The sequence below is a fragment of the Populus alba genome, chromosome 6, assembly GCF_005239225.2.
Source record: "Populus alba chromosome 6, ASM523922v2, whole genome shotgun sequence".
Taxonomy (NCBI): Eukaryota; Viridiplantae; Streptophyta; class Magnoliopsida; order Malpighiales; family Salicaceae; genus Populus; species Populus alba.
The window spans coordinates 21,854,386-21,912,719 of NC_133289.1; the positions used below are offsets into that span (position 1 = coordinate 21,854,386).

Sequence of the window (58,334 nt, forward strand, 5' to 3'; positions counted from 1 at the left end):
CTGCATATTCTTCTCCTTTTCCAGTATTTTTCAGTGAAGTTGCATTGATTCTCACAGTTTTAATGTCCTGTCCAGGTCTGGAAATGGATAGCTCCTGGTCTGGCTTCTTGCTTTGATTCACCGTACACAATTCCATCCATAGCACAACATCCTCTTTGCTGATTGTTAGAGAATAATATAAATTATATCCTGAAATCTCACCTAACGACTTAAGTTATTGGATTGAGATGATTCTTTGATATAATATCATAGCTTTAATGACCAAGTGGTCATGAAATTCAAATATCACCATCCCCTATTTATTTGATAAAAAAAATCAAATATAAGGTAATATGAACTTGTACAAGTTTCAAACTCAAAAAGCTTTCACTTGAGGCGTGTGTTAGAGAATAATATAAATCATATCCTGAAATCTCACCTAACAACTTAAATTATTAAATTGAGATGGTTCTTTGACACTAATGGTATAGTCTTAAGGCCGCATGAGAAAATTGTTGTTAGAACTATACATATCAGAAGATTCAGAACTAGTTTCTAGGGAATACATGCATGCATAAGTTGCTGCCCATTCTTTTTATGTAATAATAAACTCAGACAACGCCAATTGAAGTGTTCATGGTGTTAAATTATTCTTTGGTGGCAGAAAATATTGGGACTATTCTGATATGTGTTTAATGAAGTATCCATAAATATCATATATGTGTATTTTTCATAATATCTTCAAAAATCTAAAGTAATCTTTTTTTTTCCATTAGTTATTTATTATGTATAGAAGAATATTGGGTTAAGTATTATGTTAGATATTATAAGACATATACGTATGTATATGTTAGGGATTTGAAATATTCGTATTTCATTGTGGAAGAATTGGTGAATTAAATTGTAATTAATGGAATTTCTTAAGAGACCGTTTTGGAACGCGATGCAAACCGTGTTCTCAAAAAAATTAATTTTTTTTTGTTAAAATTTAATACGGTTTGTATGTTTGGATCGTTTTGATATGTTGATGTCAAAAATGATTTTTAAAAAATGAAAAAACACCATTCGACATGTATTTCGAACAAAAAAGTTATTTGAAAAGCAACCGCTACCACACAACCAAAACATGCTCTAAGTCTAATTTTCCGTTCGGTAACTATAATTAAATAACAATTGAAGTGTAAAATATAGAACGATAATCTTTGATTATGATGATGTTCTCAAAAATCTAAAATGCTAGGAAAATTATTTTTTATCGTGTTTGGATGATATATGATTATATGTTCATATTCAATCTTTTACTCTTCATTACTAAGGATTTCAAGGATTGGTAGCAAAGAGTGGATTTCCTGCAAAGATTTTTTTTTTTTTTGTTCTTTTAATTTTTTTTGAAGGGTTGCAATAAATGAATATTAAATTCTAAGAACAATAAAAAAAATTGATGTATATATAACAAATATTGAGAATAAGTTATAAGAAAGTAAAAAATTGAATTTTTTATTTTCTTAACTTAAAAAAAGTTAGAATATGACATCTTACCTGAATCCAAAAATATTTAAACGCAGCACGCTAAAAAAATTAAACTTGTATCTTATCAGACCCTCTTGCCATGTCCTTGACATTCGCTAAACTTCTACAACGAATTTTTTTCATTTGGTCCCTTCTAGTCCTAGTCATGGGCTTTATAAGGGGGAAAAAAGGTTTTTAGTATGAAAAACAATGATACATCAAATTATATTTCATTTATTTTTTTGGGTTATAATTGTTTTTCTCTTTTATGCTAATTTCCAACCATGGTGGCAGAAAACATTGGGCTACGATTTATAATCTTTAGAGTATGTTTATCGAATATAATAACGGTTGTTTTTCAAATAATTTTTTATGTCAAAATACATGTTAATGATATTTTTTTATTTTTTTAAAAAATATTTTTTACATTAGCACATCAAAACAATCCAAAACATATAAATCATATTAAATTTTAACAAAAACAATATTAAAATTTTTTAAAATTACGATTTCAACCAAGTTCCAAACTGTTCGATTATATTGATACGAAGTTGGGGCGAACTAATGCCGATGCAGTTATAATTATAAGACATGCCCAGCTCAGTGCTCCTCATCGATCACTTGACACCATACAAAGCTTCAATTCCATGAACATCATCGTCTTGCAGAACCCTGGTTTCATTCATGCCGGTATATGGCCACATGACAGCACCCTTAACTGAGGAATGAGCAAGCCCCAAAGCATGCCCCAGTTCATGCAATCCAACTGTCAGAAAGTCGTAGGCTCCTGGGGTTGCCCCAAATGACCAGTTTAGATCTGCATTGAAGAACACCCTCCCATCTGTTGGGGGATATGCAAAAGCTTCTTTACCTTCATCCATACCTTCTTGGCCATTTTTAAGGAAGCCAATCGTGATGTCTGCAATTCTAAGATTCCGCTCCACAAATTTAAATGTAAAAGGTAAATGATCACCCCATGGTTTAAAACAATATTTTGCAAGAGGATTAAGCACATCTTTTCTGCTACCAGGTTGATATCCCCAGTTAAGTACTTTCGTATTTTCCGGCCACTTAGGTGATCCCGGAAACAATGCATAATCGATGTTGTAGCTACCTGCAGACTTCATTCGAGTCTTGCCATCAACAATATCCGGCACCCCGCATCGCGGCTTCATCATCAGCGACACTGTTTCTGCATCCAACACCCCGGTGGGCTTCAGGTTGAAATTGATTTGGTAGGTTTTGAGGGCTCTTTCTATGGTTTCATCAAAATAATCATCGTCTACCTCATCATTATTTAAACCTCCATGGTTTAGGTATCCAAAATGATGGAGGAATTTCTTGAGTTGGTCGACGCCATCTACTTTGTCACCTTTCTTGGATCCTTGTAGATGTCTGATGAACTCAAAGGGCGATTCGTTTTGCACATTTGGGTGTGTCCAAGCGGTATGAGATAGGGAAGAGAGGAAGAGGAAGCAAGTAAAGGCAAGGGCATAAAAGATTGTGGATGCCATGACTAGCTGGTCAGAGGTGAAATTGATAGTACTGCTATAAAGGCTTCCTTTATATATACTAATTTAATCACAGATAATCTATCATCATAATAATATTATTATTATAGAAATAAATATTACGGATAAAGAGATTTTTCTTTTGATTTTCTGTGAAAAAAATCAAAAGGAAGACAAATGCAAAATACAATGGTTGTTGGTCCTCGTCAATTCTATTATATTGACTAATTACATTGGGTCATAGTAATTCAAACAAAGAAACTCTCGTGGTATTTTAAGCGAAGAATCGAGAGGCCAAAATAAATGCAAGGCAAGAAATTTTTTTCCCTCAATAGGTTTAATCTGTATTTTAAAAGTAGATTTGTTTCTCATTATTCAAATCCTAATAAAAGATGCAAAAAGTTTTTTTAAAAAAATTAAATACTGTTTAAGTTTTGATTTGGTGTGGTTTTATATTACTTGTTTTATTAGAAAGATCTTATATTTCCTTGTATTTTTTTCTTGTAATTAAGTTGATGCCTAGACTACAACCTGTATAGTTAAAGTTTTGCTCACCCTGATCAGATTTTTTTATATATATATATATATATTTATTTTTTATTTCACAAAAAAATATGAAGAAAAAAAAATCAATAGTCTTGTTTAAGACACTAAAAAAAACTCTATTTTGATAGGCAAAAAATGGTTCAAAGAATACTCTTATCATTAATATTAAAAAAAAAAAAAAATTGGCTTACGAGCATTTGCACATGATTTGGATTGTTTAATAATTATTATGAAGGATGTTTAGTGTGTTAATAAATTAAAGTATTAAAAACAAATTTAAATTTCATCTAACTCCCATTATTCTCCTAATTAACAAGCAGTAGAGAAGTAAAATATTAATATATAAGAGTGTTTAGCAATAACTTAAATTATATACATCAATTATAAACAAAACGAACAAATACTTAAGTTTTTTATATAACAAGGTGATATAGATAGAAAACAGTATAAGAAAGATACTAAACACCAACACAAAATTCTGTTAAAATGGTCATTATTAAAAAAATCTAATTCAACAAATTCATAGGCAACAGAATAACTAAGGGGTGCATGAGCTGTTTTATTAACAACTTGTCTGGTTATTATGCGTTGCAGGAATGCCTGTGTACGTGGTCTGGTTCTGCTTTTGACACCCGATATTCAGTGGTCGTCCTAGTAATTCATGTGTCTAGTATAATTTATTTTTATTTTTATTTTTTTAATGTGAATGTTCGAGCTAACTTACGAGTACCTTAATTAATCTCACGGGTCCTTAAATTAACGACCATGTAAGCCTTCAGTAGTCATCATATAAACAATCACATAACTCAAACCTGAAACCATAAAGGAGAACAAACATTTTAGTTCCAAGCTCTATCATTAGACACTAAATGATTAATGTGTTTAGTATAATTATGTAACTTGGTTAAGGCTTGAAAATAATTTCTAATAACTAGTTGAAATTCCTATGAACTGCAATCCCATTAATTTAGAAATTGAATTGTATATTCCGATTAAGATGAGATTAAATTGTCTTCTCTAATCATGGGATGACAGAGAGACGTGCCTGGTTCCAAGGGATGCATGAACTGTGAAATCTGCAAGCTGAGAAGTAGGGTTCTATGCTGAGACTACTGCTCGGAATCATAGTTGTATTACCACTAGCTCCACTCTTGATTAATAGGCCGAGAGCTTAGTTTTACTTGGGTCCAGATTAAACAGGGCAGTGGATCAATATGTTTGGAACCCTTCTGTTGCTAGTAAGATCAGTAAAGAGCAGGAAAAATGACAGTTTTTTTTTTTAAATCATTGACGAATGTCCATTTGATCTCATTCGTGTTCAATTCGATTCGTGATTGAACATAAATTATATACGGTACCAGCTCAAAAGGTCCGTGGCATTCATCAAATTTGTTCAGCATACAGTGATAACAAGATGTTTTTACATTGTGTTCTTATGACTAAGAAATCAAAATGCACAAATTCATCCTTTCTTTGGCGAGGCTGCAAGTCTAGTATACATTCTTGCCATGGATTGATAGCCTCTAACATCACCAGAACGTAGAAGATTGCCTGCACTAGTGTAATTACCCGTTAGGAAGATGCACAATAAGTATGCACATATCAAATTTGCAAAACTTGGATATCGATTTGTCAAAGCTCGAAAAAAGAAACACTATTTGATGCCCACAAGTGGACCTGTAAAAACCAATGGTGGTGATTATTTCATGGCATGAATTTTCTACGATTCTACATAAGAACCTAAATTAACAAAAAAGGAAACAAAGCCAATAACAAGTGGAGCCTGACAATGGCAGTTCCTTTCGGATTCTTGCATTCTCAGCTGTAACAATTCCAAACCACCAAAGGAAGCAACAATACTAATGGGAATGGCAAACTAGGACAAGCATGACTTGGCAGAGGAAAGAGGTAGATACTGAGAGAGATATCCCCAATCTTTTACGACCCTTTATAAGAAATTGTCTCATTATCTTACTTTCATTTTTACCATCCCAGAGGTAGTTGCTAACAGAGATCTCATCGATCTCTGGAAGAACCTTCATCGGGAGTTACTTCGATATCATACTTTTCATTGTTACTATCCTGAAGGAAGAAGTTACTCATTAAAGTACATCTTTAACCCTCATGTTAAACCATTGTATCACAGCATTATTAAGTCGTTGCTATGGATTACTGTTGTTTAGTCACCCGTCAAAGTAAATATATATGTTCAAACTAAATTACCTGAATCACAGTTTAGAGGGCTATCAGGTTCTGGGTGGGCCATCAAAGCAATTATAGCCCTACAAACAGACTGAAGAGTCCAAGCTGGGCTCCAGGCATTCTTCAATATATCAAGGCATATTTCTCCTGTCTGCAAGTTAATCATAAGCCATAGTCAGTACTCAACAACCATCTTTGGTGCTGCATTCCAAAAACTTTAAACAACAATTTGTAATCTCTCTAGTACAGAAAAAGGGATGCTCCAATTTAGAGAGCTTTTTTACCCTCTAGTTTATATTTAAGATTCAACAGAATCTTGATAACAACATGGATCCTAGCTACCCAATCCTCTCCCTCTTGCTTTCTCTTCTAGAAGGAAAAATAAAAGAGTAGCTTTTCTTTATTATTCAAACAAACTCTCAAGTGGGATTTCTTTTGACCAACTCTTGAAACTCTAAAGGAAACAGATATAGAAAGCCTGGGTTCAAAAAAAAAAAAAGCACATATCAACAAAAGCTTGTACCAAGCCAATTCATTTTCTTAGCAGACATAGTTCCAGATAACCGCGCAGCATGGCATCAGCAACAGTAAGATCTATTCTCAGGTGCAATGTGGTACATCAAAACTGATTTTTAAAATATCCAACCAATATCACGAGCTGTTAACATTCAGCTTCAGTCACTTCAAAATTTTCTAATGAGTCCACAAAAAACCATAAAACAAGACCCACTAGACAGTGGCAGCCACAGAATTCAGGTCTAAACAGATGACTATTTGTAAGCTCTCTACAACAGCACTAATTGCCAGCAGTTGTCATGCATGTTAGGTCATTTCTTATGGATCTTATTGTTTTAAATCAACCTATTAAACGAATTAAAAAAAGAAAGAGGCTGAACAGATGAAGGTTGAGCTGGAATCAAACTGCGGATTATATCAGGGGTGCCAAATGTAACAAAATAAACTGAGTGTATACAACTTGTCATAACACTTGGATTATAATTACTTCAAAGGTAATAAAGACATATGATGTAGTTTATATAACTCGAAGCATATTTGGTCACAACTGATTTTGGTATTGAAGTTTGACTTGCTTTAAAAAATAAATTGTTGCAGGAAATGAAAAAACAAACACCAACTTAAAATGCACAATTTTAAGATATAATTGCAACAATTAAACTAAGAAATTGCAATAAAAATCATTGAATTGATTTAAGATATAAGACCCCCACTACCATCCTCTGCCAAAACATCGATAAACAACAAGAGAGCAAAGCTACCATACCAAACAATTCATACCTTAAAATGCACATTTGGGTGAAATATTTTCGTCAAGAACCGCACTTGCGGAGGCTGCAAGGGATACTGTTCTGGAACAGAAAACGCAAGCTGAAAAACTCCACCCTCAAAAGGAGTCTCCGACGGTCCCTATACACAAAAATTACACAACCCAGTCCATAAAACCACACAATTCTACCACTTTTCATCACTTCCAAACATCTTACCTTGACCAGAGCAGTCCATTTAAAAATGTTAGAATCATCACAAACTAATTGAATATCCGGATCAGCTACTTTCTCTCGCTGAACCTCCTTGTATTCCTTTAATAACCTCGCTCTAGATGCCTGCATTTCTCCTTAATATCAATAATTCAATTCACTAAATCCCTAACACAGTTCTATCATCCAATCACACGTAGAAATAAATCAAATAAAAAAAAATTAGTAAATCAACGGAGGCTGCTAACCTGCATGTTTATAAGCAGCCGTTGATGACCTAAATAGATTTCTTCCAAAAGTAAATTAACCGAATCGCGCTTCAATACCTGCGTAGTAACGGAGATAAATTATCAGTTAATAACTCATTAATAAAAAAATAAAAAATAAAAACTTTTCTCTCGAGTTTTGATTCTGGTTTTCTCGGAATCCAAACAGGTTACCAACAATTGGTACAGGTTAGATAAAGCTGAAGAAACAGGATAATGATAAGATAATTGAAAGTGATTAACGTGATTATTAAGAGCTGGATTAGAACTAGAATCTCACCTGGTTGAAGTTGTGAGAGAAGAGGCAGGGTGAGAATTTTATTCGATAATCGAACAGGTTAGCAGGAGTTTTTGGTATGTGGATCGCGGTTTACAGATTTTTCTTTTTGAAGCGGTTTGGTATCTGACTATCTCCACCGTTGATGAGAATATCAACGGATGAGGATTGTCAGATGACGACAATGGTGATCGCAGAACGAGGGAAAGGGTCATCCTTGGGATAAATTTATATCCGAAACCAAACACATTAGCTTCGGCCGCCCTTATACGCATCCCGCATATATTAATTAAAAGTGATTGTTTTTGGCTTTTTGGCCTGCGAACATTTAAATAATATAAAAAATTAAAAAAAAAATTTCTAACAATTATATAAAAGTGATTGTTGATGTTAAAATAAAAATAATAATTTAATATATTTTTAAATAAAAAATATTTTAAAAAATAATTGTTACTAACATACTGTCGAATATTATTTAATGACGTATCTGATGATTTTTACAATTTAAACTTAAAATTTTATTTTATTTTATTTGAACCTTGGAACCTTTAGATAACTCATGTTGGTCAATTTTTTTCTAAAAAATTATTAGTTGATATCTTGGTGATTAAAAAAAAAATGATATTTTTATCATAACATTGATAGCGATTAGTTTTTGTAATGTTTTTATATTTATTTTTTCATGTATGTTTTTTTCTATTTCTATAAGCAATTGTGTGCAACTTGTGTATTATTTAATAAAATTAAATGGAATGTAAGAAAAAAAAACAACGTCATTCAAAGCACCATATGGTTTAAAAATCAAATTTGTTTGTTATTCAAAGATATCAATTAAAAACTATTTATAATTCAACGAGTTTGTATAAATTAGTCAAGAGAACTATCGTATTTGACAGGGTCTAAGCCATTGATTTAAAATCAACGATTAGATTTTCATAATAAAATATTAGTAGGTGATCAAATATTTTTTTTGTAACGATAACAATTTACTTTGAGAAAATACCCTAAACAGTGGTTTGAATATCTATTAAAAAACATTTTTTAAAAAAAATACCGCTGCATCTCTGTCATATCACCTTTGCGATTGCGATCTTAGTGTATCTGATATTTTGATACTAAATGCTTGTTTAATGTTGTTTTTGTTTTTTAAAATATTTTTATAAAATATTTTTCATTTTAAAAACATTAAATTCATATATTTAAAGTATTTTAAGATAATTTTTAAATGTTTATATCAAAAAAAAAAAATATATATATATATATAAAGAATATTTGAATACATTTTTAATTGAAAAACATTACCAATCAAATATTAAATCGCATTAACATGGATACACTAAGATGGTGTTTACAATTACAATGCAACCACACTATTGAGGATTTGCTCTTTAGTTTTAAATTATTATTTCATTATTATTATTATGTGCTAATATTAAAAATAAATTTTAAAAAATAAAAATAAATTTATTTTAATATATATCCATAAAAACACTTTAAAAAACAACATTTCAATAAATCACCTTAACTACTATACATAATTATAAAACTCCCCTCCCCCTAAGCCAGATTTCATTGTAAATCAATTTTTCTACTAAATAATATCATTTTATTTTAAAAAAAAAAAAAAAATTAACTCTGATATAAAAAGAAGAAGAAGAATTGAGACACCAACCAACAGTCCAGTCAGGTAAGATCAGACTCAGTCATGTAACGATATCACTGTTTATAATTGTTAAGAAAGTAGCAAATTTGTTCCAAATATCAGGAGAGCGAGAAAAGTTGTCAGAAATGAAAGTGCTGGAAGCATCCTATGAAGGGAGATGATCATTAGAAACAACATTCCTGATTCCAGCCTCTGGATAATCAAAAGCAGTCCCTTTGGTGACTGACACTTCCAAATGGCAAGAAATATTCACACGAGCACTGAACTCTTGAATTCAATAAACCTAATCAGTTTACATTATCGATCAATCAAGAACTGATTGGGGGGGGGGGTAAAAAAATAGAGGTATCTTTCAGAAAGATGTCCAAGTTGAAAAAACCCAAAATCATAAATCCAACCTAATTGAGAGCATCAGCTTCTTCTTTTTTTCTCTCTACAAAGAATGTACATGATTTCCAAACAAACACAAATATGGGAACCCAAAATAGACCAAAAGAAAAAAAAAGAAAAATATATATATATATATTGAAATTTTAAAAAAAAAAATGGAAAATAAGATGCCAGATGGTGAAGAAATTTAAAAAAAAAAAAAAAATGCAACCAATCATGTTTTCACATGCTACCAGCTCTCCCAGGAGTGGATTTTCCTGGCTTGAATTTTGAAATATCTACTAGGTCTCCAAATAGCTTGTCCTCTGGCTTGGAAGGCTTACCAGAAGGCACATAGGAAGAAGCTGGAACCTGGTAAGATGAGTTTCTCAAGCCATTGTCATCTCTAACAGACAGTCCATGCATTCGCTGATCAAGGTACTGTGTCCCTTGTTGCGGTCCATACCCATATCCAGCCATTTGGTTGCCATACACTTGCTGAGGATACATTGAAGCCATCGGTCCAGCTTGCATTGGTTGTGGATACATACCCATGTACTGCCCTCCCTGCATTGCTTGAGGATTCATACCAAAAAACTGACTGCTCGGTGCAGTCTGCATGTACATACCCACATGTTCATTACCCACTGGTTGAGGGCCATGAGCGTACATACCACTAGGCAGTGGTTGTGAATGCGTGCCAACCATCTGGGTAGCTTGCATTGATTGAGGGTATTGAGCGCCTGCCACTGGACTTGTGTCTGCTTGCTGAGCTTCCCATGGGGGTGGAGGCAGTGCTCCACTACTTTGAGCACCTTTCAACAACCCAAGGTGAAAGCTTCATGAATTTCAATGCAATAGTAATAAAGAGAAACCTTATTCACTAGAATATGCAAAACTAAGACAGTCCAAGAGCCCCAACAACAAAAAAATTTATTTCAAAGGAACAAAAGTTAATTTGAAAATAGAAGCACACCATAAACTGGTGAGGCCGGCTGCTGTTGCTGCTGGGGAAGCTGTCCATTCCAGGCAGGACCAGTGCCTTGCATGTATACTGACTGCTCATATCGTGGTGATCCTGTATTAGGGGCATTTCCATTCAGGTGAAAATTCTGTTGCTGTTGGAATGGTGGAGTCAAGGAATTGGTTGATCCTGCCAGATTGGTGGGCTGTGTATTGGCTGTATTTGGAGCGTTGTTACCTTCAGAAAACATGTCAAACAGAACAAGTGCATTCTGCTGTGACAGAGGTGTGGACGTCTGTGGTTCTCCTACAGGAACAAGAGCCAGAGAGGTTCCAGCCTTTGGTGAGTTATAATCATCACCACTCAACAGGTCCAATTTGGGATTGGCTGCTGAAGTAGTTGGACCATTAGTTGCAGGAGGTGCAGGGAGTAACAACTGGTTTAGTGTTTGAGAATTTGAAGTTGATCTGCAGATATATTCACTCACAGTCAAATAATATAAATCTCATACTAGAATTTTACGAGTTTAAAACTTTGGCTTCAACTTTCAGCCATATAGCTCGACAAAAGTCGAACAATTTTCATACAACATTTCAACTTGAGCAGTTCAGAATTTCATGCCATATCTTTTTTCTTGCGGGTGTTGGTTGGAACCTTATTTGAGCTGATAACTAGATATGTTTCACAAAACTAATCTGAAGGCTATCAAATGGTTATAACAAATGGGTGACTCCATAAGTGATTCTTTGAGTCATGAATTCAATATCCTCAAAATCATTACTAATTCTGGCAGGCAAGTAGCGCAGTACATATAGCCAGATTCATAACCAGTCCCAAGACAGCTTAACTTGACAACCACAAACATATTATCCTAAAAGCCTGATTTAACAGACAACGTAGTTCCAACAAAAGGAAATGAAAAAAAAAGAAGAAAACTATGGCAATAAGATAACAAGACATTATCAACACACAACCACCATGATTGAATGAGAGTTTTTTAGGCAATCAATTCATGTATAAGTCACAACACTTATCTGGTCAATTTCTATCGATAAGAAACAGTTGAATAAATCTGCTTACCCCCCATCAGGCTTTTTGTCCTTATGATCTCCAGCATCAACTAGAGGAGCATCGATGACTACAAGTGCTCCACTAGATTCAGCTTTTGGTTTTTCTGCCAGACCTGGGGCAGAAGTTCCTGAAGAAATGGATTCATGCCTGGCTAATACTCGCTGCAAGTCATCATTCAATGCTAATCCTTGACAGAGTAGGGATTCATCCCTGAAAAAGAAAGTTCAGATTATGAAGCAAAATATGTCAACAGCAGTTCCACCATGCATTTAATACAGGAAGTGGGTTCAAACACACAACATTCTGAACTAACTCATCTCATTCTACCTCTTGTGAAAATGACTAATCTAGCAAACTGGTCAGTCACTCCAGTGCAGGTTCGACAATAACAGTCACAACCAGCAACAATACTATCAAGCTACGCAACAAATCTAGACTATGACGAGCATATTGCCCCCGCTCATAAAGATATAATTAATACAGTACAACCTATGCAAACCTTATCTCAAAACAAAAAGGTCACATCATGCCATTAATTTTAGATGTTATCATGTCCTCCTTAGATTTGGAAAATAGATTCATTACTCTAGCATGCCAGAAGCCAGCCAAACAATAATACACTGTTGGAAATTATTATTTAGGATTTGTACTATTTAGGACTTCCACTGTTAATGGGGCTAATTAATATCTAAGATTAAAAAGGATTTCGTTGTTTCCTTATCTTAATTACAAATCTTTAATTTTTAGGTGTGCCTCACACACATATTTAAGAAATGGGTGAGCTATTTTGATGAATGAAAAGCTATGTAGTGAAATTTTGCCAGCTCTTGTGGATTTCAAATGTTTGGGTTCTTGGGGATTCAAGAAGTGCTCCTTGTAGATTTCAAGTGTTTTGCCTAGTGGATTTTTGGTTTTCAATCTTCTTAGTATCTTTCCCTCTTGTTGTTCTACACCAACTTCATTTATCAACAAGCGCGCACATAAATGACACCACTCACCATGAAAATCGAATACAGGAGAAGTTTCTAAAATACCGGAAAACATTATAGACAAACAAAACAAGAAGAAAGGAGAATGGAACTTACGAAGTAGAATTAACAAGATGCACCACTCTTTGCTTGTATGTCCGACATTGTTCCACTAGGTCAACTATAACCTCCTGCCTAAGCCCCTGCAAATTGAGGAGAAAACTCACCGGTTTAAGAATTGAAAATGAGATTAAGAATCTTGATTCACACTAACCTAATTTACATGTGAGTGTAGGAAGTTTTAAGCACTTGATAACATGCAATTTTTACATTTAAGAACTAATGAATTCAAAATACAAATTAAAAAATTGTTGACTTTAAGATAGCCTGACATATTAAATAAATCACAAGTTTTTAACTGCCCCAAGGATTGGAAAATGTACCTCTCTGTTCCCTGGGTCTAATGCATTTAGCATCTCTGCTAGAACATCCATGATACCCCGAGCATTTTGAATTTCTGTCATGCTAGTGAAAGGAAGTTCAAAAATTAAAACAAACACACATCTTAAATAACCCCTGAATACAACCATAGAACACAGGATGTCATAAAAATAATGCAACCACCATAAAAAAAGTTTTGGGTTCATCTTTCAAGCATATGCCAAGGAAAGGAAGTGCCAAAGAAAGGCCAAAGCTATGAACAACTTATGATGTCTTGCTAAATAAATAAATAAAAACTGTCATTGGCATACCTCAATGTTGGGAACTCTGACTCTGAAGAAGATTCAGCCGCTCCTTGTGGATACTCAATACTGCGCAGATTTTGAGGATGAGATGACAGAGGCTGTGTTTGTGGAGGTGTGAATACAGGTGCGGACATCTCAGACCTTGGAGGGAACACTGCCCCAGCACGCTGAAATAGAGTAATTCACTTAGAGATACAAACCAAAACAGCCACATTATGATGATCAGAAGTGCTTGTAAGACAAAGTATTGGCAATGAAATGACAAAGCCATGCTTGTTCGGTGATTCATAATGAAATGCACAAATTATTCAGCTATGCCAACTATGATCAATGTGGCTGAAGGAACACATCATAGGAACATCAAAGGAAACTCACCAGCAACTCTTGGTATGCAGCATAATATTGTGGATATCTTGCCCTTGGACCACCAAAAGCTTCTTGCCAAGTATCTACCAGAATCAATATCTTCTCTTTGACATGAAAGTCAGGCTGCTACAATTAAGCATAACACACTATGAACAATTTTTACAAAAAAGAAGAAGACACAAATACAAGATATGTACAGAAACACTCACCTTTTTCTTAGCTATTTTGACCATCTCATGAAGAAGATCTTTCTCTGCCACATGCATATGTACAATGTCCCCACAGTTCTTTATGATTGTCTCTAACAGCTAGAAGCGCCCAGACCAAAATTGAAACAAACTTAGTTCTCTGGAAACAGGGTTGTTAAAAAATGACCAGAAGAGTGACAATGTTGCACTGAGAAAGCTGGTGATACAATTAATACTAAATTAACAGCATCCCCAACAAATTTACTACCTTCTACACCTAATCATACCATCACTCTCTCAAAAAGAGAGTTACAGTACAAACTAATTTGACTTCGTTTTCCAATACCATATCGAGGCAAAAGAAAAAAAGGATCTCGGACCAAACCCAAATTCGCCTAACACAATCAGATCTCCCCTTTCTACCTCAATCAAACACACCATAATACTCTACTTAAGATATTGGCCAATTTGTGCCAAGTATTCCGCTCACCTACTTGCTCATTCTCTTATACACACGACACTCTCCTAATAAAGCCTAACACTGATTCAATTTACCTTTTAGAAAAAAGATAAAAAAAAAAAGTAAATAGAACCCTAATGTAACAAGCATACTGAAAACTATATTGCACTCGTATCACATAAACTGAATAAAGTAAACAGATATATTCATCCAGTTAAAAACGAAACCAAGAGATGCCAAGCTTACTGTTAGGGCAAGTAGTTGAACTTTTGAATTCCTGCTACCAAGTTTCTTCTTTATTCCTTTGATAACATCCTTCGCTTGCCTGGTAATCCAAATCAAACCAAAAACTTCAAAACCTAAGCAATCTAAAAAAGTTCCCAGTCTTTAGATCGACAAGAAGCAAGCTTTATAATTTATTCAAAATGCAAATAAAAGAAAAAAAATAACTAGCCACGAGAATATAACACGGTTCAGAATATTGAAATTTTCTCCTCAGCTAATCAGAATCAACTGTTCGATCAAATTATTAAGAAAGAAGTTTATCCAAAACATTTACAAATTAAAAAACAAATCAATTTAAATTACAAAGTAATGAGTTACAAAATTATATATGAAAAAAAGCTTAAACACGAAATCAAGAGAGAAGAATCAAGTGCAGCGGCGCATACGTAGGGTCGCGATTGCACATATCACAGATCTCGATATTCATAGCCCAATCAGGCCCGATCAGCATGTCGCTCGTGGCTCTTTCCACCATAGAATTCACCATCTCTGCTTTATTTTTCTTCTCGAAATTCAATCAATAATGTAATCAGATCCTAAATTTTTACCACCGGACACCAATTTCCCGGCGAGATCGCACTCAGTTCCGGCTCCTAAACTCCGGTTAGAAACTACCGCACTAACGTTCGCTTTTCCCTTTCTCTCTCAGAAGTCTCTCTCTCTCTCTCTCTAGCAGAAGCACAAATCAAAATAGTTTCTCTTTTATTTCCCATAGTTTTTTTTTTTTTTTTTTTACTTTCCTTTTTAAGAAGCGAATTTATTATTTAAATTTTGTTATTCGAGTATTTCAGTTGGATTATTTGAAAATGGTGGACCATTAAGATGATGACACGCGTGGGAAGTTGTGCCATAATTTAGTTGAGGGTAAACTACATTATGACCCTGGTAGATTTTATAACGTTCCACTTCGGATTCTGTTTCTAGATTTCCTATTTTTAGTCCTATTGGTTTAAAAAGAAATTTAATGTTACTCCTAGATGTAAAATAAATGCATTTTTCATATTTTTCTTATTTATCTCTTTCTATTTCTATATTTCCTATTATATATGTGATAATTATATACAAAATCTTCAAATTGAAAAACAGGGATATTGATAAGTATATTCACATCCAGATTTTAATATACTTTTTCTTAATTTGTATTTAAAAATATTCATATACAATATCTTCAACTCTATCAAATCAGGTTAAATAGAGGAGGTTCTTTATTACAATATCCAATTAATCATGAATTATTATTATTCATCTTAGAATATTCAACTTTTTTATTATTGTTCTGTTATTATTTCAAAACTCTAAAAGAAATCACATTGTAAGTGTTAAACTAAAAAATAAATACAAATAGATCAATAATAAATCCATGAAATAGTCAAAGTGTGAATTACATGTATAAAGTCAAGATTCAAACCCATACATTACATCCAAGTTTAAAATTAAAATACCATAAAAATATATACAATACAATAAAATGTTTCAACATAAAAATAAATAGCCTCTAGGATTATGATTGTGTAGAAGAAGAAAAATTAATTTGATACAATAGACAATAGCACTAGCCGTTATAGGACTAGAAACTAAATAAAAAGCTATCTAGGTTTTTTTTATGTTACATATATTAAAAAAATAAAATATAAATCATTAATGAGTTAAGTGAATTTCACACTTTATCGGATAATTAAATTTGGTTAAACTGAATTGAATTTTTTCCATTTGCAGTTTAGTCAGTCCAAATAAAAAAATTAATCAACCTAGATTAGATGACACTAGTTATTCAATAAATCTTATCGGTGAAATTGTCATTTTTTTAGTTGAGATTAGAAGGAATTTGAATAATATTAAAGTAAATTCAGTTCAACCTAATCCAAAAATTTGCTAGTCCATAACTACATTGGATTTTTTAATTTTTATAGTGGTTTTTAAATATACTCAATTATATCAAAAATCATGTGTGTTTTAGCTCAATTCATAATAATTTCTAAAATTAGCTACAACAAAGAGTATTAATCTAGACACCTTTCATTTTATAGTACCAATAACTAACCATTAAATATTTCTAGTTCGATCAGATAGCCATTTTGAATGTATTTGGAATTGTGTTAGAGACTGTTTGTAAAATATTTTTTCTGCTGGTAAATAATTTAAAATAATATTTTTTATTATTTTCAAAATTTTATTTTTGATACTAGTACATCAAAATGATAAAAAAAACATTAGATAAATTAATTTGACGTAAAAAATTTTAAATTTTTTAAAAGTATGGTTGGACTGAAAAAATAAATACAACCATAGTACAATTATTCAACAGCAAAGTAGAATTTAAAATTATTACAAATTATATGGTTAATATAAGAATTATCATACGATGGAGACTAAAATGGAATATTCTTAATATATTAAGGGCTAAAATGTACCTTACCATTTAGTTCACTGCTGATCAGCCGACCATTTGCAATCCAACGGTTTGTATCGTTTATGCGGTGATTTCTACGGGCAACCGTTGCTCTTTACCTGCTGTTAAACGACAACTTGATTAAAGGTAGCATTTTAAGACAAAAAAAAAGAAGTTTATTTTATGATAATGTTTAAAAGATTTGTTAACCCTATGTAGAGAAATGGGATAAGATTTAAAAGTTTCAATAAGAAATTGAATGATTTGATTTGACTTGATTTATTTTTCAAAATCTAACCCATTATTAAATATACAAATCCCATCCTTTTTTCACCTGAATAACCTAGCCTAACACCAAATATTTTACAGGGAAACTATGTGTATTATTATTACTGTTATTATTCATGCGTTCTTGATTATATTTTTTTTCCAGTCAAGTATTAAGTAGCTTATTCACATGTTATATTCGTTTTTATATTTTAAAAGTATTTTTTTAAAAAAATAAATTTTATTTTTTTTACTTTAAATTAATTTTTTTTATGTTTTTAGAGCATTTTGATATGCTAATATCAAAAATAATTTTTAAAAATTTTTTTTAAAAAAATTATTTTGATATATTTTCGAATAAAAAATACTTTAAAAAATAACTGTAACCATACTCTCAAACACTACTAGACCTGTATAAAAAAATATTTATTTTTAACATTTATTTCCTATTAAGTAATAACATTTATTTTTACATATGTTTTTATTTGTTTTTATTTCCTAGTTCTTTATGGAGAGTGCATATAAAAAACATGCTCTTGAATAAAAATAAAAGGAAATTTTTAAAAAACAAACATGCTGTTTGAAATAAAGTTTTTATTTTTAATTGATAAATAAATTGAATTCACATATTTAAAAAATAAAAATTCAATTCATCTTGATTTCTATATCACTCTTGCTACTTTCATCTTATTTTCTTCAAATATATATTTTTAAAAATATATAGATAGATGAGTATTTTAAAATTAAATTTTTATTATTTGAAATTGTAAAATCAAATAACTTTATATCTAATTTATTTTTATATTACTTTTAAAGATTAATTTTATTTAGAATTTAATCCTAGAATCTCGAAATAATTCAAATCATAAAATTAAGACTTTTAAAAATGCTGAAAGTGAAATAAAGTCTTTCATCGTTTTCTGATAAAGAAGAAAAAGAAAGAAAAAAAGGACCAAAGGTCTCTTGTCTCGAAGCAGAAAGCTTTGCAATCTCAATGGATAAGAAAGTTTCAAGCCATGAAACCCGGTTGAAGAATAGCCTACCATGACAATGGCATCTTCTAGTCCTCGAGAGAAGGAGAAGAAGACAAATAAGTATAGTCTTGAAATCCAGTCTGGTCTAGCGGGTTAATTTAGAACTCAATCAACTCTAAACTAGAATCAGGTAGGGTTGAAAATAAAATAGGATAAAAAAAACCCCTATATGACCTGGTTAAAACCCGTTTGCAACTTGTTGACATTTGTTTTTTTTTTATTTTACCTAAAACGTGTCATTTTGATTTAAAAAACGAATTGATCCGGCTAACTTGGTGACTCAACTGATCCAATCAAAACTTGTTTGCAACCTGTTGATATTTGTGTTTTTTTTCTACCTAAAATGATATTATTTTAATTTAAAAAATAAATTGATCCGATTGAGCTGGTAACCGATCAAAACTTAAAACCCAGATCTTAAACCGTTATGGTAAAACAACTATGCAAAGAAGCATATCACTTTTTGCAAAGCAATGGCTTAGATAAGAACTATACTACAAATTCGAGGACCATGACTAGATAAGCTCCACTCATGGGGTTTCAGGCACAGGTGTCCAGTACCGTCCACCACATGTTGATGCAACCTGTCTGTTTCTCTGATTCATCAGTACTACCTTTTAAGGTTCCATGAACATCATGCCCTTGATTAGATGCCATACGGAAGTGTTCCAACAATTTTGTAGACATGCACAGACAATAGTGCCCCTAACAAGTTGGTGACTAGTCAGGTCATTCTTTCTTTCGGCAAAGAAAAGGTAGGGTTAGAAATTTAGAATCGTTTCTCCTTTTTATATGCCTTGCACGAAGATTACCTTGGATTTGAAAGTGAAAATCTTTGTTATTAAAAACAAATGGATTAAGGATATTAGCTGACTGTAAATTGTATTTTTTGAATTTCCTATGTTGGATCCACGAGCTTATATAGCGAGTATTGAATTAGTTATTTAAATTGATTTCTTTGAATATAAAAAAAAAGGTTTAACTAATATATATAAAATAAATCGATTCAATATTAAGCTATGAAAAAAAAACAATAATTGAACAGTGTTAAAGAATTATCTAACTTATTAGTTTAAGTCATTAGATAAAATTTTAAAATATAATTCATATCATTCACAAATACACTTCGTCAAATTAAAAGTTCTTTAAACTTAAAACTTACGCAAATTCATATTATCTTATACTTAATTTTTTATTGAATAGAATAAAAAAGGTGGAATTTGGAAATTTGTATAATAACTTAATTTGATATATATATCTTTTTGTGCTTGAAGTCCCACTTTGCAGCACCAAAGAAAGAAAAAATAATAATGGAGTTGAGGGACCAGCACTGGGACCGCAGGGGGGGCCTGATTTCATGTCCTCCAGTATAAGATGATAAGGTTCGAGCCAAGATATAAATCTTAGGAAAATGGCTTGCAGGATGCACAAATGCAGTGCACTTGGATATTTCTGGTGGAAAAATAAGAGGGAGAAAACCCAGTACAGCTGCTGTACCAAAGTTTTCCTCTGAATCTAGCTCTCGTAGCCACATGGAACCTGCAAATCCTTAAAGCACCACGGCAGATTTATGGTGCAGCAGATACGCCAGCGTTTTGGCCATGAGAAAATCAAACACAGCAACAAGAAAACATCCATGCGCGTACATATATACTCTTACCATGGCTAAAGAGCCTCCCACGATGAAGGGCATCGTATTGATTTAGTTGAAACTTGGAAGTGTCCTGGTTTTCTGCTATGAATCGAAGAGAAACAACTAAAAACTCGATCAATTGTAGAAGATGATGGCTCAATATCAACCTAGCATCACGCTTCCACGTAAATCTCGGTTTGAGGGATGCTTAGTATATTGCATAGATGTTTTTTACCACTGCTACACAGGGTGAACAAGTTCTCCATGCGCTGCCAATGAGCATCATGATCTCATCAGCCTTCCTTCCTTCCTCTACAGTCACTTTTTTACCTTTATTCCGTGGAGTTTACCCTCCCTTAGCAGCTCCTCTGATAGCGTCAGAACTCACTTAGCGGTGCACCCGCTCAAAATTCCGTCGAAGGCAGGCACCAGAAGGTCTTTTTCCCAGGTAGCAAATGCCATCATTATCCAGCCAGATGGATGCATATGCACCATTCTCCTCTGCTTCCATCTTTGAAGGCACTCTTCATGGTGGCAAATTGTGGGGGTTTTATTGGGACTGATGAAGTTATATCAGATTTAATTAATAATATATTGCTCCATACCTGCAACACAGATTTCATTATGATGAAGTATATAGAAAAGCCTTACATTTTATAATTTATTGAAAAACTAGTAATTAACAGGGATCTAAGGAAGCCATAATCACATGATATATTATATATATGCGACTCACCAGAACATCTAGCAGTCTTCGATTTTCAAAAACGATCCACGTTGTGAAATAAACCCAGGTCTTTGAAATGCAAGATTTCTTGGTATTAGACACGGATTATGCAAGTGTCCACTTTCCAGGCAGTTTATGCTAATATTTGAGTGCTGAAAATGGGTTTTGGCATAGAATTTGAGTGAGAATCCATGGGAGAAGAAAACCAATGAGAGCAGAGCTTTCCGTCAAATAGTGGCTGATCGTATAACCGGTTTTCCTTTTCCTACCGATCTAATAATTCATTTTTTTTAGTCAACGATGAAGATTTGAATTGCTCTAGACCATGCTGTTGCTGACTTCATGTGTCTGGATTCCAAGAAAAATTAAGGCAAGTCGTTTGTTTGTAGGTTTTGGCCTCCACCCGGACCGGTTCCATGCCCGGGTCGACCCGCCGGGCCGGTCCGGGTTTAAAAACAATGTGTATAGGTTTCTATTTGATTTTTCTCCAATGTCATCCTCAACCTTTTAAAATTGTACACAATCTTCCCTCGATGTTAAGTCTCTCAATTTCAAATTTAAATATTCCCGTTTTCTTTTATGATAGACCCTGTTCCAAATCTTTTCGTTGATTTTAAATTCAATTATTTAAATTATATCAAAGAAAATAAATAATATATAGCTAAGTCTTATTATATTTTAAAATCATGCCCATTCAATTTGAATTTAGTAATTTACATAAAATTAATAAAATAGAAATGAATATAAAAGAATCTCAATCAAGTATTATTACGGTGTTTAAGTAAATAACTAGTAATATTCTATTAGTTATTCTTCATATTCATATGAAAAAATAATAATAAAAAAAATTCTAGTTATAGATATTTTTATTATTTTTTATAGGTCATAAATTTTATTTTCTCTTTTTTTTTATTTTTATTTTTTTTTCAAATAGATCTATTAAATAACTTATAAGATATCATTAACTATTTCCTTAGCATAATGAAGTTTTTCATCTTATATCGTTAATTTTATTATATATGATCATTCTAAATAAATTGAAAATCTCATTGTGATTTTATTTATTATTTTTTTAGCTTTCAGCATATAAATATTTTAATTTATGAAACATTAGTAATTCATAATTTATTGGGTGATCCATATGCAATTAATCATAAATACAATGAAAAAGTTTTTGGCACTGAATTGTTAAATTGTTATAAATTGATAATTTATCACTAAGTTCCATTTCTTATATATATATATATATAAGCCCAAGCCTTATGTTCCAGCAGCTTGGGCCCAACAGGATCACGGTCGCAGCCTCGCAGGGTCCCTCCTCTTTCCTCTCGGCTTCCTTATCATCTCCAAATGATAGCAGAGTCTCTTTCTTTCTATCACAAACACTGCCTTATCTCTTCTAGGGTTAGGCTTTTTCTCACTCTCAAATTTTCCCCGGATATTCTGTCCTGTCCCCTCAAAAAATGACTTCAACAGCATCAGCAACAGCAACTCAAATTCATGTTCTAACAGCAACTGGGTTCTCAACGAAACCCACAAATCTTTCTCCAACAACAGTCTTCTTTGGCCAATCACTCACCAGAACGACACACTCCTTTGGCCTTGTTGCTACAACAACATCTACGACTTCTTCAAGGTTTCCTGTTTCTACCAGTGCAAAGGCCAATCCAACTGGAGAGCAGAAATGGACCCACGAAGGCTCTGTCACCGAATCACTACCTAATGGAATGTTTCGGGTCCTCCTAGACAATAAAGATTTGATTATTGGTTATATTTCTGGTAAGATACGCAAGAACTTTGTACGGATTTTGCCAGGAGATAGAGTCAAGGTTGAAGTGAGTCGTTATGATTCGAGCAGAGGGCGCATTGTCTATAGACTCCGCAATAGAGATCCAACTAGTGAATGACTGGGCCGTGTCCTTTTCTTTTATGCAACTTGTAGAAAGCATCTGAATCCACATGTTGTTTTTTTGTTTTCTGTCCATGCTTGCATATGAAATTATTAAATAATAAAGTGCTTTGTATTCTTAGGGTGTCAAGGTTCTACTCACGGTTCCCATTCTACATTTTGCTATTAATCTTTGAGTTTTTCCGAAGAGGGGTGTTGTTAACCTGTTGAATTTGGCCAATATTAGTAAATCAAGTTGAGTGAAGAAAGAATTTCAAATGGGATAAGGGTAGTGCTTCGAGGAAATATGTCTAGCTAGCTCTCTCTGGTTTGCCTCAGAACCTGTTTACTGTAGTGAGGCACCGATTCCATCTAGTGGAAGTAAAGTGAAAGGTAGCGTCTGGTGTGGGATTTGATCTTCAAGGCCGTCTCGAGAGTGTTCTTCTATTTTATGTTGATTTTTCTTCAGCTCTGCCTCCTCTGAGCCGTGCATGGAATAGAAAGAATGGCGATGCTATACTGTAAAATTGAGCTCAGAGCTTGAAGTAGAATTGAAAGAGTGATAATGGTTTCGAGTAAACAACTTAATCCAAATTTTAGTTTGTATGGCATTTCTTTCGCTCCCTGCTTAGGAGCATATTGCCACTTGGAAACAAAATCATCTGAGATGCTGTGATTTTGTTGCCACAAGATTTGGTGATGTGTAGATAGAATTCAATGGGATCGATTGCTCTCTATACAATCTGGAAACATGCCTCTCTTTTGGGCATTGGTAACTTATTGGGAGCTTCCATCTCTTTCTATGGAAGACGCTATTCATCTGGGTCTCCAATGGAGTCGATGACATTCTGAAGCTTGGATGTACCAAACACTTCCTTGGAACCCGTTTGTTATACGGCCCAGATTTCTAGCTAAATGTCTTTTTGATATTGTAATAACGGATAAAATTAAATAATTATTTAAAAACAAAGAAAATAATTGTTTTTGACAAGTACTTTTGTAAAAACATAAAAAACAATAATATCTTTATACTTTCTCGTCGAGTTTAATGTGCATTAAACAGGAGATAGGATATCAACTTGTGATGTCTTGTTCAATTTAATCCCACCTATCTTGTTTTGTATCAAATGTTATGTTCATCGTATCAAATGTAATTATTATTATTATATTTTTATTGTCATGAAAAATTGAAACAAGGTACTGTAAAGGGATAGGAAATGGGCTGAAATATTATCGAAAACACTAAAAAACATGGTAAGGATATTGTGGCCAAATGCACTTATATCCTCTTATAATTTATTGTGTGGATTGTTGAGGAGATTTTTTTATTTATTTTGATCATTAAAGTTTTTTTTCTCCTTGACTAAGTTTTTTTGTGGCCAAATAGATAACCAATTAGCTCTAATTTGTTAAAAAAAGGTATGATCGAAAGATGGAGGACCATGATGGGAAAATAGGTGGTAACTTCAAATTTTGTGAAAATAATCCACTTTGATCCCTATACTTTTCAATTTTTATTTTTTAGGCGCTTTGGTTTTTAAAATTTTGATTTTGGTCCAACACTCCACTTTTTTTTATTTCTAGTCATTGGTTGAGAGATGAGAGAATTTTTATTTAAAAAAATAAATAAAAAAGTTAAATTGATTGCGTGTGCATATATATAATATCAGAATTCCAAATTAAGTCTAATATCTATAATTTATAATGTAAAAATAATAGATAGTGATATTAACTTGATTTAAGTATGTGGTTATTCAATATTTAATATTGCTTAATCATTTGTTTTTTGTTATAATTGTTGAAGAAATTCATTATTTTTGTCAAAATGTTGTTAAAATATAAATATAAATGTTTAATAATTACAACATATTGTCCTAAAATGATAAAAAAAATCAATAGCACAAAGATTTTTTTTCGAGATACACATTAGTGACGAACAAACATTTAAAGAAACCACATCTAAAAAAAGCATTAAACAAAGATCTTAAAAATCCTGACGGTGCCCTTTCTTACTTCTTGCGGCCTTGTATACAAATACAAGAAATCTCGAATCCTCCAGTTTTTAGAAATCATACGCGCCACCGCGCGCGAAACCCCGCCAAAACCCGCAACACCTGTAAACAAATAAAAAAATAACTAAAGCAACCGCACACTACAACCGTAATGCCACCGTGATCTCCACGAATCAGGCACTATTCTCACCGTCGAATCCCTTAAAATTAACGTCATTTTTACGCAACTGACCTCAATTAGTTCCTAATTAAAATAACAAACCCCACAAAATCCAAATCACATGCTTGCTTTTTGTTTCTATTCACTCCACAAACCCTAAACGTCACCGATCCGAAATGGCTTTAATCAGCGACGCATTACGGCAAGCTTTCATGCCGAAACACGAATACGAATCTCTTCGCGAAGAAGACAGAGCATGGGTGAAATTACAGCGACCGTTATGGATTTCTACAGTGGGAACTATTTGCTTAGTGATTTTTGTTTCGACGACCGTGAGTTTAAAAATCGTGTTTCCTGGTGATAATGGGAAGAGACCGTTTTGTAACGGTATCAGATTACAGCCATTGCCGATAAAAAATGGCGGGGATTCGGATTTGTTTCCTGGTGCCTTTTATTTAACGGATCAGGAGACTGTTGATTATTATTGGATGGTTGTTTTTGTTCCGTCAATGATTGTTTTCCTGGCTTCGCTTGCCTATCTTGTTGCAGGTAAGGATTTTTTATTTGAGGGGTTTAGTAGATTTTGTTTCCATTTTTGGGTAATGGAGGTGTTATTAATTGTGTGTTTTAATGGGACTTGGTTGTTCATGAGGATTGGTTTCCATTTATGGAATAAAATGCAACTGTTCTTTAATTGCTAAATGAAATAACAATTTGGTATTTGGGTTAGCTTTTAGGGTTTTGTGTTTTTTTTTTTTTTTGGAAAAATGGGAAAGAGCATGTTTGAATTTTTATATTAGATAATGATAATGGCTTATTGTATATTGCCCTTTCTTGCATTTTGATACTTAAAAGTTTGTGTTTAAGAAAATGTATTGAGCATTGAAAAGGAAATGATGAGAGTCTCATTTCAGAGTATGGCCATTTGCGTAAAGTGATATGGTAAATTGCTTTTTGGACTTAAAAGTTTCTGGCATTTTGTTTTGTGTTTTTTGAGTTTAGAGGTACAGTGGATTTAAATGTAAACTTGACATGGTCAGTCTTGGAGATAGATTGCTTGATGTAATTATCTAATAGAAAGAAGCATGGAATATGGAACTTTTATTCAGGACCGAAATATTGAAATAGAGATGGGCATGTGGATAACATCTTGATTGTATAAATACTCCTATTGTGTGTGACTAGGGGAATGAGTGTGGGGGTCTTTTGTCTTGGCATTAAGGGTAGGATATTTGAGGTTGGGTTGGCAGGTAGTTTGTTTCTTGTTTTCTCAGTTATCCAGAATCTCATGGTTTTATTCATGATGCAGGGATGGATGTTGCTTATTCTGCTCCAGCAAGACATGGATGCTTAAAGGTGGTTGAAAATAATTACTGTGCTTCAAAAAGGGGTATGTTCTAATTTTCTTGCCCCAGTGATGTAGTCTAAATATTTGCAAGGTCTGTGGTCTTCCCATTAAGAGTCTTTTCAGTGTATAAAAATGCCATTGTAATTATTTATAGGGCTTAGTTTGGCGATTTAGGTTTTAGGATTGTACTTAAAAGAAGGAAGCAAATAATTCTTTACACGTGATTTAGTATTTTTTTTTATTTATTGGTGCTTCAAGTGTTGGTTGCTGCTATTGTTCTGAATAGTGTAACTCATGTTTGGTTGATGATTGTTCTCTCAAACTTACCAATAATGCTGACGACAAAAGGCAAAACATGCTCTATGAGAGGCACAGTAAGAAAGGGAGGGATTAGTAAGTTTTGCCAGAATAACACCTGAATTGCTAATATCATATGATATACTGGTTTTGCTTTCCTAAGTGGCTTCACTATGCCTTTAAAGTTCTGATTCATGCAGCATTGGGTTGCTAAGGAGATGGGCAATAAAATGGGTGATTAGTTTTTAGAAGTATCTACAATAAGGCTTTGGTGATGGATGATTCATGCATGAGTACATTTTTGGATCAGTGAACCCTTATGGTTTTTTTTTTTTTTTTTTTAATTTCTACTAGGTGTCCTTTTCAATGGGTGCCTTGAGGTTTAATGGGTTCCCGGGCATTTGTTTTTATGACAAGTGTAGTGACAATGCTCTATTAAGTCAGATCAAGACACCAGCAGACCTGCTAACTCCTTTCCCCATTGTATATTAGGTCTGGAACCTGCATGAGCAGATACCAAGTTTGATGCAATCAAAATGTTTTATTTTAAAAATTGTAATGCACCACAAATCGCCTCATTTTCTTTTTAGCCAGTACTTAGAGATTTATGAGATGCAAATGATTTCACTCCCCTAAACCTTTTTCCCAACAAGAGATCAAGAAGTAAAGTGGAGGCAGCTGAATGACATTAACACTGATTTGTGCAATCCGAAATATTGATGAAGTTAGAAACTGAAGAATCAATGGGTTGACAGACTGCTGTTGAAATTGATAAAATAAGGACTTCTTAGCAAATCATTTGTTGCTTAATGCTTGCTACATAGCTATGAAATTAACAAGAAGCTTACTGCAGTTTCCTAGCAAAATGATAAATGGAACAATGGACTCGTTAATTACTTTAATCCTCTAGATTAATCAGAATGGGATGGCCTTCTTTTGACTTCTAGTATTCTTGAACAGACTTGATCATGGATGATTGGCTCTGCAAATTGCTTGCTGGAAGCCAATTCTGGCTGTAAACCCTTTTTTCTCTCTCTTCAATTTGCTGAACTAATTCCCATGATATTGCTGGAAAGTGAAACAAAGATTAACTATTTAAGGCCTGCCCTTTCAGCATATTCATGATATTGCTTTTCTGTGTGTTCCATAGAGGTGTTGCCCAATTATTTGATCGATGAGTATCTTTTAACTGTTTTTGACATATAGGTGGGGTGCGATGTCTGTCCATTTTGAATAGTGTCTTTGCCATTATCTTTGGTCTCCTTGCACTGTTTCTTGGTTCAAGCCTCCTGACACTGGGGAGCAGTTGCTCATTGCCTTTGTTTTGGTGCTATGAGATTGCAACATGGGGGCTAGTCATTTTATATGCAGCAACTGCCATCTTTTTAAGAAGGAAAGCTGCTCTGATTCTTGACGAGAGTGATTTTGGTGGTCGAAACCTGGGTCTGGAAATGTTGGAAGCCAACACCATGGTGGTCACTCCAGATCTAGAAGGACGTGTTAATGAAGGTTTCAAGACTTGGATGGGGTCGTCCCTTCTATCTTCTGATGAAGAAGACGAACCTGACAATTATTCAGAATCACCTCAAATCACTCGCTCTTCTTCTAACAGACAAAGAGTATGATCTTGAAGTCAAGTGGCATGTGTAGCTTTTTTGCAGAGTTTTTCTCAGGTCCAGCATCGAGGCTGGATGGAGCTTGTCATGTTAACTGATGGTTATCAGAAGCCAGTTTAGCTGCTGACACTGTAATGAGACGAACAGTGAGTGCATGGCTTTGATGATGATGTCCATGTGACTATACCCTCTGTCGCACCTTTGGCCTTTGAAGTAGTCATCGCAGATATGGAGGTTGTAAATAATTAAATGTTGATCTCACCTTTTATGTTGGGCTCCAGAGTTAATGAAAAAGCAAGCATTTACATTCCACTAGTGATTTGATTAACTCGAGAATGCCAGGTCTAGCAAGCAGATTGTTCATACGATTTCTTTTTACACCGCCACATCCCAAAATGTCAGCTGAATTTTCAGGTGACTTCGTTGGCTAAATTTGTTACCGGGGATGGCAATGGGTGGGTATCAATGTATATATTATTGCTTCATGATATAAAAAATTTAGATATTTATAAAAAAAATAGGTTTTGAATATTTATTTTGGAATTCATCACACCGGCTATTATTTATTATTTAACATAAAATAATATATATATATATATATATTATTTTACTTTTAAGATGTTATTTCATAAAGATAAATTTTTCTGTGAACACATCTTTTATTTATCTCAGCAAACATCTTGTTTCTCAATTGATTATACTAAAAAAAATATTTTATGATCGTTAAGTAAACTAAAAAAATTAAAGTAATATATTTATATTTTATTTTGTATAATTAAAAGTATAGTTTTTAAACTTAACTTGGTGGTTGACCTGACCCAAGACTTGGATAACGGGTTTTGATTAGGTTACTGAGTCATCTCGGGTTGACCCTTATTTTTTTTTTATAAAACAAAATGATGTTTTTGCAAAAAAAAAAAAAAAAAAATCAACGAGTTACAACTTGGTTTTTAATCGGGTTACTTGAGTTTTTGCCTTCTTTTATTTTTTTTGTAAACCTGATTTGGTTCTAGTTCTGGGTAGGTTGAGTTAAATTTTAAAACTATGATTAAATAAATAAATATAATAAAATAATGTTCAAAATAAATTTAAATTTTTTAATAATAAAACTCCGATTTTAATTAAATTTTCATGAATAATTTGTCAATAATATTATTATTTTCAAATAAATACATAATAGCAATTTTTTTTGTATTAAAACTCAAATATAGACTTAAAATAATATTTAAAAAACATATCAAAAATTAAAAGTAAATGAATATCATGTTTTTTTTTTCTAGAGTGTTCATAAAAAAACCCAAAGGAAAAAAGAAAAAAAACAGCAAAGTGCCACCCAAGCTTGCCTACCATCATAATTGAGAAAAATATTTGCACCTCACACAGTTACTCGCCTGTTTCAACCAAGCTACAATACTAATTTGATATAAATCAACTAAAAAAATATATTAAATTTCTTCTTTAAACAGTGAGCAACATAGAAAATCAATTCTTCTCAAGAGTCAAGACAGGATAATCTTAATGGGCCTTATCACAACTTTAAAAAGCCCAACTGTAATAACTAAACCCTAGTGTGCGTCCCCGCTTCTCTCCCTCGCTGCCTCTCCCACTCCCCCATCTTCTTCTCCCCTATCTGTCTCCCTAATCTGCTTCCTCCGAACCCTAATTCTCCAACCATGGCAGCATCGTACGACTACGAAGACGCTCCTAGCAGGCACGATGAAGAAACTGGTCCACAAGGTTACGACCCAAACTTCGTCCCGGACTCCGTCAAGTCCTTCGTAACACACTTATACAGACACATACGAGAGAAAAATGTGTACGAGATTCACCAGATGTATGAAACCTCTTTCCAAACACTCTCCGACCATCTCTTCAAAGACACTCCTTGGCCTTCAGTCGATGCGGTCGCAAATTATGTCGACAATGATCATGTTTTTTGCTTGCTTTATCGTGAGATGTGGTTTAGGCATCTGTATGCAAGACTTTCGCCTACTCTTAAACAGCGGATTGATAGTTGGGATAATTATTGTAGTCTTTTTCAGGTTTATTTATTATTTTCTTTTTCTCTCTTCAATTTTTTCTGTTTTGTAATAATTGTTACAATTTTTGTTTGTTTGATTTGATAGGTGGTGTTGCATGGAGTGGTGAACATGCAATTGCCGAATCAGTGGTTATGGGATATGGTGGATGAGTTTGTTTATCAGTTTCAGAGTTTTTGTCAGTATAGAGCTAAGATGAAGAACAAGACTGAGCAAGAGATTGCCCTTTTGAGGCAATTTGATCAGGTAAAGATTTTTGTTGCTTGTAATCTGGGGATGGCTTTTTTATATAATGTTTTTTGATTTTTTTATTGTTTCAATGTTGGGTGCTGTTGTGGAAGGAAAGGGAAATAAATCAGTGAATTGTAGGACGCATTCGTCCCAGAAGTTGTGATGCGAGAAACAATGCTTAAGTCTAGTGTTATTTTTGGTTTTTATTTGTTGGAAATTGCTGTTTAGTTTTTCAACAGAGATGAGAAATTGGAATTTACCCCATAAAAATTGATGAGACAATAACAGAAAAGAGGAAAAATTAGAACTAGGAAGGTTGTTTTTTAGGTTATTTTTATTGCTTGGATGGAATATTGCATCTTTATCTTGACTTTGGGAAACATGGGGTGAGCAATGAAATTTGAGCCAAGATGGAATTCCGAACGAACCCTTCTGTTGCTTATCTTGATGGATGCTATAATGTGATAATTACTAGAGTCATGCTATTTTACACGTGTTTTTTTGGATTTAATTTTGGATTATTGGATTAGAATTAAAGGGCTGTGTACGTACAGGCTTGGAATGTGTATGGAGTGCTGAACTTCTTGCAAGCACTGGTGGAGAAGTCGAGTATCATTCAGATACTGGAGCAGGAGAAGGAAGGTATTGAACAATTCACTGCTACTGATGGGTATGATTATAGTGGTGGCAGTAACGTCTTGAAGGTTTTGGGGTATTTCAGTATGGTTGGTTTGCTGCGAGTTCACTGCCTCCTGGGTGACTATCATACTGGCCTGAAGTGCTTACTTCCCATTGACATTAGTCAACAGGGTGTCTATACCAGTGTCATAGGAAGCCACATCGCTACAATATACCATTATGGTTTTGCCAATCTTATGTTGAGGAGGTACGCACTACCTATGGTTTTTCATCAGCATATATCTGTTTTCTTTCTTCATTTTCTTGTTTTAAGACTCCATCCTTATATTTCCCTTGAGTTGGTCTATTTTGCTCAAGTCTATCATGCCGGTAACTCTCAGGTTTGTATGAATTGCATTTGAAAAAAAACCCATGTGAAGTAGAGAGACTAGAGTATTCCCAGACAATAAGTGAACCTGTTTAGTCCATATCTAAACTCTCAATCATACTCCCCAATTCTCATTCCAACCCAAGGTTAAAAATATCTAATCTCTTAGGTTAGTCCCATTGTTTCTTCTTGTTTATTAGTTTGCATATATAATATTGTTCTGGGCTTTACCTGAATGAAACCTTTTTTTTTTTGCTGTCCTTTTATGTCAAACATCTTTTGTTTCTTTTTATAGGTATGTGGATGCTATTCGTGAATTCAATAAAATTCTCCTGTACATATACAAGACTAAGCAGTATCATCAGAAATCTCCACAGTATGAGCAGATATTAAAGAAGAATGAGCAGATGTATGCTTTGCTGGCAATTTGTCTGTCACTTTGCCCACAAGTGAAGCTTGTGGATGAGACAGTCAATGCACAATTAAGGGAGAAGTATGGTGAAAAAATGGCTAGAATGCAAAGATATGATGACGAGGCATTTTCTCTCTATGATGAACTCTTCTCTTATGCATGCCCTAAGTTCATTACTCCCTCAGCTCCAAGTTTTGAAGAACCTCTTGTAAACTACAACCAGGTATGCTTTCACATTTTACATGAACAGAGCTACCAGGAAATGTTTGAACAGCACACATATTTCTTGGTGCTCTTGTCATTGACCATCTAACCTATATGGAAATCACTTGCGAATTAAATTATGTAAACATGCTTTCACAGAAGTTGAGGTATGCTGTATGTTATTAAAATAAATTTGTTATAGTACAACCAGGTGTGCTTTCACATTTTACATGAACAGAGCTACCAGGGAATGTTTGAACAGCACACATATTTCTTGGTGCTCTTGTCATTGACCATCTAACCTATATGGAAATCACTTGCGAATTAAATTATGTGTACATGGTTTCACAGAAGTTGAGGTATGCTGTATGTTAATAAAATAAATTTTTTATAGTGATGCATATGCTAACATAATATCAAAGTGGATACTTAGAATTTTCTTAATGCCAGAAATAGGAGTAGAAGGGAAGAAAATAGCAGTGACAGTGGTCACACCAAGCTAAAGCAGCATATTTGTTGCCATATGTTTTATATGGACAAAGATACCACTTATAAATTCCATATGGTTTAGACACGGCTGTACCCTTTGTGAGTTATCTGGATTGGGCAATTAGGATTCCCTCTTAATTTATCATTTTGGCCCCCCTTAATTTTATTTTTTGGTTCTGCCCCCGACTGTATGCATATGATATTTACAAATTGCTGTTTATGTCTGCAGGATGCTTATAGACTGCAACTGAAACTGTTTCTTTACGAAGTAAAACAGCAACAATTGTTGTCAGGTGTTCGAACCTTCCTAAAAGTGTATTCTACTATATCCCTTGGGAAGCTTGCTAATTACATGGAAGTGGATGAACCAACTTTAAGGTGAGGTTTTTGTTCCATAGGCTTATTTCATTGAAACCTTTAATGATTGGAAATGATGTCTTGAACATGCTGCTGCTACATCTTACAGGACTATCCTGATGACATACAAGCACAAGACTCATGCTGTTGATTCCGAGGGAAAGATTATATCTAATGCTGATGTGGATTTCTACATCGATGAGGTATGTTTTTTTGCATGTGACTATGTTGTTGATCTTTTTTTAAGTTATGCATGGAATTTAATATGATGTTAAATTGACATATTAGCATGTTCTTGGAGTTTTAATAGTCTCTTTGGACCATTGCAACTAGCTGGACTTGTTGATTTTATTCACAATGTTGAATGAACAAATCACTGAGCCTTTCAGAAATTCATGAGAAAATTTACCATGGCAACAACCAATTCTTCATCATCATAGCACAGAATCATGGTTCCCATGATATAATTGACTATGGCAAGAACCAATTCTTCACCATCATAGCTGTTGTCGAGTTGTGGTGTCCACACCATAAGCCATACATTTATGTACTCTTGTTTGATGTGTGCATGTGCTGATTACATCCAACTAAGCAATGCAAGTTAAAATACTTCCAAGATATACTATGGAAAGGCAAGAAGTAGTAGGCTGTATTTATTGAAAAATTTATGTTCTTTTGTTCTCAAATAATGCTTTACTACTGCAGGACATGATTCATGTTGTTGACACCAAACCAGTGAAGCGATATGGTGATTACTTTTTGCGGCAAATTGTCAAGGTATACACTCATTTTCGTATTTGCTGGTGTTCCTATTTTCACATCAGTGTTTAACTTCGTCTGTCATGATTTGTTTTCTTTTCCTTTATGATACAGTTTGAAGGGGTGATAAATGACATGGATCGGATAAAGCTGGAATGAGGCCTGTAACTTAGAATTTTGTATTGCCATAACTTGCATCTAGATTCTCTTTGTTTGGCTGAGATTTTGTTATCTATTGGCATTTTTTCAGTTTTATTTATTTTAAAATTTTGAATCAGAGCAACTGTGTTAGTTCTGCGTCTGCCACCCCAAAAAAGAAGAGAGAAATTGGCTTTCGGGATCCTTAAAAATGTTGTCGCCATGTCATTCTCACAATTCATGAAATATACAAGGGGCTTTATTATTGTACTTGGAATGGTTTATGCTTCTACCATGAATAGTATAGTGTACATCATGCATTAGACTAGTGCGTAGCACCTGCATTCTTTAACCCTAACAAACAGCATCATGTTGTAGCAATAAATCCGATTTGTCTAGCAAGTTTAACAAGCTGCTTTTTTCTTTTCAAAGGTAGTCCTCTTCTTCTTTTCTCTCTTTCCCAGGACCGATGACTCTCTTGTCCAGTGCTGCTAACTATTATAGGAGGATGACTAGCTTGTTCATTACTCTGAACTATTATAATGGCATGCTGTCCTTTCAGGACTACAAACAGTTTAGGATGTTAATTAAATGGCTGGAAAAATGAACAAGTTCCAGGTGCTGTAATGGAAACAAAAATTGGGGGCATGTGAGAGACGCTTATGAAATTGCAGCTGAAAGTGGCAGAGATTGCTAGCTTCCACTCCAGCCATTATCTAGACTGGTATTCGCTTCATGAAATGGTTAGGACGTCTGTCTGCTGTCCCACTGTACTGTTCCTTCTCCTTGTGCCTTTGCGAGGATGTGATTGCTTGATCATGTGTACCGCCACTTTGTTAGAATCGAGAACGAGGTAATGCCGCCCTTGCAAGTAAGCCTGTCTTCTTGCCGTCAAGAACCTGAGGGCAATCTAATTTTAGTTAGCACAGCTGAAAACTTATTTATAAAAGTAACACAGTGAGATGCACATGCGTGACCAATCGAATTAAAAGACAGACAATAATGAGCATAATGGCTTTAGAACACTTAATAAATATCCCCCCTCCCCTGCGCCGCTCTCGCCCTCCCTTTCTTGATCTCCCTCTTCAGTGTGATATCTCTCCCTCCCTTTTTGATATAGATATCAATATGACATGGCGATATGGAGCATGTTCTAAAGCATTCATAGATGAATAACGAGCATAATGTTTTTAGAACATTTAATAAATATCTTATTTATATATTATAGATAATGATAGGTTATTTTGTTATATATTACGTTAACTTTTTTTACACGAGAGGTTGGGTCTATTGTTGCCAACAATTTGCTTCTCAACATGTTATTATGGACTTGATAAAGTTGGGATGGCTGGGCATCCAGGAATGTCATCATTATCGGATGATGAAAACTTGTTTGGTAGTATGATTGTGATTATTTTTTTAAATAACTTTTTATGTAAAAATACATGCAAATAATATATATTTTTTATTTTTTAAAAATTATTTTTGACATTAGCATATCAAAATGATTTAAAAACACTAAAAACATATTAATTTGTAGTTAATAAAAAAATAAAAAATTTTAAATTTTTTAAAAATACTTTTAAAACACAGAAATAAACAGGCCTACATGTTCATTGCTTCAATGGTGCAGATCTATTCATGAGACATGTTATGATAATTGGTTTTGTTGATATATAAAATCAATAGAGTTTGTATTTTTTTTTTGGCATAGAGTTTAAATAAAGGCTATAAAAATATTTATGCCATTAGGATCTTGCACGGGAGACCTGTGTGTCTCAATAAAATACATTATTTTCACAAATAAATTTTCACGGCTGAAATTTTTACTTTTTTTCATAAAAACTCCAATTAGGTTTTTTCCAAAAAATACTGCAATCAACATGGTGCCACGAACATCCTATATGTCTCGGGACCACCTGCGAGGCATCCCGTTTTCAATATGTGGGCTGTCTTCTCTGCCTCTAGATTTTGTGTTGGGACATCAAAAAGTCGCATTTTATTGTTTTGACAGATCGTGGTGCTGATTTTTCCTAACCCTGTCTTTGTGGAACGAAAAGCATATTGGACTCTGAGTGTTACTTATTGTCGCTCCATGCACACTTGACTGTTAGCTTGGTGCTCTCTGAATATCTTGATGTGCATCTCTCACCTACCTTTCAAAGGAAGTGCAATTCCCACCCTCTCGCTTGCAAAAAATCACACCAGGAACACCCTCTGTGTGTCTATTAACCACCAAAACAACATCACTGGAACCCACTCTTCGCACATGCTTACGGACCACCAACCCCCGCTCCCTTTCCCCACCAATTCAGCAGAGCACGGCGGCACTTGAGTTTCAAATGGGAAATAAGCTTGAGAGGACCTTATTATTCTTCTGCCTACCACTGTTGGTTATGATAGCTGCTCAACACAGGTAGATTCAATACCAGAAATGACAAAGTGTGCAAGATGTTGCTTGCGCAACTCAATCAGGATAGTCAACCTGATGATGCTCTTGTGTGGGACTGGAATCATCATATATTCACTTTGGCTGGAAAAGAAATGGGATCAAGGTATTGCTGAGTTCCCTCACAGGCAATCTCCTCTGACACCATGGTATGTTTCCTGTCCCCTCTTATTCTTCTCAACTACACACACGTTCCTTCAAACATCACTTCATGGAATCCCTTTCCTTTTCGATGAATTGAGATTATATCATTCGTAGAGGAAGGAATATATCAATTCATGGTTGATTCAAGAGATCCAAGGAATGGCTCCTCGGAATTCTAACGAGTTTTTTTTTTTTTTTTTTTCCCTTGTTTCAGGTTTATATTCACATTTTTAGGAGTGGGAATTGTTGTCTGCTTAAGCACTATCGGTGGTCATATTATAGCTAATTGCAACAGCAATTCTACTCTTTTTTTCGTATCCTTTCTGCTTATCTTTAACATAACTGGAAAGAACAAAAGAGCCTCTGGAGCATTTCAAGCCTTATCATTTTCGAGGACTGCTTAACCAGTGATCATGGCATCCTTAATATAAGCTCATTATCTGTGCTTCTAGAGGAAGCTCACCATCCATTATGGTTGCATGTTGCTTGTAACATTTAAGTCTGCTACATATAATTTCCGTCCTTGACTTAAACTTCAGTACATTTTTGCCATCTGCTGCCTTCTTTCCCTTGAGGCGACCATGGTCGTCGCGATTTTCTTCAAGACGGACTGGGGAAAGGTAGGCTTGCGCTAACTTATCTGATTAATATATAAATGAGATGCTCTTAGTAATGTGACCATAATATGGTCAACGCTTATCTCAACCATTTTGAGACACAGACTAGCATCTACGGTTTAGTTATTGGTAAATTCGCATTTTCTTGAAAGCTAGGAAGGACAGGTGTGGTTTCCACATCCCCTTCACCCAGCATTTGGATTGTTCTGCAGAATAGTCTGAAATCAAGTCTGATTTAATACGCAATCTATATGATCCCTGAGCATATGATGCCCAGATGCTGGTCATAAGCTGCTTGTTCATGAATTTAATTTCCATGGTGTACTTAATTCGTAAACAGTTTGCGAACAAGACTGTATTTCTCATGTCATATTTATCCTAGTCTTCTTTTTACAGAAAATTTCTGCATACACGGGCGAAAAAAACACAAACTTTGAGATGTTTATATTGACCCATGTAAAGATAAGCCGTGCAATCACGATCTTGATTTTGGTGGCTCAGGTAACTCTAACACAAAAGGATTGATAGTTCATCAGAACTTTAGTCATTTGAGTATTTAGTTCGTTCTCTCCTGAGAAGGACACAGGGATTTATACTGGTAGTTATCATTTTGCAGAGCAGTGTCGTTGTACTTGCTGCCATTCTATGGGCAGTAGGTAGCGAGCCAAGAACTCACTTTCTTGAGGTGGACACCTCGGTTTTTATTCAATCCTTTCTGGTGCCAGCAGAATCACCTGGATTTGCAGAGATCTCAGGACAAGCTTGCAGAGGATGTGGGACTAGTTTACCTCTAGGAGGAGGAAATGCACCGAGAAGCTTTTTGTCACGTATTAAGAGCTTACTCAGAAGGAGATTTCAGAGAACATACACTGTTTATTGATCTCCCTTCCACCCTCTTTCATTTGAGCACAACAAAAGGTTTTGCAGGTTCTGTACATTGTACCAATGCTTAAGAAACAATGTATGGAGAAATTTTGTAGGTTCAATGAAAGCCTGGCAAGAAAAATTGCATAAAGATGCTCCTAAATTGCTTCCATGTCTCTCCATATAAATTTGGACACCAACTTTAAATAATCTAGTACAATGGTTCCCGTCACCATATTTTTCTAGCATCATGTTTCCTTTCCTCTTCTATGTTCACCTTCCAAAAATAATTATTCAATCCTACGACCATAGCATCCATACTTGTATCCATGCGTTAGCTCCTTTTTCAAATAAAAAATTAATTAATTAAGTTAAAAAGACCAATCTATCCATTATGGCAATGAAATTAACGAAAAAATAATATTTAAAAAACCAAAATGCCCTGAGTAATAAAAACAATAATATGTCCGCGGTTAGTTTTTGTTAATGATAACGAAATCCGGTTGTGAAATAATATAATAGTAATTGATTGACTCCCGATACCATAGACGACAAAAAGTGGGTAGCGAGGTGATTAGACTTTAAAGACAGACGACACGTCATCCAATAAATGACGTCCAGCGTGGTTCGTCTATAAGTGACACTAGACAAGCTATACGGACACAGCCAAGACAACCAGTAACAGAAGCAGAAACAGTAGCAAAAACAGAAACTCTCACCCCATGGAATCTCTGAGTACCAAGGAGACAACAAGCAAGGACTGCAATGGAGACTCTATGTTTGAAAATGTTGTTAGAGCTCCTGATGTTCCAGTTTATGCTGTAATATTTTCTTCTATTCTCACATGGTTTTTACTGTCATCATCGTTTTTGTCATTAGTCTTTATAGTCACAGTCTTTGTTTCTTGCTTTACTCTCATTTCTTTCTTTCAACTAGTTGTATACAGTATGATTTCTTGATGAATGCAGCCATTTTATTAACCAGAAACTTTGCACTGTCTGAGAATGATAAATGATTTGGAATTACTTGTGCTGTACAGTTAAATTGTACAGAGAAATTTAAGTATCGTGTGGAATTTTAAAAGAATGTTAATTATAGCTTGGTGGGTTTTGGTATTTTTGATGATTTATGCCTTTTTATATGTTATAAATGAACAGGTCATGGTTGCTTATAGCAAGGACCCTAGCCCAGTTAAGCTGAATTTGGGTATTGGTGTTTACCGGACGGAGGTTAATCTCGTTTTTTGCAAATTAGTTAGCGCTGATAAATTTGTGAAAGTGATGAACTGTGTAGGAGTGCCTTTTGCTTCCATTGTAGTTTAATATTGTTGAAATTGGTTTATTTTGGGTTGGCTTTATTGATGTGATAACAGGATGGAAAACCTCATGTTTTAAATGTCGTTAGACGAGTTGAGAAGCTACTACTTGATGATGTGTAAGGTACTTTATTGTTAATTGTTGCAAACTCAACTTTATAATGTGGTTGAAATTCAAGTTTTTATGATATTCAGGTCTGCTACTAAGGAGTATCTCCCTATTACTGGAATGGCAGAATTTAATAAATTGAGTGCTCAGCTTGTTTTCGGTGCTGACAGGTACAATAATCACAACCTGCATGCAGTTGTGTTAGATTTATTGCAAGGAACCAAATGTCTTAACTTTTGTGAATTGGGGACAAAAGCTTAAAAAGTTGTCTCATGGCTTCCAAGTTGTGTGTGTATTTGAATGCATTTTGCTACAAACTTCTATTATGATGTAATCATGGTAGCTGGTTTACTTAGTTGTGTTATTTTACAAGTTGGTTGCGAGTAAAACTCTGCTTTATAGGAATAGAACTGCTTTTTATTGATACTTCCATCTTATTGTAATTTGTAAATAGCCCAGCTATGAAAGAGAACAGAGTGACTACAGTCCAATGCTTGGCTGGTTGTGGTTCACTGAGGACTGGAGCTGATTTTTTAGCAAAGCATTACCACCAAGTTTAGTGCTCATCTTAATTGCCTGTTTCTTTTTCTCATACTTAGATTAATGTCCTGTTTCTTTTGCTAATTTTTCCTGTTATCGACTATTATGATCATTGCATGTCTGTGACGATTTTTTTTTCTAATATCTGCAGCACACAGTCTATCTTTCCCAGCCAACATATGGAAACCATCCAAATTTTTTCTTAGCAGCTGGTCTAACTTTGAAAACTTACCGTTACTATGACCCGCTAACACGAGGGCTGGACTTCCAAGGTTTGTTTAGTTTAGGAATTTTATTGCTTCTTTTGCAGAACTTCTTGCCTTCTACTACTTTTGCCCATCAATTTATGTCACCTTGAATGATACTTATTGTGAACAATGTTAAGCTTTTTTTCTCAATTGTTCTATTCTCTAAATGACTAAAGCTACCATAATCTAGATTGATTTTAAATCTTATGCTTTTCCTAACTATAAATCTTTTATTGCAATAGTTTGTTCATATCTAATGATCTGTTTCCTTTTAAAAAGGAATGATATACAATAAAGCTGCAATTATGGCTCTCACAAAGGAGACTTGGTTATTCATTTGTTTTTGGCTTCAACTTTTTGTTGTTTTTTTACTGGGTAGGAATGCTGGATGACCTTGGTTCTGCACCTTCTGGAGCCATTGTACTTTTCCAAGCATGCAGTCATAACCCTACTGGTGTTGATCCAACTCTTCATCAGTGGGAGCAGATTAGACAGTTGGTGAGATCAAAAGGACTGCTACCTTTCTTTGATAATGCCTACCAGGTAGACAAACATCGAAGCTCAAATCTCCAACTATTCTTCATAAACTTCCTGTTCCTTTGTTTTTTTAACTACAGGATTTCACTCTTCTAGGGCATTGTAAGCGGAAGTTTGGATATGGATGCGCAGTCTGTTCGAATGTTTGTTACAGATGGTGGTGAATGCCTTGTAGCTCACTCCTATTCAAAGATGATGGGACTCTATGGAGAACGTGTTGGGGCACTTAGCATTGTAAGGCTCTAGCAATAAACTTCCATCAGTTTGACCTGGTCTGTGTATTCAAAAACTCTGTTAACTAATTAAACTTTTCTGTTATTCTCGTAATCAGCATTTTTATAGATTTGCATGCAAGACTTTCTTGATTTCCCTGGGTCTGTGTAACGACTTCCTCTCATGGCTGTTGTTTTATCAGATGCTAAAAATGTTGACCATTTTATAGGTGTGCAAGACAGCAGATGTGGCGGAGCGGGTTGAGAGCCAGCTGAAACTTGTGATCAGACCTATGTATTCAAACCCACCAATTCACGGGGCAGCCATTGTGACTGCTATATTGAAGGACAGGTATGGTAGCAGTAGTATGTTTCTCTGATGGCAAGTTAGCCAGCAACATTTTGAGTCTGGGAGTTCTTTAATGAAAATCGTCCACTAGAGAGTGTCTTCTGTTTCATGCAAATATAAGTGTGCACATGACATATCCTCTTTGGGATCAACTACATATGTTTGATGTTCCATGGTGAAAACATGGTTTTAGAATTTGTACGTTTTATGTTTTGGAATGAAGAACTGATGAAGCAACTTAACTAGATGAATAAGGAAGATTAAACATAATGATTAGCACTGCAATATGAAATAGGGAAGATCATAACTGGTGTGAAATGAGTCACGATGCACCTTGATGAGAAAACCAGATAGTTAAATATTTCTCCTCTTTTAAGTCTGTTATTGCTATGTCTGTAGGGAAATGTTTGATGAATGGACTGTTGAGTTGAAGGCAATGATTGATCGTATCATTCACCTGCGCAAGCAACTTTACGATGCTTTGCGTGATAGAGGTAAGGCTACTTAATTCATTTTGTATGTTTTACATGAATTTATTGACTTTGACCTTTTTATGCAACCAAATTTAGTTATAACCAAAGTTTAATAAGCTTGCATCTTTGAAACATTAAACATGTAAAAAGAGAGCAAGAAATACTTGCAATGTTGTCTTCCATCTGCGTGTCTCGGTGTTTGTCTTCGCAAAACCATTCTGAAGATTGATATGTAGCTCCTATTCATAATTATGTTTAAGAAAGGTGATTTAGGGTTAGCTTCTATTCGTCTGCTTGTAGTTCTCAAGGAAGTGAACATGTTATGTTTACTCATCAGGTACACCTGGGGACTGGAGCCACGTTATGAAGCAGGTTGGGATGTATACTTTCTCAGGATTGAATGCTGAGCAAGTTGCCTTCATGACCAAAGAGTACCATATCTACATGTCATCTGATGGGTAACTACATCTATCCCTGTTCTTCAAAGATTCTTAGCAATTAGTAGCTCCGAACAAAACAATTTCTGAGGATGAAATGGACTAAGTCATGATCCTATCAGTGAAATTTTTGAATGCCATGCTAATTGTTTTTGGAGCTTGAAAATCCATGCAAGAGGTCAGGGTTAGAAGAGGGATTAGGATATTCTGTAACCTCGCCTCTTTCCATGGTGCAGGAGGATCAACATGGCAGGCCTGAGTGCTAAGACTGTCCCCTATCTAGCTGATGCAATTCATTCAGCTGTTACAGGGATCAATTTATAAAGCTGTAATGCAGCAATGCTGTGAGACTATCATGAATTGAATCCTGAATTTCTGGAGTGGTTGGCCAGGAATCTAAAAGTGGAGGAGAATAGAGGATTTTTAACAAAAGGTAATGCAAATAACAGAGTTTGTTTGTTGCAATTTAAAACTTTTTAGAGACCAAAAATATCTTTTAAAATACTTCTTAAATTTTCAAGTTGTTCTTGTTAAAAGGTTATTATAAGCTTTTCATGTTAAAAAAATGAAAGTCCTAATAAGAAAATAATAAAAATAGAAAAATTATTCTCTTCAAATATAAAAACTAAAAAGTTTAATGATATTAAATAGAAAAATAAAAATAGAAAAGAATAAAATTTTTAAACTAAAAAGGAATTGATAAAAATAATCAAGAAACTATCTATTTTTTTCAAAACGTTTACGCATCACTTTCCTTGGGTTAAATGGAATTTGATCTCAAAGTTCAAATTGTTTGTGAGGTGGAAGCTACTTTGTTAGAAATCATCAACTCTCACGAAAACATCCAACATACCTTCTTTTAAGCAAACACCTCCTTAGGTTTTTTTTTTTTAAAAAAAAATAATGATATATAGTCATCCCATCATGATTCTTTAACATCTTTGTATAGACTGTATTTATCATAAATTTTGCTATTATTTTTAATAATAGCAAACAACAACTAATTATAAGAAATTATTAGACTTTGATAATAACAAAAATAATTAAGAATAAAAAATAACAGTTACAAGTCAAAATCTTAAAATATTAATAACAATATAATTATGAGATATTCTCAAAATATTTATTTTTTCTTAATCCAAGTTTGTCTCGTAAAAAATTATTACAATTTTTTATATAAAAAAAAATTATAGAACTCTATTAATAGGGCATAAGAAAATAAAAATTGAAACTTATTCCCTTTAAAAAAAACTATAAAAGCCTAACAATACTAAATAGAAAAAAAAAACTAAAACATAAAAATGATTTAAAAATATTTATTTTTCATGGATAAAAATGCATAGGATAAAATTGAAAATCTCGAGATTGTGCTCGTTTGGATGATTGCATTAACCTCAAACATTGTTTTGGATAATTTTTTTTAAAAAAAATCTTTATAATTAACCAAACTCGTTTGGATTTGTCTGGATAATCAAGTCAAAGAATTAATCCATTGAGTTAAATTAATTCAAGTCAATGTTCAGGATAATTTGTTAAAAAAAAAAAACCTCTACTCGGGAGAGGCTCTAGATGGATGGGTTACGGTGTCGATTCATCGGACGGTCTGAATTTAATATCTAGATCATTCATGTCCAAAAAATCAATTTGTAGGGGATGATGAAATATTATCCTATGTGGCGGGTTATCTATCTCCTCGACTTACGTGCCATATCAGTTTCAATGGGCCCCACTTCACCTTGTTTTAGAACGGAACCGAGACAAGATTTTGAGCTGTCTGTAAATCAGTCCTTGAATAATAACCAGAGTTCATAGTAGTTCCTAAACGACTTGTCATTTCCAATCTCATGTCCAATCATCACCCATCTAACATTACGATTACCATAATTCATATTGAAATTAAAATATAACATCAATTATTTTATCACGCTTCCATCATGTAATTATTTTTAATCTAAAAAATATAATTATATTTTGACAAGAGAACTTTGTTTATACTAAGATATTATTATTATATCATTTTGTTAATCTAATAGTTAAGATATTCTTAGATTATTTTTTATAAGAAAAATAAATCCTTATTTTAATTATATTTTAGGTAATCCATTTATATTTGAACTGTGCATTTATATATATAAAAAATCATTTTAGCATCTATCCTTTGATTGGATTAGATAACCAAAAACAGATGCTGTAATTGAAGTAATTTAAACTTCGAGGACTTTGATGAGCTTTTAATGACACCTATTTTCTTTTCTTTTTTTAGTTTTTATTAGAAAATTTGTCCGTTCAAAGAAGAAAGATGGGAAACAACTACCTTCATCTTTCGCCGCGTACGCTAGAAGAAGCCTTCTCATATCTCTCTTTCTTACTAGAAGACAGGATCCCAGAACAGAACACTTCGAAATCAAGAATTTCAAGAAGCCAAATCAAGAAAGCCAAAGAATTTTTCGACAAAAACTACAAAGCAAAATGAACCCAGAATTGACATCACCATCTTCTCCTAGTGATCGCAGAATTAGCGTATTAGCAAGACACCTTGTTGGCGTTGAAATGGACGCTCAGAACGACAGCATTTCGGCTTTTCCTACTTCAGGTTCTGACAGCAACTCTGTTTTCTCCCACGTTGTTCGCGGTCCTGAAGACCCCATCCTCGGTGTAAGTGATCAAATGGAACCCTCTCTTTGTTTTTTCCCAGCTGTCATATTTTGATTGGTTATGTCTTGGGGAAATCGAAAGATTGCCGCTTTGTTTATTTATTTATGATTTTTTTTTTCTGGTGATGAATAATTATAGGTGACTGTTGCTTATAACAAAGATCCCAGTCCTGTTAAGCTCAATTTGGGTGTTGGCGCTTATAGAACTGAAGTAAGCTTCTTTTTCTCTTTTTTTTTTTTTTTTGGATTAAGTTATGTTATTTTAGTGGTATTTTTTGTTGGATCGTGATAAATATTGAAACTTTTCTAGCAAAGATGTTGTTATGCGTATGTATAAGATAAAACCCTTGTTGTAATTAAGTGGGTTTAGGCTCATGTTGCCAGATTTTACGATTTTTGTGATTGTTAACAGGAAGGAAAGCCTCTTGTTTTGAATGTAGTGAGAAAAGCTGAGCAGCTGCTTGTTAATGACAGGTGAGATTTTTCTCTAATTGTTGTTTCTTGGACATCGCAAGTCTAACATGGATGTAATGTCGTGGTTGATCATCTATTTACTGACTTCTGTATAGGTCGCGAGTTAAGGAGTATCTTCCTATTACTGGATTGGCAGAATTCAATAAATTGAGTGCTAAGCTTATGTTTGGTGCCAACTGGTATTGATTGCCCTTTTCTGGTTTTGGATTTTGCTATCTGAGTCCTTCATGTGCGTTATTATTATAAGCCGAGGTTGTTCCTAATTGCTTGTTTTCTGTTCTCTTTTTTTTCCCCATTGGAAATAGCCCTGCAATTCAAGAGAACAGGGTTACAACAGTTCAATGCTTGTCTGGAACTGGTTCATTGCGTGTTGGAGCTGAATTTCTGGCAAAACACTATCATCAAGTAAAGCTCTTTCTCATTTAACCATTTTTGGATCATTATTAGTGGTAGGAAGATGAATTCATTTTGTTTTTATTGTCATTTTGTCTGCAGCGGACAATATACATTCCCCAGCCAACATGGGGAAACCACCCTAAAATTTTCACTTTGGCAGGGTTATCTGTCAAAACTTACCGCTATTATGATCCAGCAACACGTGGGCTGAATTTCCAAGGTTTGGAATCTTCCTCCATATAAGCTAGCAACAATGTATTCGTTTGATTTTGCTGTTCGTTTTGTGTACAATTCTAGATTTCCAACAATGAATGGGTGCTTACTTTCTCCAGATAAATATCTGCGATGGAATACTTTGTGTTGCACTCAATTTCTCTCATTCAGCTGCATGATGCTTAATGGATTTAATTAAATGTTCCTTAAATAATTTTTGTGACTAGTTTTTCTCATTCTTCTTACCTGCGTATCTTGCAGAGGAATTGTTAGTCTTAATTTATTTTACTGTTGTTTTTGTGTGATAATGTTCTGTTCATTTTTTACTGTGGTTAATAGGCCTTGTGGAAGACCTTAATTCTGCCCCATCTGGAGCTATTGTTCTTCTTCATGCCTGTGCTCATAACCCCACGGGCGTTGATCCAACTTCTCAGCAGTGGGAGCAGATCAGGAAGTTGATGAGGTCAAAAGGGTTGATGCCTTTCTTTGATAGTGCTTATCAGGTTGGCTACTTCTTTTGCAACAACAGTAGTTTTGGATTCCTGCCCCACCAGGATTTTATCAAAAACAAGAGAAAATGATGCTTGGCATCATCTCACATCAATCTAACTTGTTTTATTTGGCACCCCAGGGTTTTGCAAGCGGAAGTCTGGATGCTGATGCACAGCCTGTTCGCATGTTTGTTGCTGACGGTGGTGAACTTCTTCTAGCTCAGAGTTATGCAAAGAACATGGGACTATATGGGGAGCGCATTGGTGCTTTGAGCATTGTATGACTGAAACCCCATGACATATTCTGATGTGTTAGTTAATTGAAAAAAGTACTCTAAATTCTTCTGTCTGATACATTTTTCTTAAATCAAACAAATTTATAGTTCCGCTAATATCAATGAGGATTCTTCATGTTAGTGGAGTGCTGGAAAGCCCATGATTTTATCAAGTTCAGACTTGTCTTTCTCACGGCATTCATTTCTTTACAGGTTTGCAAGACAGCTGATGTTGCAGGCAGGGTTGAAAGCCAGTTGAAACTTGTGATTAGACCCATGTATTCAAACCCACCCATTCATGGTGCATCTATTGTGGCTGCTATTCTAAAGGATAGGTAATTACATAAAACTGACTACCCTTCCTGTACCATCTGGAAAGGAAAGAAAACACGGATTTCTAACTTTGTTTCTATTGGAAAAATGTATGAACTAAAATGACACTAGTTGCACTGGAGTTCTTAATCTTGCCTTCCATATTAGAAGGGAAATAACATTTTTCCACAGCCAGGTGGGGTGGATTTCATGTTCATATATTCTGTTTCAAATTCTTTCTGCTTTGCTTGCAGGGATTTGTACAATGAGTGGACCATCGAGTTGAAGGCTATGGCTGACCGTATAATCAGCATGCGCCAGAAACTCTTTGAAGCCTTGCGTGCTAGAGGTGAGCCACTCTTGAATTTCTCTTCTCTGTTTGGTAGTCACTTCATGTGCTTCTTCTACCTCCCTTTTTCTTCTAGTGGTTTTATTATTTCTGTCATAATTTTCTGTGATGGATCTTGGGGGGTTATCGGTGCTTTGGTGGTTATGTTAATTTGCAGAGGAAACTATGAAGCCTTTTTATGTCTTACTCTTGGCTGGAATTTTAGTTTCTATATTTTTATCTTCATCCTGTTTTGCAGGGACACCCGGTGACTGGAGTCACATTGTTAAACAAATTGGAATGTTTACATTCACTGGACTGAACTCTAAGCAAGTTGCTTTCATGACTAAAGAGTACCACATCTACATGACATCAGATGGGTAATAAGCTTTATTCCTTACAGTCACCTGTGTTATTCTTGTATATTAAAGAACAAACCAAGCCCACGTCTGATATTTTATGTCACACTACTGCTTTATAGCTCTCATTTTGGGAGAAATCTGTTCAAAATATTTTGCTGGTTTAACTATGTACGATGACATTGAAAGCTTGGTTGGTGTTTGGAAAAGATGCTGATGTGCATTTGAAACAAAACCTGTAGTTTACCCCGTAAAGAAATTGTTGTGTACTTGTAGCAATTTATTTGGCAGGAGTGGTCAAGAAGTTGGAGGATTAGGAAAAAAGTATGCTTAGTTGGAAGGATTAAGATGGAAATAAGGCATGCTTTAGTTGGTCATCTCTACCCCTTGTAGTTATAGGTGGAGTATTGATGCTGTAATAATAGAAATTAAACCTGTTAAAATTGAACACTGATGATTATCTTTACATATGTTACCTACCCTGTTAACGTCTAGGATGAAAAGGGATGATTCCCTCGTACCATCCATCTTTCTGCTTTTCCATCTCACCAAACAAAAGATATACCCTTTACTCTTTCTTCTCCCACAAACTTTTCCCTCTCTGAAATATGGTGTTAAGGCGGGCCAGAGCTATATTCAGACCTGGTTTTCAGTTCCCCTGCTACAGCAGCATGCACTTATGGTTCTTGGTTGAATTTTCACAACGGTGTTGAATATTTCTAATCTGGAATGTATGGATCTTGTGCAGGCGGATTAGCATGGCTGGTTTGAGCTCAAAGACAGTCCCTCATCTTGCAGATGCTATGCATGCAGCTGTTAAGCGAGTTGTGTAGAAGCAACAATCAGGCACTCTATTTACATAAAACCTCTCTCTGCCATATCAAATTGGTTGATTGTCTGTTTTTTTTATCCGTTTTGCCACAATAATTGTAGTGCCTCCATAAAATGGGAAAAATTAAAACCTTTCCATAAGAAAAAGTTCTTCGAATAAACATAATTACAGGTGCGTTCTTTAATCAATGCACCTTTATCTAGCCTCCCTCCCTTACTTGAAATACAATTAAAGATTTATTTTGTCTTCTTTTTGGCCTCCTGGCGTGTGTTTGGTGTCTATGTTCTCCTCAATGAACTGTGAAAGATTAATAAGAAGTACAAGTTCAAACTTAACAGAGGCGGTTTTAGACTGAAGTCTTCACATGTGTGTTTGTTACCAAGAAAATCTTCAGGTGGCAACTGGGAAGGGCTTGGAAGTATAGTTTTTGAGGGCTTGTGCTAAAACATAGCAATTACAGCGTGGTGTAGTTTTTGAGCCAGTTATCAATGAGACCTAGCCAAGCCGTTTTCACTAATTAATTTATCCTTTGGTCAAAGTAATTATTGTTTACATCATTAAGCTATATGTTTTATGTTGATGTTAATCTATCAAAAGAATATATTTTTATTTTTTATATTAGTATATCAAAACTATCTAAAAACAAAAAAAAAATCATATAAAGCAAAAAATATCCATTTTAAAAAAAAAAAAACCATGGCGCGGCTGTCATAACAAAAGGGATATAAACCCCAAACAGCAAACCATCTATGAACGGTGGTGAAATTTTATAAAACTCAGGAATTAACAGATTCTTTTATCATCCTCGAACAGATAGAAGCTTCTACTTATCTTGTTATTTGTTAATGGCATCCCAGTTCTCCGAAGTCACCACAATTTGCAACAGCCGATAAACAAAAAGTTTGGTCTTTACGAATTGAACAAAACGTCAAGTCACGAATCCAAAGGTGCATTTAAAACAGACCGACCCGCCAAACCCTTCCGAAGTATATTATGCAGAGGCACCCATGCTATCACCTCTTTGCACCACCACCCTAGATTTTGGCCAGCAATTTGCCCCATGAATTTGCTCTATAATTTTCGTCATTGCGTGGAGTAAAATTATCCAGAAACATTACCTACACTCTTAATGAACATCCTATGACTGAGTAAATTTCATGATGTTGGATTAACTTATTCTTTTTAGCAGTGGTATTTACCTCTTCTTCATGAAAACATCGCCATTGCTTCTAAGTTTTCTTGATAACAATTTCAATCAACTTTCGAAAAAAAAAACAAGTGATAGAGATAAAACTATTGGGAAATGGGTCTATTTGAAAACCGATATGGTGGCAAACACATCATAGGCGTCAGTTTCCTTCCAAGTTAATGCAACCATGAACCTTTTCTTCATGGCTGCACCCAAATAACTCGAACAATCTCATCAGAATTCAAGAAAGTCTTCTAAAAAAAATTGCCAAACATTTCCTCTTCTCCCCTAGTCGATCAAAGAACAAACAAAATAAATCCAGCACAGAAAAAATTAGAAGGATAATTTTTCCATATTTACTTTTCGAAAGTAGAGATATCATGCATGTGTTCCCCAAGTTTCAACCCGTTGGATTCCATGGCGTCCATGTATTTGCTGGCTGCTACAATTTCAGAGAAACAACGGTAATTGGAATATGCCTCTAATTTCACAATTTCATGCATTCTTTCTCCATGTGCTTTTATTTTCAGGAGTGAGTACTCATGTTTTTTAAGTTATTTTCAACCTGAAACCACTCACCTTATCCTCCATGTCCAAGTTCTTCGAAATCACTCCCGAAAAGGAATCTATCCATTCTCCCCCAATTGGTTAGACCACAGGTGCAATGATTTACAAAATCCAGGATGGCCCAGCTGCCCCAAAGTAAAGGGAGAAGTTATTTTCCATCAACTGAATCTGACAAAAGAAACAAGCCTGAAAAGCTGGAGAAAACAAAGATGGGGGAAGTTGGGTATATAGTATTAGGCACATGAAGAAAAATTACAGAAAAGCTTTTCTCTAAAAGGATTATATACATGGAAGGGAGGAAATTATTGTATTTTACCATCTATCCTGCCTATGATTCTAACGTTTCTCAACTTTTTACTGGGGGTTAGATCGGATCTTTATATTCCACACTATGCTTTTGTCCACTTAATTGCTCAGATCTTATGTTGCCCTAAGCCCTTACCAGGGGTTAACCAGACCTGAATTCTTACAAAGTAATCAAACTGCAAGTTTTGCCCTCTGTCCATCCATAGCTTGCACACAGTCTACTGAAATATGAACAGATTCAATCATCTTAATCAAAGAAGCGATAAACGTGTGCAAGGGAATATCTCTTTATCATTTATAATTGAAAAGCACCGAGCAACAGGAGGAACAAAAAAAAAAATGACAGCAAGTATACATATATATATGTATGTATAATATAAACTACAAACAATGACAGACCAAGGCAACCACTATCTGCAACTCTTCAGCAGATACGAAGAGGGACTTGAAAAGCTTATGGCTGTTGAAGATTTCCCATTTTCTGTTTTCTTCCCAGGTGTTCCACATTCACTAAAGTCAAGGGTCCGGCATTCGGTCTGCACAAGTTCCAAACATCTTTTTAGCTGACATATTAATATTATTCACAGGACAAAAAAAAGTTGAAAATATTCTTGGATGGATTTTGGCAACTAAACACTTTGGTGATATAAAAAATGTTTTGTGAAAGTTCTGCACAATCAGTCATACCGAAACATTTGAAACTATATGGGAGCAATTCTCCATGTCACCATCGGGATCATTGGAGCGCCTCCTTTCTTTTAATATGGACTCCGGAGTGTCTTTACCCATAACCTCCAAGGCATCAGCATAAGCAGGGGCAGTGTGCTCACTTAACTGCTTCATTAATGCAATGGCATCATAACTTCTGTCCCCGGGGCTCATAAAATAACCAATATCCTGGAAAGAAATTCCAGATATTTAAGAGAAAAATCTCTGAACATATTTGGTAATTAACTTATCAATGAAAGTTATCTACCTCAATGGATATTTCTGTATCAATCCTTGGGCCTGGCACAAAGGAATTAATGAACCAAGGCGACTTCCATGCTGAAGGGGATTCAAAACTCCTTTTGAAAGGAGTGTCACCAAATCTACAAAAAAAGGCCATCATCCAAGCCTGTAATAAGAACCATGGTAATGCAAAAACAAGAAGTAGCATATATCTGTCTAATCACAGATAAAGCCAGAAATTAGCAAGAAATGTCAAGTTCCAACCCAAACATGAATTACCATCTTCTCCCATAAAATAAAAATGAGACCAGAATATTTGACATGGCAGCAGCTTTTTACTCGGTCTAAACAGTATGGCGACAAGGATCATAAAAGAAATGCAGGTAAACTTACATGCCAAAATTTTCAGTGCCAGCACTGTTCCCAGAATTATCAGGCATATTCTCTGAGGGTGCTGATGAAGGAATAGGTTGTGCTGATGTGCTTTCAGCTATGTGACTTCCATGATTCTTCTCCATGCAAACAGTAGGACTAATGATTATGCATGGATTTCCAGAAGATGATTCTGAAGCACTGGCTTGCTCTGATAAAGTGCTCAAAATTTTACGGTAAAAATTCCTGGGAGTTCTAGCGCTAGGACCAAATGTTCTGTCTGCCTTGAAACCAAGTTGATTAGGAGAAAATAACAGATCATCGGAGTTTTCTTCAACAGGGACCTCAGAAGACTGTTTCACCTATGAAAAGGAAGAGGGGAAAGACAGACATTTAAGAAATGCCAATAAGATAGAACGCTAGGGGAATTATTATTGGTAAGGAAAACAAATAAGAAAAGCACATGTAAACAGACTGCACTTTTTCTTTACAAATCAAATAGTATAAAATTTTAGATAATGTGCAAGCAGCATCAAACTAACCATGAACAAGGACTGTAGTACTACGGAATATGCAAGTAGAGAGAACCAACGACTCCCGATTACAGTAACACAAAATAAAATAAAAAACTCACAGTTTGAGCACCAGCATCAGGATGAGCCTTGGACCTTGCATCACTATCACCTACCCCTTGCTTTACATTGTACTCAGAATTACCAGTATTTTCTTCTGCACCTTCACGAGCAGGGTCCAAATTTTCTTTATCTTCACCTGAGGATTCATGGTTCTTTTCTTGATCGGATGATGGAGACAGCAGAGATGATCTGTTGCGAGTATCACTCTCGTCAAACATAACATCCAAACGTGAAAAATCTTTGCTCAAATTGGATGCCATGTCAATCTCAAGCTTTTTGTCACCTCTTCTCTCTGACAAGGGTGACAATAAATCACGGTTTCGTTTCTTCAGGATGGATGGTGTACCTGTGAAAGTCTTGGCAGCACTTTTCAGAACAGCATCAGGGCTACCATCCCGAGATGGTGAATCCCATAACCTAAATGGAGTAATGCAATTCATGGAAGACATCATTAGTTGGCGGATACCAAGAGGACTATACTCTTGTTGCATATCACTTCCAGATTGTATGAGATCACAACTGAGAAAAGGTATATCCAAGCATGGGAAACGAGGAGGTTCATAGCAAAGACCCCCTGCATGCACATTTGGTTGCTCATCTGCAGGACAAGATGATATGGTATCTGAACCAGAAGGGAAAGCATTCACGGGCACTAGCTTTGACAGTTCCTTCAAATATGGTTGCTCTTGCAGCTCTGTGTTGCCTGTACCATCATCACAAGAGGAGTTGATCGCATCATTGGTATAGATAAAGCTGTCATGTACGCTTGTAATAAACTGTTGTTCATGAGTTCCGAATGATTGGACCATTAACTGATCGGGTTCCCTATCATATACAAGTGGTGTACTGTTGTCAGCAGAATATAGTGAAGGACCAGATAGAAATGATTGACTGCATGAAGCTCCCAAAACAGCAGACCTCGGAGGACAATATGACTGTGAAGCACTTCTCTCTGTTTCAGATATCTGGGTGCTTGATGATTGAGGAAGTGAAGAATCCATGCCACCACCTAAGTCAACCACACTTGAGTCTTTTGTAATATTTTCAGAGGAAAAAATTCCACCATTTGCTGCCTCTGAAAATAGAATCCTGCAACATTCATCATCAGATATGAATATCTGGTCTGATTGCATAGAACTTGCAGTGATATTTCCCATGGAAGCAGGAGCACTCAGGCCAATGGAAGTTTGAAATGAATTCACCAGTTCATGGCTTTCATTAGCAGTTATGCAATGAGTTGGCAACCCTGATGGTTCCTGCCTTAGTTCTAGGGAGGAAACGTTAGGTAGCTCCTGTAATTCAAATTGATAATCACTGCTCACGGAAGTCAGAGTGTTATGAGAGAAATTTTGCTGGAGAAAATTGGAAGAGCCACCCAATTCACAAGGCATTTCAGGGATGTAATATTGTTCTGAACAAGATGCTGGACTGGAGCTTTGCTCCTTTCTGAGACCAGATTCTTCAGCTAACTGAAATTCTTCTCTTGTATGAAAAACTGCATTACCCAGGTCACTCGCAGACTGTGAGCAACCAACAATAGTTGACTCTTGACTGCATTCTGATATATCTTCAGCTTCTGCACCACCTCTCTGAGAATTATCATCTCCAGAACAGTGCAGCCTTGAGGAAGACGAGGACATAGGTAGAGTTTGATGTCCAACAAGAGGAAAAGCTTGGAACTGTTCTAACAGACCTGATGCCAAATAAGAATCCAGTTTCTTCTTTACAGAACTGTTCCAGTGATTTTTTATGGCATTGTCTGTCCTGTTCACCACGCAACATAAATCAAATTCACATTTAGTAAAGATCACTTCTAACAGCACTGTTGAACTTCTAATTAACAGAAGTAGGGATGTAAATTAAACAGCAGGCAGGCAGATGGAAAGGAGATAACTCAAAAGATTGTTCATCCAAGCATGCAAGTAACCAAAGAGCTAAAAACACCTCCAGATAAAGTTAAATGCAACAATGGGAGTCTCTTCAAATAAGGAATGAACAAACCTTCCAGGCAAGAACTTTGTCAGCTCTGCCCATCTGTTCCCATAAATCTGATGTGCACGAATCAAGGCCAGCTCCTCTTGCTGAGTCCATGCCTCTTTGTTTATTGAGGGATTGAGATGATTATGCCACCTAAATTATGTGAACATTAGTGCAAATGAAGCAATATACAGGACAAATTTAAACCATAAAACAAGATTATATATGAGACAGCAAATAATTGCAACTTTTAAAAAGGGCAGAAGAATACAGCTTCCAAGTAGCTCTATACTCTTACCTTTCCCGGCACTGCTTTCCAATACGTCCAGGCAAATGCTGTGCGATTGTGGACCACTTCTTTGGTCCATATTTGTTCACCAATTCAATTATTATTTCATCCTCCTGTTTACATTTCACAACAGAACAGGTCAGTTTATCATCATGAAAAATCATCTTCAGGATAGAAAGTAGCAAGAAAAAAAAGAAGCAGAGTTTGACATAAACAGAAACAACCATATGGTATACCTACCTCCTTTGACCATGGACCTTTAACAAGTTCAGGATTCAAGACCTTCTGCCACCTATGCAGACATTGTACATCAGTCCTGTCCTTGAAACACTCAGCTACATAAAGTTCAATATTACAAATTAGACAATATTTGCTGTGTATTACAAATACAAATGAGGATGAGCATGTGGTACCAACTAAAAAGTGAAACTAAATTGGCTGGGATGGTTTTATCACATTTAACAAAGACCTAAAAAAGATTGTAAAATGAGAATGGCTCCAGTGAAATAAGGCCAGGTAGTGCCTGACAGATATAGCCCAGGAGATTCCCATTGCTCACATGACACTATTGATCCATTTACAGCCTTGTTAAGCACAAATCAATTCAATACCATTAACTTCATCACATAAGCATTTTCTCCATGGCATTCCAAAACTTCCAAAAAATGACATAGAATTTTTTTTTTTAGAAAACAGTAGTAAGAACAGTCATGCGGCATGACAATTTCAGGCAATAAAGAGGTAATATGTCTATAAAAGAACATTGTTGAAATGAAAAGCTTAAGATGGATGTGGTGATGCAAAAAATAACAAATAAATGGTCTGAAAAAGTTAACCATATTACCAACTATAGTAAAATTGATGGAATATTGTGAAAGTTGGTTCAGGCATCTGCAATCTAGACCTTCAGAAGCACTGATGAGAAAGAGTAACTGTATTTGAATTCAAAGGTTGACAATGGTAAAAGGAAAACCAAAAATACTTGGCATAGCGTAATAATTATATGAAAGGATTTAATTTTTAAGCGTTTCGCTTTAAAAGTTGGCTCAAGAAAGAACAAAATGAAGGCAGTTTTCATGTAACAAATGCAGACAAGTTCAATAATGAAGCTTAGTAATTCCAAAACTCCCAAAAAGAAAGACTGCATTTAAAATAACATAAAATTAAATGCAAGTTTAAATTAAGATTTTCTACAATAGTTCCAAAGTGCAAAAATAAATTCTAACTATCCTAAGGTAGCGAAATTCCTTGTACTCTGGGACAGAAGGATTCGAACCTCTGAATGGCAGGACCAAAACCCTAGATAAACTATAGTTAACTGAGAAGGTACTTTTTAAGTAGCTTAATCATCTTTTCTATTGATCCATTATCAAAACTAAAACTTGACAGGTTGATGTGCATCCTCTGCTTCTTATCCTTTAAATGTCATAATGATTCCCAACCCATTAAGGTTAGGTAGAATACTTTCAAGCCCATCCCCGGGGAAATAAACGTAGATCATCAACAAAAATAAAAGCAAACAATGTGAACGTGCATTGCCAACTATCAACCTTCCAAAGCAAAAACTAGAAAGAATTGAAGCCCAAAACAAAGTACAAAGTTTATAAACTTCAAAAGGAAAGATAATGAAATGAGAAACTTAAAAGAAAAAAAAGAGCAGAACTAAACTTATAAGTTCACAACCATACCAATTTTTTTCCAGTTCTTTCCTTTGAAACGCTGAACAGCCTTGCGCAGAATCTCATCCTGAACACATATAAGACTTGCTCATTACTGTATATATAAGCAGAAATAAACTGAGAATTGGGGAATTAGTGATTATAATTATGAAGACTAGCTCATTACTGTACATATAACCAGAAATAAACTGAGAATTGGGGAATTGGTGATTATAATTATGAAGGGAAAAACAGAAATTAATGAAAAAGAAACTTATGCATGATGGGAACAGGTAAACAATAAACCCTAAGCATCACCATGAGATGTCATTTTGGACTTGAGAAAGTAGTGAAAATCATAACGGGTAAGGTTTCTCTGTGAACTAATCCAGTCATAAAAATGCAAACAAGTTCCCTTATTAAAATCTCCACAGCATAAAATTATTCTTCTACCTAAATTATTCATAAAAATGCCAACACGAACCACTAAACATGAAAGAATACTCAATTACCTCTTCAGCTGTCCATTGCCCCTTTGTGGAACGCCTTGCAGGGCCACTAGTCCTCCTGCAAGATAACATCATTCAGAATCCAACATATTTAACAAGTTTAAACTCTCAATCAAAGAAAACATTGAAAAATTACCCATGAAGAAGCTTGGGTCTCGGAACCCCCTCACTAACAAGCCCATCCACAGGAGCAGAAATTAAACTGTCACTACTTTCCATGGTTGCTTGATACACAAATAAAAAAGATACTACATACCCCAATTCCCACTCGACCACAACTCATTATAAACCTCCCTACCAGCCGTTCCAATTTCCCTCAAAATCACAAGCTAGCACAAGACACAAGAAGAAAAAGAAACCCGGATCAGAATAACCTCTAAATAACAATCTTCACTTAGTTAAATCAAAAATCAGGGCTTTCTATTTGAGTGCAGTTGGATTGAACTGAACTCCACTAGAGTTTCAAATTTAAAATTCTTCAAGAAAAAGAAAAGATTGAAACTTTAATTCTACAGTTTGTGAAATTAATTAACTGAAAAAATTTCAATTTTTTAAATCATTCAAGTTCCTCCAAGAATAAAACTGAAAATGAATTCTACAATCAGTAGACTTAATTTCTTCAAATTAAAAAACAAAAACCCTAAAACATGATCATAGCGACGAAGTTTCAATCTTTTTTGCCATTCAAACTCAATAGAATCGAATTAAAATGGAAAAAATTTTAAGAAAAAAAATTATTTCATCCTATTTAATTATCAAAATAAAAAATCCCTTCAAATTCAAACTAAAAAGGAAAGGGTGGGGGGGTTCAAGCACTTACCAAACACAGCTTCAAAGACAGAAAAGAAGAGAGATCAAAACACGAGAGAGAAGATAAAGTGAATATAACGTTGCGCATTTGCAGATCCAAGTGAGGTTTAGAGAGATTTTAGAGAAGAGAAAGGGATCTGCAAATACGTTTCAGAGAGAGAGATTGAAACGGTCGAGAGAAGGGGGGGGACTGTTGGGGAGAGAGAGAGAGAGGGCTTTGTTTCTTCCATTCATTTCAAAATTGAAGGGGCGGACTGTTGGAGTTTATTCAAACCTTATGGGTGTTAAATGTCGAGCAACTTTTTTGAATTTTATGGACGGTTCTGATTTTTCCATTTTGGAATCTTAGCCGTCCTTTTCATGGACTTTTTTCCCTAAGGTTTTTAAAATCCCAACGGACAAATTTTATTTTCCTCGTTCACCTCTTTTTTTTTATTATTGTATAGAATACTGAGGCCTGAGGGTTTAGTGGACTCAATTTATTTTCCTTTTTCTTTTTTATTTTTACAAGTGATTTTTTTTTAATAATGTAGTGGTAGCTTATTTATTGCATTTTTTGAAATCCACCAAC

The 58,334-nt window shown here is 34.7% G+C and overlaps 9 protein-coding genes across 11 annotated transcripts; 5 read left to right on the forward strand and 4 right to left on the reverse strand.

Moving 5' to 3' along the window:
* Window positions 1–2,105: 2,105 nt before the first annotated feature.
* LOC118053506 (metalloendoproteinase 3-MMP) lies at window positions 2,106–3,002 on the reverse strand. The gene has a single exon (XM_035064790.1). The coding sequence runs from the start codon at window positions 3,000–3,002 to the stop codon at window positions 2,106–2,108; it is 897 nt and encodes a 298-aa protein (XP_034920681.1).
* Window positions 3,003–4,876: 1,874 nt separating this feature from the next.
* LOC118053504 (protein PEROXIN-4) lies at window positions 4,877–8,005 on the reverse strand. 2 transcript variants are annotated; one of them, XM_035064788.2, is made up of 6 exons: window positions 7,790–8,005; window positions 7,492–7,569; window positions 7,250–7,369; window positions 7,044–7,172; window positions 5,769–5,898; window positions 4,877–5,096 (listed from the first exon to the last, which is right to left on the reverse strand). In XM_035064788.2, the coding sequence occupies exons 2-6, from the start codon at window positions 7,495–7,497 to the stop codon at window positions 5,008–5,010; spliced, it is 474 nt and encodes a 157-aa protein (XP_034920679.1). In that variant the 5' UTR covers window positions 7,498–7,569; window positions 7,790–8,005; the 3' UTR covers window positions 4,877–5,007. The 2 variants fall into 2 exon arrangements, with proteins under 2 accessions (XP_034920679.1, XP_034920680.1); XM_035064789.2 differs by lacking the exons at window positions 7,492–7,569; window positions 7,790–8,005 and having other exon boundaries at window positions 7,250–7,375.
* A 1,637-nt stretch (window positions 8,006–9,642) lies between these two features.
* Window positions 9,643–15,588, reverse strand: LOC118053502 (TOM1-like protein 9). Of its 2 annotated transcripts, none has more exons than XM_035064786.2 (10): window positions 15,253–15,588; window positions 14,828–14,906; window positions 14,143–14,241; window positions 13,943–14,056; window positions 13,574–13,734; window positions 13,265–13,346; window positions 12,939–13,024; window positions 11,863–12,063; window positions 10,795–11,249; window positions 9,643–10,633 (listed from the first exon to the last, which is right to left on the reverse strand). In XM_035064786.2, exons 1-10 carry the CDS (start codon window positions 15,351–15,353, stop codon window positions 10,062–10,064), a joined length of 1,950 nt encoding a protein of 649 aa, XP_034920677.1. In that variant the 5' UTR covers window positions 15,354–15,588; the 3' UTR covers window positions 9,643–10,061. The 2 variants fall into 2 exon arrangements, with proteins under 2 accessions (XP_034920677.1, XP_034920676.1); XM_035064785.2 differs by having other exon boundaries at window positions 13,943–14,059.
* Window positions 15,589–24,737: 9,149 nt separating this feature from the next.
* LOC118053500 (uncharacterized) lies at window positions 24,738–28,549 on the forward strand. Its single transcript, XM_035064783.2, has 3 exons — window positions 24,738–25,525; window positions 26,286–26,366; window positions 27,828–28,549. Exons 1-3 carry the CDS (start codon window positions 25,153–25,155, stop codon window positions 28,244–28,246), a joined length of 873 nt encoding a protein of 290 aa, XP_034920674.1. The 5' UTR covers window positions 24,738–25,152; the 3' UTR covers window positions 28,247–28,549.
* A 1,247-nt stretch (window positions 28,550–29,796) lies between these two features.
* LOC118053498 (uncharacterized) lies at window positions 29,797–34,142 on the forward strand. Its single transcript, XM_035064780.2, has 8 exons — window positions 29,797–30,279; window positions 30,364–30,522; window positions 31,062–31,393; window positions 31,809–32,148; window positions 32,848–32,996; window positions 33,085–33,178; window positions 33,681–33,752; window positions 33,849–34,142. Exons 1-8 carry the CDS (start codon window positions 29,911–29,913, stop codon window positions 33,891–33,893), a joined length of 1,560 nt encoding a protein of 519 aa, XP_034920671.1. The 5' UTR covers window positions 29,797–29,910; the 3' UTR covers window positions 33,894–34,142.
* A 1,775-nt stretch (window positions 34,143–35,917) lies between these two features.
* Window positions 35,918–38,191, forward strand: LOC118053499 (tetraspanin-19). Its single transcript, XM_035064781.2, has 5 exons — window positions 35,918–36,470; window positions 36,680–36,779; window positions 37,005–37,085; window positions 37,479–37,583; window positions 37,699–38,191. Exons 1-5 carry the CDS (start codon window positions 36,307–36,309, stop codon window positions 37,960–37,962), a joined length of 714 nt encoding a protein of 237 aa, XP_034920672.1. The 5' UTR covers window positions 35,918–36,306; the 3' UTR covers window positions 37,963–38,191.
* Window positions 38,192–38,594: 403 nt separating this feature from the next.
* LOC118053497 (aspartate aminotransferase, cytoplasmic) lies at window positions 38,595–42,553 on the forward strand. Its single transcript, XM_035064778.2, has 12 exons — window positions 38,595–38,767; window positions 39,104–39,175; window positions 39,319–39,380; window positions 39,457–39,540; window positions 39,825–39,924; window positions 40,062–40,182; window positions 40,538–40,701; window positions 40,792–40,929; window positions 41,138–41,259; window positions 41,656–41,750; window positions 42,067–42,187; window positions 42,403–42,553. Exons 1-12 carry the CDS (start codon window positions 38,669–38,671, stop codon window positions 42,488–42,490), a joined length of 1,266 nt encoding a protein of 421 aa, XP_034920669.1. The 5' UTR covers window positions 38,595–38,668; the 3' UTR covers window positions 42,491–42,553.
* Window positions 42,554–44,453: 1,900 nt separating this feature from the next.
* LOC118053496 (aspartate aminotransferase, cytoplasmic) lies at window positions 44,454–48,749 on the forward strand. Its single transcript, XM_035064777.2, has 12 exons — window positions 44,454–44,821; window positions 44,960–45,031; window positions 45,233–45,294; window positions 45,390–45,473; window positions 45,600–45,699; window positions 45,790–45,910; window positions 46,243–46,406; window positions 46,535–46,672; window positions 46,883–47,004; window positions 47,236–47,330; window positions 47,569–47,689; window positions 48,417–48,749. Exons 1-12 carry the CDS (start codon window positions 44,636–44,638, stop codon window positions 48,499–48,501), a joined length of 1,350 nt encoding a protein of 449 aa, XP_034920668.1. The 5' UTR covers window positions 44,454–44,635; the 3' UTR covers window positions 48,502–48,749.
* Window positions 48,750–50,833: 2,084 nt separating this feature from the next.
* On the reverse strand, window positions 50,834–58,006 carry LOC118053495 (transcription factor MYB3R-1). The gene is made up of 12 exons (XM_035064776.2): window positions 57,774–58,006; window positions 57,090–57,282; window positions 56,957–57,011; window positions 56,475–56,532; window positions 55,027–55,121; window positions 54,796–54,899; window positions 54,522–54,650; window positions 52,520–54,284; window positions 51,907–52,247; window positions 51,539–51,653; window positions 51,250–51,459; window positions 50,834–51,098 (listed from the first exon to the last, which is right to left on the reverse strand). The coding sequence occupies exons 2-12, from the start codon at window positions 57,170–57,172 to the stop codon at window positions 50,973–50,975; spliced, it is 3,081 nt and encodes a 1,026-aa protein (XP_034920667.1). The 5' UTR covers window positions 57,173–57,282; window positions 57,774–58,006; the 3' UTR covers window positions 50,834–50,972.
* Window positions 58,007–58,334: the final 328 nt, after the last annotated feature.

Excerpts from the sequence above, each read along its gene's own strand:
- LOC118053506 (XM_035064790.1), bottom strand. The coding sequence starts at position 3,002 with ATGGCATCCACAATCTTTTATGCCCTTGCCTTTACTTGCTTCCTCTTC.
- LOC118053504 (XM_035064788.2), bottom strand. Across the intron at positions 7,173-7,249 it reads AATGGACTGCTCTGGTCAAG|GGACCGTCGGAGACTCCTTT; the intron begins GTAAGATGTTTG and ends TTTTGTGTATAG. Across the intron at positions 5,899-7,043 it reads ACCCAAATGTGCATTTTAAG|ACAGGAGAAATATGCCTTGA; the intron begins GTATGAATTGTT and ends ATTAACTTGCAG.
- LOC118053502 (XM_035064785.2), bottom strand. The coding sequence starts at position 15,353 with ATGGTGAATTCTATGGTGGAAAGAGCCACGAGCGACATGCTGATCGGG. Across the intron at positions 14,907-15,252 it reads ATGTGCAATCGCGACCCTAC|GCAAGCGAAGGATGTTATCA; the intron begins GTATGCGCCGCT and ends TTGGATTACCAG. Across the intron at positions 10,634-10,794 it reads GCCGGCCTCACCAGTTTATG|GTGCTCAAAGTAGTGGAGCA; the intron begins GTGTGCTTCTAT and ends GGTTGTTGAAAG.
- LOC118053500 (XM_035064783.2), top strand. The coding sequence starts at position 25,153 with ATGGCTTTAATCAGCGACGCATTACGGCAAGCTTTCATGCCGAAACAC. Across the intron at positions 25,526-26,285 it reads GCTTGCCTATCTTGTTGCAG|GGATGGATGTTGCTTATTCT; the intron begins GTAAGGATTTTT and ends TTCATGATGCAG. Across the intron at positions 26,367-27,827 it reads TTACTGTGCTTCAAAAAGGG|GTGGGGTGCGATGTCTGTCC; the intron begins GTATGTTCTAAT and ends TTTGACATATAG.
- LOC118053498 (XM_035064780.2), top strand. The coding sequence starts at position 29,911 with ATGGCAGCATCGTACGACTACGAAGACGCTCCTAGCAGGCACGATGAA. Across the intron at positions 33,179-33,680 it reads TGGATTTCTACATCGATGAG|GACATGATTCATGTTGTTGA; the intron begins GTATGTTTTTTT and ends TTACTACTGCAG. Across the intron at positions 33,753-33,848 it reads TTTTGCGGCAAATTGTCAAG|TTTGAAGGGGTGATAAATGA; the intron begins GTATACACTCAT and ends TTTATGATACAG.
- LOC118053499 (XM_035064781.2), top strand. The coding sequence starts at position 36,307 with ATGACAAAGTGTGCAAGATGTTGCTTGCGCAACTCAATCAGGATAGTC. Across the intron at positions 36,780-37,004 it reads GCAATTCTACTCTTTTTTTC|TACATTTTTGCCATCTGCTG; the intron begins GTATCCTTTCTG and ends CTTAAACTTCAG. Across the intron at positions 37,584-37,698 it reads TCTTGATTTTGGTGGCTCAG|AGCAGTGTCGTTGTACTTGC; the intron begins GTAACTCTAACA and ends ATCATTTTGCAG.
- LOC118053497 (XM_035064778.2), top strand. The coding sequence starts at position 38,669 with ATGGAATCTCTGAGTACCAAGGAGACAACAAGCAAGGACTGCAATGGA. Across the intron at positions 40,183-40,537 it reads ACGAGGGCTGGACTTCCAAG|GAATGCTGGATGACCTTGGT; the intron begins GTTTGTTTAGTT and ends TTTACTGGGTAG. Across the intron at positions 41,260-41,655 it reads ACTGCTATATTGAAGGACAG|GGAAATGTTTGATGAATGGA; the intron begins GTATGGTAGCAG and ends CTATGTCTGTAG.
- LOC118053496 (XM_035064777.2), top strand. The coding sequence starts at position 44,636 with ATGAACCCAGAATTGACATCACCATCTTCTCCTAGTGATCGCAGAATT. Across the intron at positions 45,295-45,389 it reads CAGCTGCTTGTTAATGACAG|GTCGCGAGTTAAGGAGTATC; the intron begins GTGAGATTTTTC and ends ACTTCTGTATAG. Across the intron at positions 47,331-47,568 it reads TGAAGCCTTGCGTGCTAGAG|GGACACCCGGTGACTGGAGT; the intron begins GTGAGCCACTCT and ends CCTGTTTTGCAG.
- LOC118053495 (XM_035064776.2), bottom strand. The coding sequence starts at position 57,172 with ATGGAAAGTAGTGACAGTTTAATTTCTGCTCCTGTGGATGGGCTTGTT. Across the intron at positions 56,533-56,956 it reads GGCAATGGACAGCTGAAGAG|GATGAGATTCTGCGCAAGGC; the intron begins GTAATTGAGTAT and ends ATATGTGTTCAG. Across the intron at positions 51,460-51,538 it reads ATACAGAAATATCCATTGAG|GATATTGGTTATTTTATGAG; the intron begins GTAGATAACTTT and ends ATTTCTTTCCAG.